The sequence below is a fragment of the Cygnus atratus genome, chromosome 1 (genome assembly GCF_013377495.2).
Source record: "Cygnus atratus isolate AKBS03 ecotype Queensland, Australia chromosome 1, CAtr_DNAZoo_HiC_assembly, whole genome shotgun sequence".
Lineage (NCBI taxonomy): Eukaryota > Metazoa > Chordata > Aves > Anseriformes > Anatidae > Cygnus > Cygnus atratus.
In genome coordinates this window covers 124730063-124800557 of record NC_066362.1, presented here as the reverse complement: position 1 = coordinate 124800557, position 70495 = coordinate 124730063, and the positions used below count along the sequence as shown (strand labels likewise).

The following is a 70495-nucleotide window of genomic DNA, read 5'->3' as shown; positions in this document are numbered from 1 at the left end:
GGAGCAAAGCGTTTCACAGAATGGCTCTGCTTAGCAGGATGTGGCACCCTGTATTTGTGCGAATCAATCCAGGCAATTTCAGGGTCACTTTTAGCAAAGGAAAGCCTGCCTGTTAAGACCAGATAAGAATGAGGTCATTGATTTATTTTTTCCTCATTATCTGGCAAGGTTTCAGTTGAAGCCTAAACCCATTATCTCTGTGGAAATACAAACATGAGTTGGTCCCTTGAAGCAAGTTAATTTAGTTTGAAAACAGTTAGGGAGTTACCTTCTGAATTCAATCAGCTAATAACTCCTGATGGATATGGGTCATAGCAGATCAAGGCATCGTGCTGGTTCAAGCTGAATGCAATTCCAGGTGATATCAGAGAAGCACATTTCCCTTTCACACCGAACCACGGCTGCAGCTTCCAGCCACCATCTCCAAATTCTCCATCAATAAAAGAGACAAATTCATGTCCGGGGGGGAACATCCTGGGGACAAGAACAGCTGCAGTGCCTTTGAGCCATGGCTCCCCCAAAGCTTTCCCTTCATGCAGGGAGGAAATCAGCAGGGGAAGGACTTGTCCCTTCCAGCCAGGCTAAACAAGGCCCCTCTGCTCCCTCACAGTAATTAAACTGCATGGATGTTAAAATCCAGCCCCCACCACCACCACCACGGCCCAACGTGGGATCCATTTTCTATTCCCAGGCAGCACACAATCCCTGTTTGCCTGCGTTTCTAAAGAAGTAGCAACACTCCTCATGGGCTAGCAGCCCTGTTTCAGGCTGGGCTGGGAAAATGTTTCCAGTTTAACGGCCAGGTTAGAAAATAACACCACGACAGAAACCCTGACAGGCTGGAGTATGCTGTAAAACCCGCTGGTATCACTGTAATGAAGGGGAAGCAAATGGTGCAAGGGCAGCACATTGTGACTGTTCCCTGAAGGAAATGCAGGTCTACCGCAAGCTAAGTGCAGCTCCCTCCCACAGAAACTATTTTTCATGTTACATGAAAGCAAATTTCTTCCCATTTCTTCCCAATATTACCTCAGGACATTAGCTGGATTATAATTCTTGTGTTTTTCCAAGCTTATTTCCACCTTAATTTCATTTTGAGCGCCTGATTAAATTTACCCTTTCCGACGAAACAGACATTCAATTTAACTCCAGCTTGACGTTACCGTCACACTGAAACACAGTGCTCACGGTTGTGCTTTTAGTTAAAGAGCAATTTTGTCACTGGTTTGAAGAGGCGATCCCTAACCACAGCTTGTTGCGCACCAGCTCAGAAAGCAATCAGAGCAATACCACATACAGCGCAAAAAGGGGAGCCAGCCGTCTCTCTTCAGGGAGCTACCACGCACTGAGTTACAGGACGAGGGAGGCCGTGTGTCATGCTTGCCCAGCACATTTTACCTTTCCCAAATGACTCTTTTCATCCCACCAAGATGCACGGTGGGACCACATGCAAGGTGAAGCACCAGTGTTCATTTTGTTTCCTCATCCTTCGGGGAACTGAATTCAACACCCAAAAGCACGGGGCTCTTTGTTTCATCAGAGCAGTCCTCAGGGCTCTCCCTCTTTCACGTGGCTCGATCAATGTGGCCTTTTGGCTACTTTCTCCCCTGGGACTCTGAGGGGAAATCCAGGCTACGTCTACATTATATCAGTACAGAACCCATGGACCTCTGGGGTATTTCACGTGCCTTGCTCCCAGGCTGACCCCCCATAAAAAAAATTACTCTGAAGAATTATATCGGATCAGATTGAAGGCCCATTTTTGGTCCAGTGTCCTGCTGCTGACAGGAGCCAGTAGCAGATGCTAAGGGAAATAATTTTTTAAAAAGAGTCATTGTGCAGGCCTTTTCCCTGCTCTACGTCCAGCAGCCAGCAGCCAGCCACCCAGGGGACTCCTGCAGCAGAGACATCATCTCTGTGCTGCATAGCTCTGGATGGCTTTATTTTTCCTATTACTTTGGTCACTTTTGAGCCTATCCAAACCCTTGACACCCACAGGACACTGTGAGGCTGGTTCCAGCATAATTGCACATCATGAGGAAAATGTTTGCTGTTGTTTGCTAAACTGCAACCCGATAATTCTATGTGATGTCTCTCATTCTTGTTCTCTGAGAAACACAAATAATCATCTGCTACTTATTTTCCCTGTGCCACTCATGATGTCAAACACGGCCATCACATGCCTTTCTACCTTCTCTTTTTCCCTCTGAGGAATCTATTTAATCAGTCTCAATTCAGAAGCCACTCCATATTTCTGCAAATACTTGTCAGATTCCCCTGTTCCTTTCCAGCTCAACTCTGCTTTCTTAGACAGGGAGACCAGAACTGCTTGCAGTAATCAAGAGGTGACTGCACAACAAAATGATTATTTTGTTTTCTGTGTCTTCCCTAGTAATTTCTGACAATCTGTTTGCTGTTTTGAACATTGCTCTGCCCAAGCCAACATTTCTTAGAACCACTCATAGCCAATCTGAGCTCTGTTTCCTGAGAGGTAACGGGTAATTTAAAGCCCATCTTCAGCAACATACAGTTGGGTTGATTTTGTCCTGTGTTTGTTATTTTGTACTTGTTGGCTCTGATTGCATGCTGCCATTTCACTGCAATGTCACTTGGCGTTGTGAGATTTTTCTACATTTTGTAAGGCAGATTTTTATTTTTCCTACCGTTAATAACTTAGTTTAAGAAACACCTAGTGCATCGCTATTTAGCACATTTTCCTGGCCACTAATGAGTATGCTGGACATCACAGATCTTAGCACAGACCCCTGTGGTATTTCATATGCTACGTCCTCCTACTGAAGGAGCTGCCCACCTATTCCTACCCCTCCCATCCCCTTCTTAGCTACTGATCAGTCCCAGAGGGGATCTTTCCTTTCAGCCTACAGCAGTGTTGCTTCTTCAGGACCTTCAGGATCTTTCCTAAAGTCCCTTTTAAAAACTGGTGTCAAATTGCCATTTTCATTCTCAATGGGCCTTCAGTACAGAGGATTTATGCGAAGGGGATATCTGTGTCTTTCTGCTTAGCAAGTTGGCTTTTGCTTCATTTGCAACTCATGTGGATTGCCCATTGATGGAAAGTTTGAACCCCCACAGCCGCACTGACCCTTCCCTTGATGATTCTGGGTTCATCGTCTTATTGTTATGGTTACTCATCTAAAGCCTGAGATGTTAAATAAACGAATGCCAGGGACAGAGTTCTTCTAATAGCATCCAGTCATTTGGCAACAGATCTGGTAGTTATTCCAAATTAATCTGGTTATTCCAAACAAAATTTAATTTTGCATACATACTTCAGTGCTTTCTAATTCTATTTGTTTTTATGTTAACAGGCTTGTTTTTACCTTAGCCCTTTTCTGATTTTTCACTTAATGCCTTGAAATATATAAACGTGCAAGTTTCAATGACAAAGCAACTCACCTCCTCAGAATATCGCACAAGTCCTTAAAGCTTTATACATACAATAAATTAAAAACCACCAGGATCTTAGACACTGTTTTGCATGTATGAAGTGCTATCTGTAAAAGAATTCAATCAGAAAATTCATTACAAAATGTGACAAGTGGCCCGAAACCTCCAGACCTAGCTGCAGTATAGTGTATACAGAATTTTATGAAGTGGTGTAAAGAGAAAATTGTTTCCAGAAGGCATCAGACAGATAAGATAGTAAAGATAAAGACTTCCAGACAACAAGCCGGAAAACAGACCACACAGCAATGCCCAACAATACGCCAGTATAATCAGGTTACCAATGTTCCAGTTAGCTCTGAGCAGGTAGGTGTGTACCCACTCATGTGAAGTAAGACTGGACATTAAAAATGCTCTTGTCTCTGAAAACAGATCTTACGATGTATGTTGATATTGATGGATTGTTCTCCAGTGATGAGGCAAAAGCTACCAGTGGAAGAAAACTAATGAACTGGAGTTTTGTCACTGACAGCCGTGTGTGTGTGTGTACAGGGACATCAGGATGGACACAGGAGCTCATGGAGTGCTGTAGAAACACATGCATCGAGCTTTGCAGCTCACATGTCTTTTTGAAATTGAAATGTGAAACAGGTACGGTGGTGCTACTTTCCCCTTGTGAAACGCGTTCAAACGTTTCATTTCAGATGAAATGCTTTTTGGATGGGGCCGTTTATGTCACTGGAGCTACAGCAAGTGCCACTAGTCAATAACTAGTATCATTTACTGCAAAATTTAGTGTCCAAAAATACCTCCCTCCACAGCACTCCAGCAGCCAGGAGGACACATGTATAATGAATATTTCAGTTCCTAGCACTCATAAAGAAAGGAAAACCCAGCCGCGTTAGATCCCAAACTCAACCACATTTGGACAATCGCTGCACAGAAGCGCAGTGTGAATGAACGGTTTCCAGCTAATTAAAACCTAACAGCCACAGCAATGTTTCCAACTCAGCGCATCTCACTAATGTTTCCTCTTTTTTTTTTTCCACTAATATTCATTTCATGTAATATTTTAGCAGTGTTTGTGTCTCTTGGTGCAGTGTAAGTCCTGATGCCCAGAGCTAGGCCAGCTTCCTTGCATCCATCTTTCACGCTAAGCGGCTGTACCCAGCACTTATGTACAGCCACTGTGCAGGACCACAGGCCAAATCTGACCCGTGGCAAAAAAAAGATACTCTTCAATCCATCCGTGTTACCATTTCAACCCCCCTGACTTTTTAGCATTTAGATTTGGCAGTGCTGCACAAAAGACTCATCACTGTCTTTCTCCCAGGTAATTCTTGCAGCTGAGGTGGATTTTTTTATATTACAAGTTTGTCTTTGTGACAGGACAAAGATACATCTGCAAAATTCCAGGAAACCAGTTGCCTGACAGGTCTGGGGCTTTTCTGTACCACTGGGGACGAGGGAGCAGGAGCGGTTTCTAACAATTTATTTCCTCTGCTGCTGTGCCAAGAAGCATATCGCCACTGCTGAGCAAACCTCACGCTGCTGACTTGTGAGGGCAGCACCGGCACCGACAGCGGGCTTCAAACCACAGACTTCCAGGCTAAAAGCAAAAATCCTAGCAGTTTCTGAAAAACAGCCAGCCTCTGTGGCTGCAGATGGAGCAGATTTGCATTTTCTTTGAGGGGGTGCAGAAGGAGGTAGCACACTTAGTGACCGCTATTTATCCTGTCACCTGGATCTTCTGATGGCTCTTTATTCATCATTTTTCAAAAAATCACCCATCCAGCATTAAAACAGGGCTAGGTAGGGTGTCCGCTAAGCGAGGTGGGTAGGAGGGACATACGCTGGGCTGCTGGTGACTGTCTTTTCCCACCACCACCCCCCCGATAACCACCCTGCAGCTCTCCCAGCGTTATCAGAAGCGCCCAGGAGCACCGAGATGAGAAACGCGGACGTGGTGAAGCACGAAGCGGCGTGGGATTGCAATGAGCTGCTGATCCTTAACAAATAATTTGGTAAACACAAACAGCCGTTCCCTACGGTGACCTGTTCTCGCACGCCCTGCAGAGCTGCGTGCCAGGTGCGAGAGCAGGTGACTTGCACGGCGCGCTGCTGCTACCTGCAGACAAAACCCATGGCACTGCCAAGCCTGCTCACCACAGCTGGTTCTGACTTTTCCAGTAAGTAAACTGGCCTTAGAGGTAATAGAAATTAAAACACAAAAGAGGCGATTTGGGGCATTTTTGATGGGGCATTTCTTAACTTATTCCTTGCTCTAAGCAGCCATATGTTCCAGTCTGCTCGTACCATGGCTACAGGCTCACCAAGAATACAAGCGTGGTATCAACCCTCCCTGAAATGGCAGCACATGTTGCAAATGACCTTGAAGACTGTTTTCCTACAGGAAGATCAAGAGATATGGAACCTGACTTTTTTTTTTTTTTTGTAAGTGCTGCTTGTTTCGTTTCCATTAAAAATACCATCTGGCAGGAATCTAATCTCAGAAATCAACACCCAGGTCTAAGAGAGGAACTCTGCCCCAAAAACTATTCTGTGTTATCAACTTCTTTAACTGAGAACTTCAGCTCACTCAGCCAACTTTTTATAAGCATTTCAAAGCATACGCCTGAGGAGAAATTCCATTTAACAGCTAGCGGTGCAGCAGGTCAACACAGCATTTTATTTCTCTTACCGATGCCAGCCATCTTAAAGATCTTTGAAGGTTTTGCAGTTTTAAAATCTTTTTTTAAAAACAGGGTGCATTTAATGCTGCCTCCCACACGGTGAACAGCAGAGATGAGATGAATTCTGACAAGAGGGCTGCAGCTCCGCAGTCACCCTGCCCTGCCCGTACCCGTTTTGGGGCGGTTTTGCTGCTTCTGAAAGCACGGGGAGCACCCCTAAGCATCAACAAGAACTGTGTGCATGCTTAACAGCTGGAAGCAGAGATGCGATTTTATTTTCATATTCCAGCATGACCAAATCCACTTTTGTGCCACTTTAAGTCTCTAGATTCCATACAGAAGAAAGTGCTCACAGTATTTTGGTTTTTATCCTTTTAATTTCAGTAGTTACATTGCATACCATGCTTTACCATACCCTTCACAGAAGAGAGCAGCAGATACAAGCAGATCAGCTGCACAAGACCACAGAAATATTAGTCTCTTCTAAATGTTTTCCTCCTTTTTTTGATTCTGTAGTGGTGAGTAAGATAGTAGGGTATAAGCATACAAATGCATTGCACACAAGCAGTATATTTTAAGTGTAGTATCTTGAACACATTTATTATCTTGAAATCCCTATGCTTTTATTTAAAGAGTTCATAAACCTGCAAACTTGTCTAACCTTTTATGAATCTCTTCTGAATCTTCTGTCTTCTACAAATTCTATGAATTTATGAATCTTCTCTTCTGAAGAAAAAGTAAGCAAGCAATAAAACTTTTAGATGGTAATTCATCGTGGGGTTTTGGTTAGTTTTGTGTTTTGTTTGTTGTTTTTTTTTTCTTAAATTATGGGAAAACAACAGCACTCTGAAGTTTAGATGTGGTAGATCAAATATTGGCTCTTGCACAGAGCCATGGCTTCTCAAGGTCCCATGTGAAGCTGACAGCCCAAAGCAGAGAAGGAGCTTTGGCTCACGAAGTGGCGAGGTTTGTGTTGACTTAAATCCATGTACAGTTCACCACCAATACAGCTTAAATGCTAAATTAAACTGTGAAAAATACATGAGGTAATGGAAAGAGATTCAAGAGAGATAGCTATACTATATTATGTCTATTTCATTTCCAACGACTACGAAATTTTGCTTTGCAAGGAAATGTCTAGGTCCTTGCACTACACCGAGCTGACATGTTCAAAGAGTTGAACCTCTGAAATGTATGCAAAATTGAATTGGAACAGATAAGGATATTGCCATAAAAAAAAAAAAAAAAAAAAAAAGGTAATGTCTTAATTTATTTATAGTAATTCTAAATGGAGCAAAGAGATTTCCGAAAGAGCAAAAAAGAATGAAAGTTCAATATATTCAGCTTAGTTAAAGTAGAGATTGTAGTTTTCCGGACTTCTGCTTAAACTCTCAGGAAAAAAAAAAATGTATGTAGCTAGCAAAAAGGAAGTAGAAAAAAAAATCAATTTCAGTACTCCATAGTGACTGGGTTAAAAGTTATCTTCTGTAACATATTTCCACTTCTCTTACTCTAGTTTTATGGATAGTTTTTGTCTCACTTCATCCTCCTCTTTAAAGACTACTTTAGTCTCCCAATTTCTTTCCTCTTAAGAGACATATTAGAGAAAACTTGTCACTGAAAAATTATACAAGGTTGATTATCTTTATTGTTCACAGAAATTGGGGTAGATTTAAGCATCGAATATATCTTTTCATCTTGCATTTCCTACACTTGTGGGTTTCATAATTTAAAAACCAAAACAAAACAAAAGCTTCTGGTACCAGATCCCCAGATTTTAGAACGTTATGAGCACTTGCAGAATACACTTGAGTTGTTTTAATCGGTATAACAACATCTTACTGCCACCTAGTGGGCAATGTAAAAGCGACCAACACATTAAAGTGATCTGGTGAAAAGCGATTTTACTCTTTCACATGTCCAAATAAAAGAGAAAGAAACCCTAGATATTGAATGGTGCTAGAGGGTTTATAATATAAAAAGGCTTAGCTTTGCAACCAAGGAGAGAGAAGAGAAGGATGCAGGCAGGAGTAAGAAGAGGAGATGGGAATTCTTTAAGACCATTCATTATTCCTGTATCGTGGAAATGTCACCTCCTCTTCTCTGAATGCCTTGATGTGCTCCATGCCTTGGGCAGCAGGGTCTACCTTTTCAACCATTTCATTTTCCTCCACTTAGCCCAAATGAGAAGTACACACTACACGCATAATGTTAAACACAGCTTTAGTGACCACCCACGCAAGAGACATAGACAAGTATGAACAACCATCAGAGACCTCTGTCTCCATTCCGGTCTGAGAGGATGTGGATTTGGGTTTCTACAGGGTTTCTTTCCATCCACAAGGCTGCCATGGCAGGCCCCTGTGAGGGCTGGAACACTTCTTGTCTTCTTGTCTGAATTGAGGAGCCAAATTTTCCCCATTTTTGCAGAGGCTGACTGAACCAGGGACTTAGGCAAGAATGAGCTGGCCTAAGTGCAGACCTCAGGAGGCGGAATCAAAGTCAGGACCCTGAGGGCAGATGCCTACAAACCAATACGAACAACGCTGGCAGGGATCACTGAACTTGACACAGCTGGGGTTATCACTCTGTGGGTGAAGGGCTCCCTTCTGCCTGGTCAGCAGCACTGCACAAAGTTAGCTGGGCTGGTTTTGCTCGCATTCTCACAGCTGTGACGGGCTCGGGCAGGTCTTGATGTTCAGGATTTCTGTTCAGGTGTGGTACCTCAACTCTCCTGGGTAGTCCAACAGCTTTTGGAGGATTGCATACTCCTAGCAGATGCTGTTCAGTGCTGGTTTTCTCTGTCCTCCCTGGTTGGTACAACTGTCCAAAAATTACACTAATGATCAGAGAAATTTTGGGCACTTTCTTTTCATAATTGTTCTTTAATGCAATGAGGATTCAAATACAAAGTAAACACATTTACCCACCTCCAGGTGATAGCCAAAGGAGAACTGATAGGGCCCTGCAGGGATGGCATTATTTATTGGGTCAAGGAGACAGCTTTGCAGAACTTGTTTATTTTCACCACTCTGTAGATTCTGTCATCACTTGCACAGGCAAAAGAAAGGTTTGACCGGATGGTGCTTTAGCAACTGTATTCCCACATCTCACCATGACTAGAAGTATCAAGTTGAGCGCTCTGTTTTGTCATGCTCAGTCAAACACATTAATGACATGCTCAGTCCTGTTACTGTCACAGGAACCCCGCAGGGTGTCTGACATTGATACCGCGAGGAAACAGACTCGGTCCACTCACAAGGAGGAGAAAGGGAAAGAAATTAAACACAACTTTCCTGTGGGTGGTGTGTTTGCAGAGGAAAAATATCACTTCATCCCCAAACACTGGCATATGCCCCAGACGTAAGCTACAGGAGTAAGTAAGTATACCTGTTACACCTCTACACTACCTAATGGTGGACTTCACAAAGCTTCAGTTCATATTTAACCAGCAGTATCGCTTCAGCAGTGACAGTATTAGCTGCAGTCGGAAGTCAGAATGAACCTCCCATAGAAACAAACACCACTGCCTAGCAATCCTCAGCCTGACAGGATCCTCAGGGACCCTCAGCAGTCAGCAGACACACAGCTAGCCCCACTAGTCTAGCCTTAACAAGAGCCAACAAGGAAAAGGCTTCTCTAGTTGGTAGTTTTAATTGTGGTCATTCTGATCCAGTAACACTTATAGAACAGATGTTTTCCACCATCCTTTCTCCAACAAAGTCTTCTATGCTATAGATTTTCTCTCGTTCATGACAAGCAATACAATATATTTGTTAAAATGTCCTTGTAAACCATGAGGAGAATAAAACCAACTGCGAGTTTCACCAGCACAACACTGAACATCTGCTGCATCTGTTCCAGGAAATGGTGACAGGCCTCTTGCTACAGCATGCTACGCTAATTTTTCCAAGATATTCTTATATTAGGTCATTTAAATGTACAGACAGAACCTGTACAACCATTTCTAATCTACTTCAGTATCCTAAATCACTCCCTGCTTCTGTAACTTACGTGCCATCGTGGCGATGACACCCTGCCACAAACAAGCACTTGCCCAAACTGAATCATACCTGAGGGCCTGAATATGGCATGGCTTGCAATAACACAGCCTTTAACGCAGCTGAGGAAAGGAAGGATTTATAAGTTTCACTCTGGACATGGTAAACCCTACCAACTTCAGAAGAGCAGTACAAATGGATGACGTTCAGCACAGTGATGAATGTAGCGGAGTATTTCTCTTATTTCGTATTAACAGCATAACTTAATTTCATCAATTTAAGCACAAAAATCAGTCCTTGATTTAAGTATTTCATCACTGGACAAAGAAAGAATGGCGCCTGTGTTCTCCATTTGGACACTGAAGATTGATATATATTTGCATTTCATTGTGGATTCTGTCTACAAAATTTTTCATTTTTTTATTATGTTCAGAAATCTTGATAGTACAGCAGAAGCCAGAAAGTCTTTCTTGCTGCTCTTTTGAATTCTTTTTAATGCCTACACACACATAATCACATATGAACTTCAAATTAGTGCTATTTAACATTATATTCTGCAGATAAAACCTATTATCTTTCAGCACTTCCTTCCCTCAAAAGTGGCCTGATTCTTTTCTATGTTGCTGCATTGATTTTATTGGTTTTCTCCTTCGTTTATTCGTATTCTGGAAGATCTGCAGGATGTTAACATTATGAGAAATGCATACCTCTCAACCTCTCTTCTTTTTTTTTCAACTTCTCAGTATGACTACTCTTCAAATCATTACTCTTTCTTACAGCTCAAAACACCAGCAAAAAGAGAAGAGCGGGACAACCATAATTATTTTCTCTGTGCATGCATGGAGGCCATGATTGTCACTTCCCTTACAAGCAGTGAGATTTAGGAAAGCTTGGTATTAAGTTCAGTAATAGTAGAGATGGATCATGTAAGCCAGTATTCTCTCACCACATTTTAGCAAGCTTAACCATAAGGTCACCTGAACCCGAAATCAGTGGGAGTACAAGGACTCTTCAAGCACTTTTATCCACCAGGCCCAGAGTGCATAACACTTTGCACAAGCCAATGGGCTTTGTCCATCTTCCCTTTAATGACTTGTCCCTGATAGAGGAGGAAAGACAAACTTAAACAGCCGCATTGAACTGAAGATCAGATTTTATCCTGCTTCCAACATTTTTGGAAGTATAATCAGAAACTGGCCACCGTCAACTCACCGTGAAAAAACAGGACAAGGGGACTTCATGTGCCATCAATTCCAGTTCCCCTGCAGGTAGACATTTAATACAACTTTTTACAATTTGCTCACTGCACACTGATCAAGCCCTGTAGCTGTGCAGGTATTTTGCTTCCATACCTGTCAGAAGGTTGTTCCAGAAGCTTCTTTGTCTCATCCTTGGTAACCTTCAGTCTCTTGAGCTGGGCAAATATGTCTGAGTATGATTATTCCTGTGACAACATCAGCGTGAATGTCATTTTATTTGCATGATCTTAAACCTGTAGAACCTAGAGTGGAACTGAAAAGCAAACATGATAAGATGTGGAAAGAAAACAAACTCCTGGAGAGGAGTATGAGCTTTGGGAGAAGGAAACACTAAGATCACATGTCAAGAAGTGCAAGCATGCCTGTAGAGTCATGTTTCTCCCACTTCCTTGAAATTATTTTTATGAATTATCTTTTCAAAGTGTGGTTTCTGTTGTAGTAAAGCCAGAAAAATAGTAAGATGTGTTCAAGACAAAATATATTATGACAGATGCATTGCTAATCCCTTCTTTTACTGAGGCCTGTATTCTTTTAAAATGTTCCTCAGCATTTTCTTTTGGCTCTACACTTTACATCCTGTCTGGAAAGTTACATCCCGATATGTTCTGTATTATTTTTAAAAGCTAGAAATGGTACTGCCCCTTCTGGCACAGGTACTGCACCATCCTGAAAGTACATCTACCACAGATCACCTGCAGAGATAGGATGTGATGCAGATGTTCCTCTGTCAAAGCCTGAACTACCGGTTTCTCCAGAGGATAGCATCCACAGAGCTCCGAGTGCAAAAGATTGATGGTGCCCCCACTTTCAATGAGGCATACCTTCAGCTTCTCACACCTTCACTTTCAAGGATCCTGGTTACAATTTAACTGTCAGACCTGAACTGTCTCAAATAAATATACCTGGCAAAGCCCTGCTCAGCCAGACGCTGTGCTGCAAAACCTTACCTACAGCTTGTCACAGTTTACTTACCGTCCTCAAAATTTTTGCTCGCTGCTGAATTACCCTCGAGGTATGCTTAAGTGTGACATATGCAGCTACTCTGCAATATGAACCACATTTTACTCGGCACTGAACAAAATGGTCTCTCATGAGGCAAACAAGCTGGTATTAAAAGGCACTTTGTAAGCCTCGGTTCTGTTTAACTACGTTCTTCATGCAGCCAGCACCTGCATGACAAGGGGCTCGGCTCGTTCACGAATTGATGCCTATATGGCAGCCATTCAAGGCTTTAGACCTAAAACTGTATGTTCGTTTGCGTTTAGTTCATGTACTAGGGTAGAAAATAAAAGCTTGGGTCAGTATAGACGGATGGATATAACCACGTATGACGAAATGCCCACAGAACCCACACTGCCGCAGATAAGTGATAAAAGATGGGAGAAATCTTGCTGCGGTCCCCTCCTGCAATCACGCACGGGACTACACACACACACGCTCTTTTCGCCTTTTCCTCTATTCTTTTTCTTTGGAGAAGCACAGAACCGACCCCCTCACGGGCGGCACCCCCTCCCCCCCCCCCCCCCGCTGATGCCGGCGCAGCCGCCGTGAGGCGAGGCCGGGGGCCAGGCTCCTCCCCGCCGCCGCCCCTCGGAGGGGACGTGCACTGGCTCGGCGGGCCATGGAGGCCGGGTGGCGGTGGCTGCGGGCGGGCGGCAGGACACGGGCCGGGGGCAGCGCCCTGCTGGTGGCCGTGCTGGCGGTGCTGCTGCTGCTGGTGCACGGCGCGGCCGCGGAGGCGGAGGATCCGCGGCCGCCTCGGCAGCGCGGGGACGAGCAGTGCCACTACTACGCCGGAGGACAGGTCTACCCCGGGGAGGCGGCGCGCGTGCCCGTTACCGACCACTCGCTGCACCTCAGCCAGGCCAAGAGTAGGTGCGGGGCCGGCGGGAGGAGGAGGAGGAGAAGAGGGGTGCACGGAGCCGTTAGCGACCGTGGGGAACGGCGGGACCGCCACGTCAGGCCGAGCGCCCGGGGCGGGGCGCCCTGTGCCCGGGGTCCCGCCGTGAGCGTTTGTGTCCCGCCCCGCGGTTCTATCGTGGCAAACGGACGGCTGATCTAACGTTTAACAGATGATCACCGAGGCCTGCCTTCACAGAAATAGGAGTGGGTTAGGAGAAACGCGCTATTAAACAACACACGGGCATGTTTTGCGCGCCCGCTGCGGTCCGAAGTACTGAAAGGTCACCTCACGCACATTTTACCTCAGGGAAACGGTCGTGCACGGGTCTCCTGCAGCGCCTCGCACATTGCAGCACCGTGAGGGCAAACACGCAGAGGGCAGACGGATTATACATCCATACAACAGCAAAAGAGCTACTAATTAGACAGCAGTACTGCTCGCACTCATCACTGGGTTTGGTTCATCGCTTTTGTGCCTGCATGAGTTAATTGTTCTGTGGCAGATGCAGGTGCAAACAGCTTTATTGGAGTTGCAGTGTAATAATGTTCAGGGGCACTTCTGCCCTTGGAAAGTCCAGTTTTGTGGAGCAGAGAGTGCAAAGACGGTGTTTTTTTTTTTTTAAACTACTGGACATCTTTCGAGTAGTTTTAAGGTTTTAAGTCCTTTCCCTGCACCAAGCCAGGACATAACTTCCATTTTAAATGTTTACTAACAGATGCAATGAGGAAAAGCTACGTGTAACCAATATTGTTTGGTTTTTCCTCCCTTTGTAATGCAAGTTATTACAGAATCACAGACAAGTATTTTTAAAGAAAAAGTCTTTAATTTAAAAAAACATCTCCAAATACAGCACATTTAATCTCTCTGCTTCCTTCCTCCTTATCTGAAGGTTAGCTGACCTTCAGTCATATCCTACACCGTGATATGATTGGGGTGGCTGTGTGTTGGTTTTTTTTAAAGAACAACATATTTGAAACGCTTCTGAAAAGCTCTAAATAACTCAGACATCAATACCAGCATTCACTTGAAAAACAGTCCCTTACCTACAAAGACTCAATAAAAAGGCATTGGAGAGAAGTCCTGAGCTTGGTATATGATCAGACAGAATTCTACAGAAGAGCCAAGAGGAAGAGCATTTCTTAAAAAAAAATTCAAAGTAAACTGAAATTATCAGTCATGGCTACTGATTTTCTGTACTTGCATTACTGTATCCCTTGTGGGTTATACAAAGTGAAACCAACAGAGACTGTTACCACTTACAGGCATGGCTGTGTCTGATGTTCTGGGGTATTTTTTTTGCGATCTTTGTTGTATATACCCTCTAACTATATTTTGCAGCTGTGGGTTGCCTGAGAAAAGACGACTAACAATGTAGTCATCATCTAGATAATAGTTAAGATTCCATATATTTTTCTCAACAGCAAAATAGTTTCCTGGAGCTGCATGTCAATGTCCTTGATATCACAAGTATACTCAGATCAGTTGGGTTGGACCTTATATCTCCAGCATACCCTACATTTGTCTCAGAATTCACATTGAAAATAGTACCTATCAGAATAATTTCTAATATTTTAAAATTCAAGGTTAGTTTCTTTCAATAGGAATAGTAAATACCTTTCATCGGTTTTAGTTTGATTTCTTTTAATACAGCCATCTTCAAGACACAATTTGCTTAGGAGTTGTAATTTAACATATACTGCATTTTTAGGCATTTGCTTCTAAACATGTTGTAGCATGTATTTTCATGTAGACTTGAACTGCAAGTAGATTTTCATGGCTGAAGAGTAACAATATGAATTTGGACCATCTTATGCGTCTGGTTCACAGCAGTTATTCAGACCAAAATAGTGTAGTTTCCTGAAATCTAAAAGAGTCTCTCCTTCAGTCTGACAGATGTTCTGTCATGAGCTGCTAGTGAATATGTGGTTTGTTAAATATGCAGAGATAATGTTTGTGTGGCCTTGATTATGTGATTGTGTGAGTGATTCAAAAGGCTCATATAAAGCACAAGTAAGTCAAATTACTTTCCATGCATACTTAAATGTACAGGTCTTCATCATTCTGTAACCTCTGCCAGCTTTGAACTTTCTAAAGTAGTATGTTTGTTTCTGTAATTGTGTGTGGTAGGTTGTTTTTCAAGCAAAGGAAAAGAACAGTCGTCCTTGTGCATGAGCTGGCTAATAAGCAGCTTTGTTTGAACATGTGCTTTGTACTCTGACTGTAATTTGAATGTTCTTCCTATTCCAGTCTCCAAGCCAGCACCATACTGGGAAGGAACAGCAGTCATTAATGGAGAGTTTAAAGAGCTGAAATTAACCGATTATGAAGGAAAATATCTTGTGTTCTTCTTCTATCCTCTTGACTTGTAAGTATGACCTGAGTAGACAAATCGAGTGCACCTACACTAGACCACTAATTCATTCATTTTTCTCTTTTTTGGGGGGTCTTTTCTGTTTGGAAAGGGTTTGGGGAAGAAAAACAGAGCGATAGAAGAAAATGCATTATTTGCTTTTGTATTTTCATCTTGCATTGGTAAAATTGCAACACAATATTTGTCATACTGGTGTGTTCGCTGTTTTGTGTCTCCATGTAAAAATAAACTTTGGTCTGTAGTACCCAGTAGGCAACTTCTACGTTTCATATTATGCTGTAAGTCGCTGCTGCTGACAAAGGAGAGCATCCCATCTGTATTTTCCAGAGCATGTAGGATGTTAGGAGATGGTGTTTTCCCTTTAAGTTCATCCCATAACATCCTAAGAACATTTAACATTACTCTCCTTTATTTGCAATGCAGTAAGTCCACTGGCTGAGTGAAAACATTTCTACTTTCTACGAAACAATCCCATTCTTTCCCACAAAATGAGGAAAAAAGGAAGCAGTATAGTGACAAAGATGCATAACTAGCTTACTTTTATATAGAGGAATAACTTGCCTCTTGGCCCTTAGCTTCAAAGCCCTAGAAATTGTGATTTTTTTACCACTTTATTTCTTCTGTAGTGGAAAATTTCAAGTCAAAATAGTCAATATCTGCAGATGTACACTGTAACAAGTTACCAATATATTTCTCTCAAAAACTTGGCATGTTGTGCTTAAATTCAGCCCCTTAATATTCATAAAGTCTAAATGAAAGTAACTGTAAGAACACTTATTATCCAGATTGCAAACTGACTGACTGTAGGTTTCTAATATTCAGTAATACACTGTTTGTATCAAAGCTAGAATCAGACTGGAAAACTTGTCAGGCAACATTTTGGTAAATAATTGAAGAAGCAGTAAAAAAAATAAGCTGAAATATTTCTGATAAGTACACCGCTCTTTTTTTTTTTTTTTACTTAAAAAAATTAACTGCTTTGAAAAAGCAACTTATTAGTTAAACTGAGAACTTACTGGATATTCATGAAATTTTGACTATATTTTCTTTTAAATTATCTAGTACATTTGTATGTCCTACTGAGATAATCGCCTTCAGTGACAGAATTGAAGAATTCAGAGCAATAAATACCGAAGTAGTAGCATGTTCTGTGGACTCAAAGTTCACTCACTTAGCATGGTATGTATCTTATGCTTGTCTTTTACTAAAAATTATTCATGGGTCCATCTGAGCTGAGGAACTGTGTCCCCAGATTTATAGCGTGTGTAGGTATATCATAATGTGTAAAAACATGACGCTATTGATACAAATGTTAAAAATATTTTTCATTGGTAAAAAATGTTAACTCTAGTGTGTGAAAAGTACCTCTATCTTTGAAGCTTGTTTAATATGCATTGCTTGAAATATGTCATGTTCCAGTCCAAAATACGTCAAATACAAAAAAAGAGATAAGGACGCCAGTCTCTGTAAAAGTGAGTTGCACTCTCCCAGCTCATTAGTATGTTGGACTACACTGGTATAAAGCAAATACGACTGTGAAGAAAGAGGTCTTTATTAGTAGATATGGCCAAATACTGCACAAGTTCTACTGAACCATAGATAGTATTCATCTTCCTTGTGTGCAGAGCAAAAAAGAGAATTGTTACTTGCACAAAATCCTTCTGTCTGTACTGTTCTGGTTTTTGACTTAAGTTGGTGAAGAGAACATAAATCTTTATGAAGAATACATGTGTATCTCGTTTCTTTCAAAGGATTAATACTCCGCGAAAACAAGGAGGACTTGGACCTATGAAGATTCCCCTTCTTTCCGATTTGACGCACCAAATTTCAAAGGATTATGGTGTATATCTGGAAGATCAAGGGCATACCCTTAGGTATTTCACTTGATTACAGTTTGTGTTGTCTTGGAGTAGTACTTACTGTTTCACATCTAAAGATGCATTTGGAACTTCTCTTTTACTCTCTCCATTGAGTGATGTATATTAATACCAAAGTGGTTTTTGTGTGTGTGTGTGTGCAGTAGCACATCCCATGATCTTACACTGAGCACTTCGAGCTCCCGTTTATGGTATATTAGCAAGCCTGCTGCTAACTTGCAGCATATACATACAAAAGAGCTTACCTTCTCATTTACACAGTTTAAATGTTACAATAACACCTCATGCCAGTTATCTATGTCCTTATACAAAGAAAGTAATTTGTGTTAAGGAACTTTCATATGAAGTCTTCCTTTAATTCTTGAAAAATATGAGGACTCAGCAGTCTGATTGGGGTCATAGTAACCCCCCACAGATGCAGGCATACTTCTTCGTTGACGAGCTATGCAGCACCAGAATGTGGTACTGTTGCAAAGCAAGAGCAGTTTTGACTTGAGAATTCATGCCCAGGGACAAAATAAGTACTCAAGAACACACCAAAAAAAATAGCCGTAATGAGTCAGAACAGGGGGCGTATTTGATAACCCAATGTAACAACAGGCATCAGCAGATGCAAGGGCAAGGCAAGCACACAGCGAGAATTCCCCAGAATTGCTGTTACTCAGGGACCTCCCAAGTCAAGACTGGAGTCAAGACTGCTGGTAACTAACAGCTTTAAAAGTTGTATATTTTGTAAACTTGATCAATTCCTTTTGGGAACCACCTAACGCCATAGCATCTGCAACATCCCCTGCTAGGGCCTGCCAAAGTTTAGATTTACGTTCTGCATGAAAGTATCTTTTTGTTCGTTTTTAATTTGCCCTCGGCTCGTCTGATAGCCTGGGTAGAGAACAGTGGGTCAGTAGTATTCTAAGGAGGTGGGGGTATTGTATAGGACTCGCAGGGATCAAATTCCTCCCATCCAGCAGACATAAAAGTGTGTTTGAACACAACAATGTAATTAGTTCTGTTTCCTACAAAAAATATATTTTTTTTTTTCCACAGAGGCCTTTTCATAATTGACGATAAGAGAATCCTTCGACAGATCACCATGAACGACCTTCCCGTTGGGAGATCAGTGGATGAAACTCTCCGTTTGGTACAAGCATTCCAGTACACAGACAAACATGGAGAAGGTGCTCTTTTAAATTCTTTCAAGTTGAAGATAGTTTTACTTACCCTGAAAGTTGTCTTTGTAGCTTTTGGAAGGAGGTTACTCAGTAGCATTAGAGACTAGCCTTACAAATTGAATGAAGTGGTTTGGCTGTACTGCGACAAGATTCTGTGGTCCTTGTTCCCCCATAGGCTGTTTCTAGTGTAGTAATTTTCATTTTGCTTCACATCTATGTGAACTCAGAGCATAAAGCATTGTGTGCTACATGTCAAAAGCAGAAAGCTCTAAAAACACCATGCCCTGAAGAACCAGGCCAAATGTTTCAGTGTGTTCTGACATCCTGAAAGAATTGAGATGCAGGCAGGCCTTGTCCTTTATCATTTGTTGATGATCTGTGACAAATAACTGAGAGTGCTTCACATCAAGAAACGGTGTTACTCTGTTAGGCTGCCATTCCTGTGTTCTTTACGAGCACTATGTGATCATTTTCCCCAGACAAAGAAGCTTTCACTGACTTGTCATTACTCTGTCTCAAGTATGGCTGGCTAGATTCCCCCACTACAGTTCAGGCATAGGATAAACTTCTCACATTTTTTTTAAATAATACGTTTAAACAAATACATCAATTAGAACATTTGTTCAATTGTTAATACACATATTCAGCAGCTTAGCCTCCATTTCAACTCAGTTTCACTTGGTATTTAGAAGTACCTTTAGCTGAAGGTACAAATCAGTACTATGCTTTGCTGTACAGAATTTTAAAAGCTAAATGCTGATACTTAGGATTTGTGTACTTGAGTAAGGAAATTGAGTCTCTTATTTAGATAGAAAGCTGTCTTAGAGAATCTTGATCTGTGCAGTGTGTTTCCAGGATATCACTTTTTCCACCTGTACATGAAAACTTTGTAGCTTCCGCATGAATGCTGAGAGCCTCCCTAGAGGTTTTACTGGATTCTTTGCACAGAACAGGAGAAAAAGTTCTTCACAGTTCCTGAATTGTATTTGTTGTATGTATTTTGTCTGATAGCACACCTTAAAGCGTGGTAACACAACATATCTCATTGGGCTAAAGCCTCACAAGGAGAGTTCTGAATAGATGTGCAACTGTACCGATAGTCACAGCATTTAGTTGCACTGCATGTGAACTGCATGCTGTAGTCCCTTTTCTCCTTAACAGGGCTTCAAATAAATCACTCAGTCTCTTCTGGGAACTCTGAACTGAGAAGGGTAGATAGGTCTCTGTGTAGTCACCTGAACTTTATCATGAAACTGTCATGTCCGGACAGAATGGGTGTTTGTTTTTAGATGCTATTTTGCCAGTACTTTGTCTAAAACAGCATGAGAATTAAACCAAGGTATAGACATCACCCAGAAATGGGCAGTTTTCAGTTAACAGAAGTACTGGGTGGTATCAGTCATGAACTGGTACTGACACCATCCCTTGTATAACAAAACCTGTGTATCTATTAGTGGCAGATACTTAAATCTGACACTTAGTGCTGTTTTACTTCGAGTTCAGAAAGAGAGTTCAGAAAGGGAAGCGTGTATAACTTTACTGAGTACAAAATTTAAGTGTGTTATTTTTACAAACTTTTTTTTTTCTCCTCCAGTTTGCCCTGCTGGTTGGAAACCTGGCAGTGAAACAGTAAGTCACTTTTGATATTTAAATGCATGTGTTCTTGGAAAACACACAATTATCATTTCCACTAAAATCAAATCCAAACACTTTGCAACTTCCAATAAGGTGATATAAGTCAACTCACAACATTATAGCTAAAGCTTGAGTGGAAGTTGGAAGCTCCTGCTTCCAGTTATTTGGCCATACAAAATCTTGGTTCTGTGGAGTCTGCGTATGGATCCTAGGCACTCCCCAGGAAAAATGACGCAAGCTCACAGGCTGCTTTCAGCTCTGACAGAGACAGTGTGCTACTATCGCAGCTCCAGCAGAGAGCACTGCTTTGCTGTGCAGGAGCTCTTCTGCCTTTCTCAGTACTCACCTATGAGTGAACACAAGCAGAAGAGCTAGGGTTCAGATAAACACCCATTGAACTCGTTTGTCTTCTCTGCGCTTGGGTCAAGCCTCAGCAGAATAACGAAGCTTTTACTAGAGGTCTGAGCTGCCTAGTTCAGATGAGATCATGGTCGTTAATTTGAGAATGTGGCTTTCTTCTGAATCGTCTGGTGATGACTGAGCATTGTTGTTTCAGAGCTCTCTCAACAAAAAGCAGGTCCCAGCAGCCTCTAACTAAGGAGAGTAGTGAGCATCTTAATTGATAATAAAAACAAGAATGTTTCTTTACTGGATATGAAAATTTTCCAGGACGATTGGAGTCACCTCTTTAAAGCTAGCAGAAGATTGTCTTAGTGGACAAAGCTGTATAATAAGAGCATAAGGTGAAAGAGGGCTTGCCGACCTCATAGAAAGACGCATTCTGGCACTGAAAGTTCTGCCCTCCATAACCACAGATTACCTAATAATACGTAGGCAGTTCTCTTTCTCCTCTTTGCAAAAGATGCAGATAACTTAAATAGCAGGGTAGTTCAGAAACACTTTCTCAAAGATGTAGCCATGCCTTGTAAATGTGTTTGATTTAATTAGATCAAACCAGAGGAAGCCATGAGAGTGTGGTGGCCAAGGGAAGAACTGTAAGTAAATTCTAAGGCACTTGATTACAGATACTAGTTTATTAAAATAGCTTGTTCTGGGGGCAAGTGACATAGAGGTATTTGCTCTCATCTGCCAAAACTCTTCCTTTGGTAGGCTGCACTCTCTCTTCCCCCAGTTAATTAAATATTACTGCTACTGCTGTTAGATGTCTTTAAAGATGAACAGTAATCTAATATCAGGTCAAATGATAAATTACTCTTCCATGTGTTGCTTGTGGGTTGGCCTTGGCATCATCTTTTGAAATACTGTGCTGTTCTGGTTTCACAGTTTGTTGCATTTGCATGGGTTTGTTTTTAGACTAACATTTCCCTTTTTGTTTCTTGCACAGATAATTCCAGATCCAGCTGGAAAACTGAAGTATTTTGATAAACAAAACTGAAGCTCACTTCTCTTGAATTACATAGGTCACGTTCAACTTGATTTTTGCCAATAAAATTTCCTTAATTTTGTTAACTTTCATGAGTTTGATTAATATATAACTCTAGTTGCTTAGGTGCAAGTCTAACCTGTTTGAAGCACGGATACTTCATTAGTTATTCCTGTGAAATACATGTTTTCCCTGAAAGTTTTGGTTAGGTACTTGTGTTTCCCAAAAGATATTTTTCTTAGCAAAACTTACAAATCTAAGCCCAGACTGCTCTGGATAGACTGCTTAATTTCGGCAAAAATCTTGTCAGCTTGGTCACACCCTAGAAGCTAAAGCTAGAAAAGAGTCACGTGGTTATGGTACATGGGATCATAGTCCAGTGGAAGTAGCAGCTAACCCTAAAGCCAGAAATACAGTTGCTGGATTAAATTTCCAGTTTGTCCAAAGCTGGAAAATATTTTCCATTAAGCTCCTAAGCATATAGCCAAGGCTACGTAACTCGGTACAACTGCACATAATACAGTGCTGCTCTTCTAGATCACCTTATTCAAGAGCTGAATCCTTTTTCTACGCTTGTATTTGTAGCAGGTATGCTGATAAGGACAATGCCATTTCACATGGTCTGAACTTTCCCAGGTCGTGTACTGGTACAAGTGTATGCACTGGTTAGTGTCCTGCACTGCCCCCCTCATTAGCTATGGCTCCTAGTTTTAAGGGAGTAATTGTCGTCTTCCTTGAGGTAAGTGTTGACATGCCCCATGGCCATCAGAAACTCTTGTGGCTAACGTACACAAATTTATTCTTTCAAGGGGCAAACAATACAATCACCTTGTAAGACATGCTTAATTCTTGCGTGTACTGGAGATCCCTTTCATAAGAATGTCTTTTCGTGCTCCTTCCCACCTCTCCTTCTTTTAAAGTAGCATTCTAGGGTTTGTGCAACTGGAAGAACAGCACCTGATAGCAGAAGTAAAGTTACCTGGCTTTGTAAAGGTCGGTGAGCATTGACCAGGTGCCCAGATTAGTCACTGCACAGAGAGGGGCAGAGGCGGCTGCTTCAGCTCCCACAGGAGTACTTGCCTAAGCACACATCTTGGGCAGAGGGACCTTACAGCCTTTTGACTACAGCCTTTAGCAACCCTGAAACACCAAAGACATCAACGTGCTCGAATAACTCCAAGCAACAGCAGCACGACTAATGCAGGCCCAGCCTCGTGGCTATTCATAAGCAGCCCAAGGCACAGAACAAGCCCGACGTACGTGCCTGCACTGTAGCAGTTGTGCCCTGCTCTCCAGCAACACCAGTAAAACTTTCCCTGCCTCTCCGGCCAGGTCACTCGTTTACACCGAGTACTAGCAGAAAGAACCTTTGTTACACCAAGCCAGCAAATGAGACACAAAAATGGAGATAAGTTATCGCCTGTGTTTTAAACATTTTCCAGCCTGCAGCCCCTTGCTGAGCCAGGTGAGTAGCAGCTTAGAAGAACAAAACCACGGGTTCTATCACGACAGCAGATAGCAGCAACAGCGTCAAACAAAAGCAGACATGGAAAGCTGTACAAACCCTGAGCCAGGAAAAGAAAACAGCACCAAGACGTTTACTGAGAAAAAACCCTGATCCTACTCTGCACACTTCGTTGAAAATAGGTGAATACTGGGAAGTATTGGCCCTGGACATTTAGGTCCACAGCAACGTAGCTGTGCCAAGTTTAAAGGCCTCAGTCCTCTAAACACGTGTAAGGAATGGGCTAAGGAATCATTAAAAAAAAATCAATAGGAACAACAAGCCTTAAGGAAGTAATAGTCCTTAAGCAAAGACCTGACTCCCCATGTTATCTTACATATTTGAAATGAAAGATTATTTCCATGGAAATAGATGGGAGGTTTGGGTATGCTGGCAGGGAAGTTTAAGAAGAAAGAGACTGACTTAAAAAAAAAAATACAGACGTGGTGGTGTTTGAGACGGGAGAGGTGAGAGCTGGGGCTTGGTAGAACCAAAGGCAGTAGCTCAGCTACACACTGCCTCCAGGGACGAGAGGGACAACTAAGGGTGAGATCCATGAATGAAAGAATATTGGAAACTTGAGGGGGAAGAAACATTGAAGTCTGTCATTCTGGGACCATTGTTAGGATTCGCAGAGGTGTAACACAAGGCAAGACCTTATGAAGACCTGAACACCTTGCTCTCGTCACCTAGTAAAGCCCTTCTCTTGCTCTACTATTGAGACCTTGGTTTCCGAGCAGCCTGAGCCCCCGTGTGCCTCAGCTGAATTTCGTGCTGTCCTCCATCATCATACAACAGCCTGAGGAGCAGCTCTGAGCGGTCCAGAGCTTCCTTAGGTAGCAGTTCCCCCAGCTCCAGGAAGCAGTGACAGAAAGTAGGAGTAGAAACTAAAAGGACGTGAACGGACCAGATACACCTCTTCAGAGTGTAAGCCTCTGCTCTGAACTGACCTTTGCTGGAAGGACCATGGTCTTTGACCTTCACACATTTTATATAAATATATATATATCTGACAAACACGGTAAAATAGCAATGAATTGATGAGGTAACCTTCAGGATGATGCTGTGATAGCTGCAATTTCAGAGACTTAAGTGGTTGTTGAATGTTTTATATAGTGTAGTCAGCATGCGGAGGGTTTGAGATCTTCCAGTAAAACCACTAAGACAAAAAAAAATTTAAATCAGTCTAGTAGCAGCATTACCTTGGACAGGATTATCCAGCAGGCAAAGGAGTTTAAATATTTGCTTTGCCCTTCCATGTTGTGATCAACAAACAGAGTGCTGCAGTCATCCTCCTACTTTGGGGCTCAAGTTCTGCCCCATATTTAGCCCATCTAAAACATGCCTGAGCTGAAGGAGACTTACTGGGAGACTAAGCAGCATTTGAGTACATTAGCGTCACACATGTGCTGCAGCTGACAAAGACAAAATACAGGCAGTTCCAATTAAACTCTTGAAGTTAATTCTGACTCATTCATGGTAATAAAATGCGGAGGCAGTAGGTACCCACCCCTCTTCTACGTGCACAACTAACTCTTGCCTACTGCTTGGTTTAAGGGTTTCTAAGGTCTTGTTAGCATACCTGGAAGTGTTTCATGCCCGGCTGTAAGATCAAGATCTTGTTCAAATAAGTGCAAGTAGGACCAAAATTAAAATCCTAAATATTATTTTAGGCAACAAATAAAAGCAATGTTATCTTCTGAAAGGAAAAACCACCAGCAAAACTCACTGAGGTTGCACTGAACATCCTCACCACTGCTTCAATCATGCCCCTTTCCAATTTCAGTGCAGAGTTGGATCTAAGAATCTGACTTCCAGCCGCCGCTTTGAAAATGCCCATCGGCATCAAAACAACCTCAAATTAATTCATATAACCTGGGCAGTGCCATCTGCACTGGTCTCTTGCAGAAGACACAGTGGTCTGCTCTGCCCATGCTTTCACCTGAGATCTGAAGTGGTGGCAAATTGCACCTCACACAACTCTGCCTCCCGAGCCCTTCCCAGGGCCAATACTTCCCAGTATTCACCGGCCTCTCTTGGAGTACATGAAGTGTAGATGCAGACTGCCATTTTGAACTTGTCTTTTGAAAAGGAAAAAAGACAAAATTTCCAGGGCTCCAATTTCTTCCAGCCTTACCAAAAGCTATCCTCGAGCCCAAGCCCATGAAGCCATATCTCACATACATACCTAGTTTAAAATTCATTCAGTGGAGCACCAGCAATCAAACAAACCTGTCAGCAGACAAAGACTGAACGTACAGTAAAACCAATTAAATATGCAGTAATTTTAGAGCACGTTTCTAAACTAAAACCCTCGCTCACTGGCTATGCTGTACCAGCAAGTTTCCTCCATGATTTAGTTGCAAAAGTATCGTGAATATTTGAAGAGGGACTACCAGAAGCTGTTAGGGTGAGTTTGAGTAAATAACTTCAGGCTTTTTTTTTTTAAACATGGGAAAAATGGGAAAATAGAGACATTTAAAACAAAGTTCTTTTTCAGGCACTGAGCTCAGTCAATCCCAGAGCTCTTTTACATCGGCAACAACTGAGAGGGCCAGGGGAGGCAATCCAGCTACTACAGATCTCCTCCTTGCTGTACTCCATGACACGATGGCACGGAAACATTTCCATTACAGAGCTACAGCCAGTTACACAGATATGTTCACTATAAATAAAAAGATTTTCTATTAATAACTCTAGGCTTGAGTGGTAATGATTCATCACAGCAGTGAGGCGTTGGTCATTAAGTTACAATACAAACTCAGCATTAATTACTACGGTAAAATATTTCTATTCTCAATGTGAGATCTAAGAATAAGTAGTTTTTATCTCACACAAACGTACATAGAGACATGTATAAATAATATTCCTTGGACAAAGATTCATTTACCTATTATCAAAGATGGTGACAGCTTGGAGTTCTTGTCCCAGACAAAAAATAGGTGACACAAATTCTTTGTGTATTTATTACTATATGTAAAAGATGTCACATACATATATATATATTTGTATATATAAACACAGAGGTTCTGCATGACTGTAAATACATTTCTATAACTACTGCAACTGCGGTACGTGATTACAATATCATGAAGTACAAAAACACAGCAATTCTCTCAAGCATCTTCATTCATGAGATAGTTCTTTTAAGCAACTTCATTTGTGGGATTTGTTTTCTTCACTGCATCCAGAAGTTTTGATGTCAAGCCTTGCTCCCTACCCTATAACCTTTTCCTCCCACCCCCTTCCGAAGGCTGAATTTAGAAATTATGATAAATTCATATTTAAATATTGATACATATAAAAAGCTGGGATAGATTTTCAGTTCTTTATTTGTTTGGTCAGTCAAGTATATTCAGCTTCAAAAGAGTTTTAAAAATAAAGAAAACAGAAAATATAATACATACTCAGAGTGGCATAACCATTACAGTAAATGACTAAAAACAGCTGAATCAGCAACAGAGTGTAACCGAAGGGAGAAACTACATCGGGATCTGGAAGCTTGATCTCTCTGCAATGCATTAATCCCATCTGGATCAGGTAACAACCCTGTTCCTGCACTGGAAAGCTGCCTAACTTACAAATACAGGCAGCAAATTCTTAGAAAGGCCAATGTGTTACATGCTAGCGGTTGTAACATTCAGTCTCTTTACAGGAGTAACAGTCAGCTTCCAGGAGCCATGAACGTCACACTATCCTTCCAGCAAAAATAAAGTTGCTTCTAAACATTAAATTTTTAAACTTTCTTACTCTGAAATAAAAATCTCAACACCCTGTTTTATCAACTCATTTCGTGCATCTGTGCTGTCACACCACTTTTACCCAGTGCTTCCTGATTTCACAAACTTTAAACTTAGAAGGGACACATAAGTCTGTTCTCCTGGATTATAAAACACCACAGTTGATCCATTTAAACTGCCATGGAGCCCAATTACTCCAGTTTAGGTGTCCGCCTTACTCACCCAGAACATCAGTCTTGATTTGAAGGTATCCAAGCCCACGTTTTGTGCTTGTGACTCATCATCCCCACTGCTAAAAGCTGATGCTTTCCATCCACTCATCCTCCTAATTTCAGTATGTTGGGCTTTATCTGCCAGATATTGCAGATGAAAGCTTTCTCCACTACATCAGAAGCACTTCAGTATCAACTACTTTCTTCCTGCTACTTATACACTACAGTTATGTCCACTTTGGTGTCCATTCTGTGGTGCTCAGTTGCTCCATCCTTCATAGGTAAACTCAACAACTTTAAAAGCTGTGCAGTCCTCAGTAGACTGTAGTGAAGTGTGAGTAACCACACAAATAACCCAGCTGTGGAGGATGTCATCTCCACTGCTCAGTCCAATAAAAAAAAAAAAAAAAAACAACAAACAAACCTCTCAGCACCTGACTCGGGAGCTGCTCAGCACTGATCCTCTGGGCCCTTAATTCCTGCACAAATCAAACAGAACCATTACCATTTCAGCAGCATTTTCCTTCTATTTTCCTTCTCTGCTCCCAGTTCTGCTCTACAATACCATTTCCCAGTCTTACAAAATTTCACCACTCAGATCACTATTCCATATGCTACAAGAAATTACTCATTCAGGAACTAGCATGCAGTTACAGCAGCAAACAAAAAAATTAGAAGAGGCTGTCAGGGCTGGCTGTATGCCTACAATGTCAGAACAGACCATCTAGCAACCTCACATCATTGCAAAAAAGTCTACCAGGTGAACGTGAAACCATATAAAAAAGAAGCTGCAACAACCTTGTAAAATCCAAAATGATGGATCCAAAATACCTGCTTGTACACTGTGCACACTAATAACTTCTGAGCTTCTGTTGCAACCCAAATGCCAGTGTCCTTCTTGAAAAACAAGACCCTAAACCTAATTTACATGAGAATAAAGGTCAAATGGCTTCATCTGTATCTACTTATTGCACACATTTTTCTGATAGAATTTCTATCCGTTGTCAGAGAAGCACAAAGGGAAGCTACCAAGGGAAAAAAGGCAGATGGTGACAAGACAGCAAGGGGGGTAACAAGATCTCTCAAAGCAAAGTATGATTGTATTTTTTCAGCCTCATTTCCTAACAGAGTTGGTGTGTCAAAGGAAATTTCAAGAAATCCTAGTAGCGGAGAATAAAAAATCCACTTATATGCAAATACATAAATAGTACTAAAAAGGGGGGGTTGGTTTTTTTATTTTGGTTTAGTATTGAGAGCACTTGTTTGTTAGCCATCCTTGGTGATGACTCATTCATTCTAAGACAGTATGCTGATACACTGCTGGTGCAGCACTCAGTGCCTCTCAGATTTCTTTCATGGTTGCAGCAAAGTGTCGCTTCCCGTCTAAATACAACATGGACTCTGAAATTAGGTGAAGAAAAGAGAAAAACACATTTACAACTTAGTATCAGTATTGGGCAACTAACTACACAGAATGGTAAAATGAAGAAGCAATCCACATTGTCATCACAGCATAAAATAAACGTGCTTTGCCACAAAATCCTGTTAAAATACTCAAATGCCAATAGTTCATCTGTTAAAATGACAAATGTTTCAACAGAAAGGAAGTGTTCTTTCCCACAGTTTCAATGGCAATGCATTAACTGGGTACTTGCCTCCGTATGTTTTGGGGACAACACGCGGAACCTCGTTTTCTGATATAAATGTAAAATGGAAGATGTTGGTTGTGTGGTGCTCTCTAGTATCTGCATCATACACCTCACTGTGCACTCGAACCTGGATGTAGTTTTTCTCCGTGTAACAGACCTGCACAGTTAGGGAAGGAGTTACAGTTCATACTTCATCCCTGGCACTGAAAAACTCCAACAGACAATTTTAGTGTTTAACAAGAAAAGTCATGCACATTCATAATGCACAGTTCATTATCAGTGATTAACAGTGATAACAGGAAGGGCACCTTTTTCTGCTCTTCAAAGAGAAATAAACTCCTACCTGTCCAGAAAGCAATAATAAGGATCCAACCTCAACTGGCCTCTGAAACATGATATCATCAACAGATACAATAAAAGGTCTGGAACCCCTGAGAAAGAAAAAGGAATTTCTTCTCAAGAACAACTAGTGTATTTGGAGAAATTTAAACTATTTCCTTTCCAGCACTTCAATGATGGGTTACTAGAAAATAAATCTCTTACTTAAATGCAGGTCACAGGAAGTGCTAAAGAATTATGCCATCACCCAAGACAAAAATAAGAGGAGGAAACCTCTTGCACACATAAAAACAGACATTCTTTAAGATTACGCTATTGCACCATCATTGTATCTTATGACTTACACTGGCTAGGCAAACTTCATGCCACCATTGCTTAGGCCTTGGCTTTCCAAGCACTGACGTAAGGCACCTTTCTATTAGGCTACACGTGCTCCATTAAACTCAGGCATAGATCTTTGCTGGGTGATGAACAGTCACACTTTCTAAACACAAGTAGTTATTAGAAGCTGTTGTATTGCATAGATGTAGTATTTATTTAGGAGAACATTTATTTTATACATTTAGGAAAAAAAAACATATCTTCAAAGTCAGTCTCAGTAGCTTAGCAAGATAGAACAACACAGACAAAAGATTCCGTTTCTATCCCTATGTTTAGTGTTTAAAAACAAGCTCCAAGGAGCATGATGCAAATCTCTGCAAATATGACAGGTGCTCTAAGTAAAATAGTGCTGTGAAATAATAGTGCAGCATCCTCCTCTTAAACACGTAGGTCTTTTCTACTTGTATTGTCATCAGGTTGGCTAGCATGGTTTCCTGACCTATCCATACATGCTCAATGTTCTAGATTTTATACACATAAAAAGTCTGCAACTCACCCACAGCTGCAAGCAGTCGCCCATCCCAGTTCAAATGCCTTTCTCATTAGAAAACCCCCAAAGATCCTGTTGAAGATGTTCCGCTCCTGTATGTAGAAACAGAAAAATCAGACTGCTGCATCACGTATGTTCTTCTCAAAGCATTGCGTTAAAGTCTGCACTTCAGTTCACAGCATTTAACAGAACTCCAAGCATCAGAATGTATAAAGGCATGCAAAAGTTCAAATGGCTGAGGAACCTTTACTTCATAGGCACTCAGCTGACTCATTAGATAAAACTCTAGACTGCGTCATAAACTGGAAGCCCAAATTAAATAATTTACAAATTTATTTCTTTAAACAAACTAAGCAGTCATAGAAGACTTCTCATTACTTTCTTTCCTATTTCGCAGTGGCAATCGAAATAGATATAGATTTTCTACCCCATTAACAGAAAAATGGCAAAAGAAACTAAGATCTAAATACATTGCAAGGACTGCAGAACCTAACCAAAATAATGTATTAACTAGTCTTAAAAGACAATTCATAATTCAGTAGCCATTTCTGTAGTTTATTCATATTTTTCAAAATACCTGAGGATGGCAAATCTGTAGGCCTTTTAGCTTTGCATCTTCCATCCAGACTGAATTGGGCGGTAATACACGACTCCGAAAACTTACTGTCCTATGAAGGAAACAAAAAAACTTTACATGAGCAGATTTCAACAGGTCAGAAATGCAAAAGAAGTAAATGCAGACAAACACAAAAAAGAGAAAAATCAAAACCAAACAAGCCACCATCCAGGAATGCTGTCACTGAAAGCTGCTGCAACTGAGCCTGAAGCTGTATCTAAAGAGATACTTATGATTGCAATAATAAATCTACAAAGTCTACATTTCTCTTCTTTCAGAAACTTCTGCTAATGTCCAAACTCCTTTGAAGGAACAATCTCAACTTGAGAAAGGTACATGAAAGAAAAGATAAGCCACATCCACAAAATACACACTTTCCCAGAAAAGCCTTACACTATTTATTAAATCAGAGTATAAACTAAAAGCACATAATGAGCTAACAGAATAATTCAACATCAAACATGCAGACAGTCTGAGGTTTCCAAACCCAGGCAGACTGTGTACAAAACACCTCTGTCATTTTTAATGGAAGGTACGTCTCACTTTGGTGAACAGCTTTGAAAATAACAACTGTGTAAGGTTAGCGAGTCAAAGAAATCATCCACAAACACGACAGCATGCTAATGTTATTAAACATTGTTTGACAACCCTCAGCACTGGATGATTTCACAGAAATCTGAACTATAAGAGAAGTGTGACAACACTAGTCTCCCCCAACTAATGTTGCCCAGAATTATTCCTAAAACACACTAAGTTACCTGATCAAAATATGGCCAATTCCAGCCCTCACAGGCTTTCTTCTACCTACCTGGCAGAAAACTCTTATATTGTGTAAATCACACAGCTGCAAAACCATTGCATTCCCTTATTTGGTTAGACATCATTAACCTTTTTCCCCGGGATTATTCCTAACATCTTATTCAGAAGCTCTTTGTGCTAACGCTTTCATCATCTTGGCAGAGCTAACACTCCTGAATGATGAAAGACTCTTAAGAGGCACAGATGACATGTCAAAGTTTGTACCTGTATTTCAAGTAAAATGACCCAGAGTTTAAATTGAAAAATGGGAAAACAAAACATGTGCCTTTATGCCAGTAGACCCTCTAAAAGCCCACTCAAAACGCACATTAATTTTCTTCCTCAAGACTCCATTTCTCCTCCATCCCTCCCTTTCTTGCCTTGTGTCCAATGTATTCAGGAATATATCATGAACAATGTTTCTTTCTTCTGCAGTGGGAGCCATTTTCAGTAACGAAGCAGTGCTGAAATCAATCCTCTTTAACTTGTTCACTAAGTAGAAAAAAAAAGTATGTTACAGTTCAAAGGAAAAAAAAACATTTGATTTGGCTGTGACGACTTGAATCTGGAATCAACTGACTCTTTTTTTTTTCCTCTGTTAAGTTAAAAGCTAGAGCTTGACAGTCCTAACTCAAACAAATTTGGCTTTTAGAACTGACTGCATCTAAGAAAAAAGATAAAGACCCAATTATGCTGACACCCAGTCCCCTTACAGGAAACTTACATATTCCCCTTGAAGTACAGAAAAAACATATCAAGCAAGAATCACTAAATAGCAACCTTCTTCAGGTTTTGTCAATGGTACAAGAATGCAAATTTATGAATTCACTGCCATAGGCCATAATGATTGAAATTTTAACTTAAAATATCTTTTGTTCAGTTTATTCAAACTTTAATGTTTTTTATTAATTCTCCACGTCGAAATTCCAGCTTGAAACAAAAGGAAACAGAGCTATGCTATTTCTTCTGCTCTCCCCTCCATTTTCAGTACTCAGTACTGATGTGGAGTGCCTGTCAGTTTAGCCAAAGAGTTTCCAAGAATGTGAGAGCAGGCTTTTAAACTCTTAGCAATATTGACACACAAGACATGACAAAAATCTGCTTTTGAACAAATGAGGACCATTTCTAAGTAGAAGAACTTCTGAAGTCTACTTCCTTCCAGCTACTAACTTGAAACTAAGGCAGATTTGCATGCTACCAGGAAATATAGAATCGTTTAGGTTGGAAGAGACCTCTAAGGCCATTTGGTCCAACCTTTAACCTAGCACTGCCAAGTCCACCATTAAACCACGTCACTAAGCACTACATCTACATATGACATACTTTCGCCTTGCTTGAAGATTTCTTCTTCCTCAGGGCTCTCAGGAATGAGTGGATTAACAAATGCCGGCCTATGGACAGAGATTTGTAAATTACACACTTTACAAGAATTTGTCCTGTAAATACACTGTGTTTCATTTTTTGCTTACATACACACTACACAAGATTAAAAGACATCCTTCAGATTATATCATAGAAATAAATACATTATTTCATAATTGACAGCTGCCAACAGAATATCACACTTGCTTAATTAACTGCCTCTTCAGAACTGAAGCTATCCAACCACAATCTAGTACAATTAAGAAAAAATAATTGACACATCTGTGCTTCATAAAGAGCTAAATCTGTACCCATAGATTACATGAAGATCATTAAAGCAGAAAGCTATTTAGAAACTCGACAAATGGGGAAGTGGTGATCTAGGATAGCCTAAAATAGATACACAAAACTTGAACAGCAGCATTCCTTCTGGAATAGAAAGAGCACAGTGCTGCAGCTAGCGAGCGTTCTTACAATCTACATGTTCCCATGACAGCCTTATCAACAGCCAAAAGCTGTTTACCACATACGCCACTTATCAAAGAAGATGATACGAGGCTGCCTTGAGTCCCAATTCATACATTTACTTAACTGCACAAATAAATTTACTCTAACAAAACTGCATAAAACTTAGTTATTTCTTCTCACAAGCCAGGGCAAATGCTTATTTTCAAGACCCATTCTTCCTCATGATTTCCACAGATTATTTTTGTATTTTAAACACTTATACAAATACTCAAAACAAGATATATATGCAAATACACACATATATACACATACATACACACACAAATATGTAAATCTGCTAAGCAATTCACCTCTGTCCTCAGGCTTTATTTGGGTTGGTAACAAGAAGCATACAAAGAGACCTTTCACTTGGAACAGCCTGCTCTTTCCTTTGTTTGCTAGAACTCTGGATTTTCAAGACACATCAGCTCCAGCACTATTGCACAGCTCATTCTCCCTCTCTTCAGCTCAGGATGCGTCTCCATTAGCTATCATGTCCAAGCACCTGAGATGTAAGTTTTTTATGGTCCAAAAGCCATACAACCAGATTTAGGGGCGCCATACCCAATCTAATATACCCTGTACCTCTCTGAAAGGTTTCTACCTCACACAGAATACTTCCAGAACACACCAGGTTTGTGGTTAGCTGGCTCGAAGAACAGACACTAAAGTCTGTGTGAAGTCTTATCTACATGGACTTATGCAGACAGCGTATCTCCTCAGCTGTCCCTAGCCCGTTTGTAAAGCAGAATAAAAATACTGCCTTGGATAGTTGCTTGGAGTATTACTGTTTGTTTGTTTTGCTATGTTAGTCAGTCTACTAGTGTACAGTGCCATTTTTGCAATTTTAGGGGGGAAAAAAAGAGGGGGAACCATAAAAGTATATATATATATATATGTTTTTTTAATGTATAAATACACTAATAGAATCTAAAAATAACACAAATCTGATACAGAAAACCATACTAATAACTACTTATAATGTTATCAGGATTAAATAATTATGTCAAGCAAAATCCTTCCAATAAATATCCTTCTTCATTAAATAAAAGCGATTATTTAAACTAGTTAGAAACAGAAAATGGTTTATTACTTCTGCAGGCTACACAAGGTGTAAGAAATACAAGATCTAAGAAATATAGTTGAGTTTTCTAGTATTGGAGTCACATAAACCAAAACTGAAACTGAGCAGTCTGTTTAATGACTGAATATTACAGAAAGGGTGAAACCAGAAGGGTTTTGTTTTGTTTTGTTTTGTTTGTTTGTTGTTTTGTTTTTATATACTTTTCTCTTTTTTTTTTTTTGTTTTGTGAGAATACTCAGCAGGTCCATGTTTTTTTTTACATAAATTTTTATATAATTTAGTGTCAGTATTCTATATATATAATTTATATATAAATATAATATACAATTTAGTGTCAGTATTCTGACAACACCTACCATAACGAATTACAGAATTAATGATACTATTACACTCAAAGGCTATTTAACCTACCTGAAAGGAGGGTGAGAAGAGGATGGATCCATGCTATTTTCAGTGGTGCCAATGCTAGGACAAAAGCCCATGGGCACAAACTGGAACGCAAGAGGTTCATCTGAACATCAGGGAGCACTTTTGCTCTGTGCGGGTGACAGAGCACTGGCACAGAGTGTGTTCAAAAACCCCTTGGATGTGCTTGTGGGGAACCTGCTCTGGGTGTCCCTGCTTGAGCAGGGGGGTTGGACTACATGACCTCCAGAGGTCCCTGCCAACCTAAGCTATTCTGTGATTCTGAACCATTGAGACTCGATCTTTCTGTTTTTCTTTTTTTTTTAGGGCAAGAAAGCAATCAATTTTAACAGCTGCTGTACAACGCACATGGGTTTGTAGTCCACTGTTTTACTTCTTTGTTCATCAGGCCAGTCATCCAAACACAGGGAAATCTGTTACAGCAAAGGGACAGATCCAAAGACTAACAGCAATGCCTGGTATCATTTGAGTCCTGAATTCAAAGCTCTGATGCTTGCCCCAGGGAAGTAACATTTGCCAACAGAAAACATCAACTATACAATTCATTTATAACCCACACCATACAACTTCACACGTACATAGCTGCCACGTTTGCCACTTTCACCACAACAGGAGCCTGAAGACTATTTCCCTGTCCTACAAATTACCGTTTGTTTTCTGGGTCCCGGGCCACCATGACAAAGGTTGCATCTAACACAGGGCAGTAATCACCGTCGTGCAACTGAGAGAGACAGGAAACGATTGTACCTTTAAACTCAAAAATCATAAAAAGCGCTTAGCGAGCTATTCAGTTGGTATCCCCTACACAATCATATAATTATCGCAATGTTTACTTTCATTTTATCATCCCTTCTAAGATCTCCCACAGTAGGCTGAACAGAAGGAAAGAACACAACTTAAAACTCCATTTTCAGGAACTCTGCAACAAAACCATTAAGCAGAGGAATGCTAATTAACTACTATTTTCAGCTAGGGAAAAATATAAAATGAAATTGTAAAATGCCCACTTACTCTTTATTCTGAGAAATGCCTAAACAATTTTATAACTAATACCAAATTGGCACCACTGTCAGCACTGGGAGGCAGTTCAGACAACAAAGTTGTAACATTATCTTCTACATCAGAGACTTCACTTAAGGACACAAACTGAATCAAAAAATATTTACCTGTTTATCTGACTCATAGCCACTCCTATCACGTAAGTAGACTATCCTTGCTTCTCTAAATAATTAAATTACTGAATATTTCAGCTAACTGATCAACTGACTGTAAGTATTCAATAGAAATATTAGGGATTTTTAATTAAATTAATATTCATTTTGCTTCCTGTACAGTGTAGAGTAGTTACACCTTCCATTTATTTTCAACTTTTAGCGTTTAATAACTTATTACAAAAATTATGCTATGCAGTAGACAATATGCACAGAAAATACAATTTAATACTGAGTCTGAATATCAGCATTAAAATTTATAAATCTATAAAATGCACAGGTACAAGGAAAATAACACTTTTCAAAAGCAGAGAGAAGCTTCTAAAGATACAGAGCACAGATACCTATTTTGTCTCTCTGAGTATTACTGATCTCAAAGTTAACTACAGAATTCTGGTTAAGAAAAATGCACGTCTTGACAGAAGGATTAGCAACAGCGTATCTCGCTGTACTTAAACTACTGGAAGTCATCTTGGTTATTCTAGAAATGTAATTTAGGCTGTTATTGTCATCATCCAGAATTCACTCTGAAACACCTTGCAACTGCTGTAGGAGAGACAGAAGTCACCGGAACTAACCTGCAGCATGTGCATCTTTACTTCCATTGAGGTCTTTCCAACCCAGGAAACATTGCCCGTGAATTTGATGTCACAGTCAGGGTGTACGACCTTCTTGCGCAAATCTACAGGAATAAATGTTAGAGGTTACTGGGAGACAGATCGCTCACGTCTAACACTAGAAAGACTGGTTCCTCTAAGATCTTTTTGTGTTGTGTAAGCAGCAAAGCACACAAACAACCCAGAAGAGACAGCTGTTGTATGGGACCACACTGCTAGCCTGCAGTTCCTGCCTTATCTGTTTTCACTAAAACCAGAAGAGGAAGGTACAGGCACACGTGTGGCAGACGGATGGCAGACCCACAGAGGTGGTCAGCAGAACATGCGACACAAGCAAGGTCCAGCTTCACCAGAACACTGTTTAGAAATGAAGCTAAGAAACTCACATGCTAATACAAAACCAAACACAGAAGTGCAGGCTGCACAAAAGTTGTGTTTTTAAAGGAAGGGAAATCTGAAATGCTGAAAAGCATCCACAAAACCCTCTTCCCCTCCTCCCTTCAAGAAAAGCCAGAGTATTTAAGAGGTCAAAGCCAAAACAACATGAAGGCAACTCAACACGGGAGGGAAGAAGGTATCCCCAGTAACAACGACAGGAATGCAGTAGCTGCCGAGTGAGTAAGATAAACAGATGAAACTATTCCTGCTGATCAAATTGCCACTTACTAATTTTATCCACCAGGGCTGTAACTATCGATAAGGGAGACCTTGGCTGCTTTTCCTGCTTTGTGTGAGTGTAGCAAATAAGAACTGTGGAGAGACCAAAAACGGAGTCAGCATTTAGTTCTCTTGTATTTTAACAAGAATTTTAGCAGAGCAGATCAAAACCACCTTTGTGAAGCATGAGAGGTACCTGCAAAACACAAACCGAAATATCACAGCGTAGGAGTGCACGACTTCCACATTTTCATGTACTTAATTCAGAGGATTGCTATAAAGAAAACAGTGATTCAGCAGCTGTCTCAGCTATATGTATATTTACTTACTGCAAAGAGAAATTTAACTGAGTGCTTTAAATCAACCCATCACTCCACTCCTTCCAATCCCACATAATCTGTTCCCTTACCCCTGTAGCCCACTCTCTCAGATTCTTCATTCCCTTCCTACCTCCTACTTTGATTTCATGCAGGTTGTTCAAGGATACATACGTACTATCTGCAGACTTGTTTTCAGATACTGATTCCTTTAAAGAGGTGCAGATTAGATAAACTGTGCCTTACAGGCATGAAAGCATAGTTGGAGGTATTTATCACACAGTAATCATTACTAGCCAAATGATTACTTAAATTAATTAGCTCTGCTCATGAGGGCATATGCAAGTAAACAGACTCCTCAGAGTAATAACAGACTCCTTAGAGCAATAATAAAGAGTAATGTTGCAAAGATTTTTCTTCCTAGTACTCAAGTAATTTTTACTCAATAAAGGTTTCAAAAGCATCTCATTAGATGCAGATACTTTCCAGAGAAGGAAAAACTCTGTCTTTCCAGGAAATGTAAGTAAAAATGACTAAAGTCATAATTCTGAAAGCTGTTATGCCTATCAGTCATGGCATCAATACAATTAATAATAGTCTGAATGGGATTTATCAGAACCTCAATGCCAAAGACAAAAACTTAGAAGTTGATCAATCATTCACGTGGCACATTTGCCAAGATCATTGGATACGCTGGGAACAGGGTGGAATGGTACTTGTTCCTATGAAAACTGTTTACCACCATTCTGAACACTGTGTAATCTTGATTTCCCCAAAATAATATAACCTCAGTAGAACTGACTGAAGACAAGTATGACTACAAACAAGGCAAAGACATTGTGTGCTGTTACCAGGAAAAAACCAAGATCTTCACAGGTCTACAGAGAAACTAAGCAAGGCACAGAATGAAAAACAGGCTCATCTTATTTATCAATTGAAATGAGCCACTAGTTTTAAGTCTCCTTTTTTAATTTAGGACAGGTCCTATCTTCCATATCCCAGTACAAAATACAAATCATCTAGCTCTTTTGCCTATCCTCACAGACAGGTGACTTGCATTCACTTGTTTCTCTGCCTGCCTCACTCTTGGCCATCTGGACCCACAGAAGGTCTTTCTGTCCTGCTGAAGGAACCATTACGTACGTACTTCTCCCTCAGACCTTTCCCTTAACAAGCACTCATTTTTTTGCGAGAAACCTCCATCAAAATGCTACTGACCAGCTAAAGAACTTTACTGAAGAAAGACGTCATGTGGTGACATTTTAAGACAGAACAGAACAGCTGGAAGGGACCTACAAAGATTGTGGAGTCCAACCGCCTGATCACTTCAGGGTTAACCAAAAATTTAAGCTTGTTACTGAGGGCGCTGTCCAAATGCCTCTGGGCACTGACAGCCATGGACAGCAACTACCTCCCTAATAAGCCTGTTTCAGTGTGTGACAGCAAAGAAACGTTTCCTAATGCCCAGTCTGAACCTCCCCGGCACAGCTTTGTACCATTCCCACGCTTTGTTGCCCTTCTCTGGGCACTTTCAAGGACTTTTAAGAGAAAAACATCAAGTCATATTAACAACCCAGCAATTCTTTTAGCTGCAAAACAGGAATCAAAGATCTTGATATTTTAAAGACCATGAACAAATGACAAGGAGAAAAAAATAAGAAAGCTAACTCGCGAAGCAACTGAGTATAATTATTCTTATAGCTGGTCCTTTACAAACTGGCAGAAGCTGAAGCTTAGCATTTTGCTTCTGGCTGTTCCTGTTCATACTTCATCCTCTTTCAGCATCAGTATCTTTTTTAATTCCCCTCCGAGACAGCACATTGATGCAATCCTTGCTGAGGTCATACTGTATCAGTACTCAAACAGTACTCACTCACTGAGTGAGTTTGTGTTTTCCTTTCAAGGGCACAGATACCTACCTCCTAAACTGTCAAGATCTTCAAGTATCCTTCCAAACCTGTAAGATACATTTTTTGACAATTAAAAAATTGTAAGATAAATTTTTTGACAATAACTGCTTCCAAAATACATTAAAGTTAACACTTTCCTGTATGTGTAATATATTTACTTTGTTACCTTACGCTGTTGTATACATTCAGATACTTCTCTCTTATTTGAGGTTGACTTCCTAGAGGCAGAATAACTTCCAAATAGCTATCTTTCATTCTTCTAGGGGGGAGATCTTCCTGACGTTTTGCCAGTAAAGTATGAAGAGCTTTTCTTTCTTGCATTGCTTGCACATGATCCCTAGTAAGAAAAGAAACACTTCATCTGGAGTATGAGAAGAGTATATTAGACAGCTGAAATTCTCTCTAGCTAAAAGATGTCACACTGAAAATTACCAAAACAAAAAATGAATTAAAGATCATAAGACAAAGTAAGTGTGTCTTGAAAAGAAGGAGAAATGCACATAATCAGATAAAGGAACACTACTGCCAAAAAGTTTTGAATAGATTTGTGTACCAGTTGCAAGCACATACTTTGTACTAAAGAGACAAATGAAATTTATCCAATTCAGAATGCTACAAAAATGGTTCCCCTTGAAAACAACTTAGTTTTAACAGGAAGAAAAAAAAAAAAAAAAGAACACAGATCACGCCTAATTTAACCTATAAGGTTTTGTGTGTATTCCCACCTTCCATAGCTACTGTATTACAACTCTTCCTACAAAGTTAATTTTACACGACTGTCAATTTACAATCTCTCTCAAGAAGTAATGCAGATGTACAGTACTGGTTAGCACTGACAACAAAGAGAGCTAATCTGGTAAGAATTGCTATCACCTACAGATGACTTCCTCCTTTACAGCAACAGTTACAGTTCATGCAGCATACACAAAAGGGGCACACAAAAAAAGGGAAAGTTAATCTACATATTTCCCTTTCTACCCAGTAGTCTTACAACTACACAGGAAAGTTGTGAAAATAAATAATACAGAAAAGGGAACAATAATTCAGAGCTGCTTTTTCAGCACCATGAGTCCAGAGGGGTTACAAGTCTCACAAGGGAGACAGTGTCAACGTACTGTCACTTCTTTCCATTTCTTTCCAAGGTGGTTCCTTGCACAGATACCTGTGATATATAACAGCAACCTTGCCCAACATACTCTCCTACCTGTTCCTCCAAAGCACCCTCCCTTTAGAAGTGCAACCTAACTAATAAAGCAAGTATTTCATAACATCCCTAGAATCAATAACAAAGCACTAAATAAATGAAAGTTAAGCATGCAACAGTTCAGGCAAAAAGTAAAAGAGTGTGCACAACTATTGATCAATTTTGTGGTGTTCTATGTCTTCTCATGCTCTAAGTAACCAAACATAATTTTAAACTTGTAGCGAATGTGCGCCATTCATCCAGTCGTGCATGCTGTATTGTTGTGATTTGAGTGCCACTCTGTTTAATGAGGAAAAAAAAATCTTAACACAAACAACAGAAAGAACCTTTTCACCAAGATCATCAAAAATTTGTCTTTAAGTCTTGACTTTGGATGAATTCTGGGTATTAGCCATACTTTAAGATGATGACTTTTTTGGCTTTGGTTTTTATTTTTGGGAGAGGAGGGGTAGAAAAGTCACATTTAAACTATTTATACTCCCTCTTTGCTCTTAAATAATTCTGGGGGAAGTGTGAATCCATAATCAAAGACAGTAAAGGTTTAGCAGAAAATGTCTTTCTTTTAAATTTTGCTGTTTATAAACATATGAAATACAGCTTATCTCATCTGGGCAACATGACAACTGCAGAGTTCAGAAAAAATGAAAAGAGAACAACCTATTCCAGTGTGTTTACGTTTGAAGCTGGGCCACTGCATAGAACATACTAGAAATAGAAATACATAGAAATAGAATATACTAGATGACTAAGGAAAGGTGCAATGTCCAAGGTGATGCTCCTTTATGGTGGTGGTTTGGTATTTTTATTTGCCTTTTTTTTAAGGTTTGCTTTCAAGGGCTTTCAGTGCAAGGTTTAAGGGAAATCAGTCAGGGAGTAAATAAAAAATTGGTCTACAAACACACAGAAAACAAGCAATAAAAATGCAACTATACTCTGTTTTCACCAGTCCTATCCTGGCTCCTCTGAGGGCAGCAGCAGCACCCTTCACTTTGGCTTCAGAATGTGCTCTTCAACACGCAGAAATATTGGGCTCAAGGCAATAACGTTTTTCAATGGCCAAGTACTTTTACATCCTGCAATTGTCAGTCATACAGTAACAATATTTCAAAGTATTAACTAATAACTGCCCAAAACATTCTGGGAAATGGCATTATTTGTTTCTGAAATGGCTACAACTCTACCTAAAGTAATGAAAGTCATCCCATGAATCTGTCATCAGATTGTACCCCAGACAAATTTTACAGGCCTTCTAATTCAGTGGATTAGTTATTCCTACTGACTTCAATAAGGTCTAAATCCTCCATAATCTAGATCTAATACCTATGTGAGACCTATAATAAGAATCACTGCACTATTATCAGCAATGAGCAAATTCATTGTTTTAGTCAAATGGGTACAAAAGCAGAAGACATTTATAAGCAAGGTGTTACTTTTTAATACAAAACACCACTGACATCTACAAGAGAAATCATGAACCAAAGTTTCCTTTCAGCAAAATTAATAGCCCAAAGTGTTCTTCCAACAAGCATCTCTCCCCTCTCCCAGCAATCCAGATGGATACGCATCAGGCCCTCACAGTCCTTCCCTAGCTCCCATTTCACAACCCTATCAGGCTTCTTGGGTCAGTCCTCTTCAGTCATTCCACGGTCTAACTCGATGAAAGCACTGGCTGTTCACTCTTCACATTTACCAACTCTGTGTCAGTCCAACATAAAAGTGGGTTCTCAAAGTCTACACGACCCATATCCTCCAAACCTGCCCCCATATTAAGCCTGTCATTCTCAAGCACTCCCAACAATGGGCTCCCTGACTTTACTTCTTCATGGTAGCTGAAGCATACAGTACCTTGCAAACCACTTCTGTTGCATTTTTTACAGCACAAGAAATGTACCTAGACTCGGTACAGTAGGGGAAAAAAAAATGGATGGAAGATCAGGTTTGACCAGGGCCCTCTAAGGCCTCACTCCTCAGATGGTATTTCCACGTGGCATGGTTCCTCCCTAGCCGCTATGGGCTGCAGGAAAGGCTTTTTTAAAAGTCATCTTCTAGACTCCTTACCAGCTGACCTCACAAAAAGTTCAAGCCCCATGATGCTTAGTTACCAGTTTTCCTAAACAAAGCTCAACTTCCCCAATTCAGGCATTTGCTTTAGCAGGCCTATAATGCCTTTTAGATAAACCTATTCAGAAGGCCAAGACATATCAGACGCTCCATCCAGGCAAGCCCCTTTTCCTTTCCTTATCAGTCCTCAAAATGTGTAACAAGAGCTCAGCAAATACAGTCATAAGATAATCACCCATCAAGAAAATAAATGTGGGGTCAACCAATCAGCAACACAAGTTTCCCTGATCGCTACACTGACTTACTCAGAAGCGTTAACAACTGCAGGATTATAGGCAACTCTGGCTCATCCACGATAACAGAGGGGGAGGTAGGTAAACTGGATCAGCCAAAATTTAGATGATTTAAATCAGATGTAAATTAATCTACAATTAAGTTCCAGCAGAGAAAAGAAATGCCTGAGATACATCTGACCAGGATAAATCCACCAACAGACAAATCAAGAGATAACTGCAACACAATGTTTCCAGTAAGGCCTTAAAGCTCCTAAACTTCCATCAGATTCCAAGGTAACAAGAGAATCTTGTAAGCATCAGGACCTTGTATCTTGTTCCCTCGGTGCTAAAGATCTGCTAGAAATATCTCAGAAGTTTGTGATCCACAAAGTAACAATCCAAGACTTTGCATTACTTTTCAGTTTGAATTCACATTTCCGCTACAACTCTGAGTTCTCTCCATGTTTGACAGATGAAGTAAAATACATTTAATGTACACTGTACCTCCAGTTGGTAGATGCTCCCACTATATCCCTCAATCTGCTTCGCACTGAAACAAACAAACAAAAAAAATCAAAGCAAACAAAGCTTAGTTCGGCAAGGGAAGAATGCGAGGTTGGTTGCCTGGTGCTAAAAGGCACAATCCTCATCCCAGAACAAACAAATGTTAAGCAAATTCATGCAAATAAAAGCCTGAAAAACAAAAGTTTGGCCAAATTCGCTGATGCTGTTAGTAGGCATATCACAATAATGGACTGAGTAACATGATTGTGTAGCTTATTTTGTACGGCCAATAAAGAATGCATTTAGAGAGTTTGTTAATTAGCACCGCAGGCGTTTGATTGCATTAACAACTGAAAGAGACAGCAGATCAAGACCGGATTGAGGAATTCTGATGTGAAAATATTTCAGCCTAACCACAAACAAACAGTGGAGATAACACAGATCAGAAAGTTGTAAAAGGAACATTAAAAGGACAGTGCAGCTGGGAGACGGGGAGTGAAAAAAAGTATTTTTTGATTAGACCTACACATGAAGGGCGGGTAACACCAGCAGACAGACTGCTGCCAGGAGGGTTTTATAGCCTGAATTTCTAGAAGCCTCAAATAACACAACATGAAGACACTGAAGTGAGACCTGTAAAATTGCTTTTCACACCGTTTGCACTATCAGAGTTAATACTAGCTCTGCACAGGCAGTTATTCTACTCTTTCCTGATGGGGCTATTAAATGCGCTAGGGTCTCACCAAATCTACCAAGATATTCTGTCTCTGTTAGGCAGGTGAATATGTGCTACTCGGAAACACTCGAAAACAAGCAGCAACAATTCCCAACTTCATAACAGAATAGAGCTGAGAATTGGATAGCAGGAATTCATTGCTTATTCACAAAGATTTTTAATACAAGAGGGCCCAAACAATAGGATAAAATAGTGACACATCAGGGAAGGGTTACAAAAATAAAGTGTCACACAAACAGAAAGAGGGCTGCTGGTGACTCACGAGCTGATTCTTTTTACTTTTAAGTTATGGGACACCATCACACGTTGCACATCACAAACTAAATGCCAGGTCAGAGTACTCACAGCACTCAGCTAGCTGTTCTGTGACCCCTGGAGCTAACAGAGCCTGATTCCCTATGGACTGAAATCACATATCCCTCCCTCTAGCCCTCCTTGCTCATCCCCTACTGCAAAACCCTCAGCTCCCCTCCCAACCCTCTAAACCTACCTCTGCTTTGCCAGGCCTCCAGCCAAGCACCGGCAGGAGCTGTGGTTAGCCCAGGGCTCTGCCAAGCTGACAGTGGCCACTACAAAGACCCCAGGTACTTGCCAACTGCCATCAAACACAGGCTGACCCACATCATGCTGTTAGTAGGCATATCACAATAATGGACTGAGTAACATGATTGTGTAGCTTACTCGGGCTAACTCAGCGCTAACTCGGGCACCCTAACGAAGCTCTGACTCAGAAGCTGGTTTTCACAAACCTTGGGGGAACACAGTTTGGGATTTGTGCTTATCTATCTCGGCTGGCAGCAAGCAACAAAGGAGTCTGGAAGAAGAGAGGGAAAAGAAGACAGACAAAGACAAAAACAAATTACTTAGGCCTGGGTTCTTTAGGAAATTATGCTGAAAATACGTTTTGAAATAAGATGAGTTCCATTACTAATTCCAATAACAAAAACTATTCAATGAAAAAGAACTGATTTCTGAACTGAAAATTTTAGAGCTCATTTTTTTTGGAAGGGCCAGAGGGATCTCATTCTCTTTTCTTTTTTTTTTTTTCTTAAGAAGCAACAGGCTTGTTTACATAATAGGAATTACTACTTTCCTGTTACTCACACTCCACCTGTGAAGATGCCATAGCATGCATTGATTAACACAGTGTTAGCAGAAACACTGTCAGAGCTTCTAGAACACAAAACCTCGATTTTCCAATAGCGTGCAGACTGTGCTGGGACGGAGGGGGAATAAACAGCACTTTCTCTGTCTTGGTTTAAACTATGTTCATCTTCCATTTCAGCTTTAGAGACGTAAAAAGCTCTGAAAAACCTCGACTCCAAACCTGCAAACATGTATATACCATTAGTCCCATTTAATATTTCTGATTTTAGGCATACAAGTAAACATTTGCCAGGCTGAGACCACATAACTTTCATTTGAACAATAAAAGGACAAAGTGTAAAAGGGTTTCTAAGATTTTGCCAATCTAAATCTAGTCCATTTTACAGGCTCAAGGCCTGTAAATCTTCTCTTTCTTTCCCCTGGGAAAATTATACTGCTTTTCTAGATTTTAATTATTTTATAACAGAAACTGAAGTAATTAAGCATAATAATTCAGGCATTCTCTTTTTTTCTTATTGGCAAATGTCTTAGACACACAGAACAATTCCAGCAAATGGGTTTTATCCATCATTGACACACTGCGTATTTCACACTAACTTCTCAGCTGAGGTCGCTGCGTTGCGGTCTAAAACCAGAGCAGCAGGGCCTGAGTTTATTTGAGCTGTGCAGTACAGTAACAAAGGACACGAGGGCAGCTGGAGGAGCTCACTGCATCCATCTCTGCCATCCACAGCGCCTGGTGCTGGTGCCTCCCCAGGTTCAGGAAGACCACACGGGTGTGTTTTACCACCAGTCTGGCATAGAGCTTCATCTGGCCTTCAGTGAAAGACGCAGAAATCCACTGTGTCTGGACCACAGCCTTTTTTTTTTTTTATTCAAATGTCTAAAATGAAGCTATGTACTGCAGGAGATGCTACATAAGAGATTTTGTATCCCACAAGGCTGTTAAAAATGCATTATCCAGCATGCTATCAGAAATACACTGTGCTATCCAAGATCCAGTACAATATTTCCACAAAGATGACCAGAGACATTCACTTGTCATGACTCACAACATTAAAGAAGGCAAAGGGGCTTTAAGCAAGTCTACAGAGAAGAAGTTGTTTTCATTTTTCATGAGCAATAAAGTAAGGCAAAACAGTAGCTAAGTAAGTTTAGCGTTATAGCAAATATTAAAATATGTTCAGATTACCACAACACACCATTATTCACATGAATGGGTAAGTGTCCTGTGGAGTGGAAAACACAGGTTAGATAACAATTACAAGAAATGATGCAAATGACGTCCATTAAGGGGTTACCTGATTATTTCACCTGCTTAAATTCTATTTAAGTACATGTCCCTAAATTTTAACCAACTCTAAGCAACCTGTCCTCGCTCACTGCCAAGGTTTATGGCCAGTATCTTTGTGATTTCAACTGAGCCAGCCATCTCCTTCAAATATGGCTTTCCAGTTCCTTTGTCTACTGGCTCTGCATAGTATCTGCTTGCAGTCTAAGTCCAAACGTTTTTTCAAACTGGGTGCTACCAGCTATTGTTGACAAACACTATCAGTTTTGTAAAGACTATCTGCACCATTTTTCATGAAGCAGGATGAGTTAACTCAGAGGAAGCTTCAGAAGATCCACTCGGTGTGCCTCTAGGAGTACCATGGAAGAACTGAGGGCGTTCACAACTGGGACCCACCGTTGGGACGAAGCATGTGAAAAGCTAGTAAGAATAAGTATCTGGTGTTTTGTGAAAGCATGTATACTAAATTAAAGGGAATTAGTTTACTTATCAACACGAGTTTGCAAAATGTTATTTAAATGCTGCAGTTTTAGAACAGAATCTCAAATATCTACAGTTATTATAGTCCAAGAAATATTAGCATTCCTTAGAACAGAAACAGAGGCAAGGCCAGGATGGTTCCACTACTTTTACTGGCCTCCCAGATAGCATCAACACAAAACATCCAAATAAAAGAGCAGGGTAATATTTGCAATTACGCAACGTCCTGTATCCTTGCTTCTCTCCTTTGACCTCCCAAATTACTATCTTTAACCTATAGCTTTTTTTTTTTTTTCCAATAGTCTAGATAAATGTCTATCTAACAACCAATAACCTTCTTCTTCTCTTTTACTGGATAACCCTGAGGTTCTATTTCAGAAACAAAGGGGAAAAGAAAGCATCAGAAACAAGCAGAACTCCATGAAGGAATTATTTGTATCTGGTTTTAGCTCTTTTTCTGCTCTCCTTTTCTCAGTACATGGGATAAGAATGCAAGAAAACATTCTTAAAGCTTCTGAAACAGGAACACTGGTTTATTATTATTAGAGCATTAAAACAATCTTTCCACACAAAGCTCTACTGAGAGAGTGCATTTTCATGAAACTAATCTGATTAAAAGGTTTCTCTCACTGTATGAAATTAGCAGTAGTGACACCCTAACAGTTCTGTATGATTCATTATTTCCACTCAGTTCCCCTATTTCTCAGCCATTCTAGCCAGGCTCCTCAGCACCTCTCTGTATTGCGCTGACTTTCTATCTAGAGCCTCCTCAAGAAGCAGCTGTGCCTCTGAAAAAGAATCACATACTCTTCCAAGTCTAAAGAAGCAGACTAGCCACTAAGCCTGTAAATTCAGTGACCTATACATATTTGATCTCCAAACACATATGTTCTGATACTTCCTAAACATTTATACTATGAGCTATGGTATAAATGGTACAAACGTATACATGGTGTAAACAATCAAGGACATGCCCAGATGCAATGTGTGCAAACCATATCAACTAATCAAGGGCCACCACCTGAAAGAATAACCTCCTCAGAAACATTTCTAAATCTTCCTCCAAAGCACAGCCAATTACTTTACCTTCAGCCATATCTGGAAGCAATGGCAAGCCACTGGTCCCAGAAGTGAGCGTCCGAGCCAGAAAAGAAGGAAGCTTCCACATGGTGCACAACCTATAGAGAGAGTGGAAGAATTTGGTGTCATTAGTTTTAACGCCATGAAAATAAGTTCTTTTCATAAAGATTAAAATATTTTCATAAAGATTTCATTAAAATTTATTTTTGAATGCCACCGATTACTTCAGAAACCCCACTCCTTATTATCAGCCTGATTTTTCAAATCAGATGCAATCCACACAGCGATTCAAGCCAGACGAAATTCAAACCAGCATCTGCCATTACCTGCACACAGGAAGGAAGAATGATTCACTGGAGGCATCTGTTCTTTTCACTGAATATTCAGAGGCCCTGGGACAACCAGCTCAGACTGAATACCAGCTTTTACACCACAGACATCCTAACACAGATGGTGGCTGTGCACATCTTAAAAGTTACCCGTGACCTCAAAACATTCACTTCTTCTGCGCCTGGCTGGCACCCCCTCAGACAGGGATCACAAGGCCTCCAACACAGTGCCATTCAGCTAGCCCTGGCATTCACCCCATGGGTCAGCATGGGTGCAACTCCAAATAAGCCTAACGTGCAGGATCACAGAATCATTAGGGTTGGAAAAAGCCTTCAGGATCATCCGGTCCAACCACCTCCCTACTACCAACGTCACCCACTAAACCATGTCCCCAAGCACCACGTCCAACCTTTCCTTGAACACCCCCAGGGATGGTGACTCCACCACTTCCCTGGGCAACCCATCCCAATGCCTGACCGCTCTTCCTGAGAAGAAATGTCTCCTCGTTTCCAACCTGAACCTCCCCTGGCGCAACTTGAGGCCATTCCCTCTAGTCCTATCACTAGTTATCTGTGAGGAGAGGCCGACCCCAGCGCCCCACACCTTCCTTTCAGGTAGCTGTAGAGAGCAATGAGGTCTCCCCTGAGCCTCCTCTTCTCCAGCCTAAACACCCTCAGCTCCCTCAGCCGCTCCTCATAGGACTCGTGCTCCAGGCCCCTCACCAGCTCCGTAGCCCTTCTCTGGGCACGCTCCAGCGCCTCGCTGTCCTTCTTGTGCCGAGGGGCCCAAGGCAGAACACAGCACAGCGTGGCCTCACCAGAGCAGAGCACAGGGGGACGATCACCCCCCGGCCCTGCCGGCTACACTACAACCCAGCCAGAAGGGACGGCCCCGAGCCCCTCAGCTCACCGCGCGTTGCAGCAGCCCAGCCGCCAGCCGCCTCCCCCGGGCAGCCCCAGGGCCGCGAGGGAGCCTCACCCCGAGGGCTGGCGGAGAACAACCCCCGGCCGCGGCTCCGGGCACCGCCCCGAGGAGCGCGGCGTGTGCCCGGCCCTCAGCCCCCGTCCCGGGGTGCCGGCGGGCGCTCCCCGGCTGCCCACACGCGCACACCCTGCTCGCAGGAGCCCCTCCGCCTGCTGCCGGGGCGGTGCGGGGGGGGAAAAACCGCACCGAGACCCCGGGGAAGCCCTCGGCCTCACCGTGCGGCCGCTCCTCCGGCACCATAGAGTCGCCGCCCGCCCGGCCCCGCCCGACAGGCGCCGGCCTCGGGGAGGCTCCGAGTCGCTGGAAGGCCCCGGCACCGCCCCGCGGGGCTGCCTCTGTTCCCAAAATAAAAACAGACTGAATCAACGCCTGCCGTGGCTTATTACAGCGTTTCTTTCCCTAATTTTATACCCCCGTCGCTATTTTTTACCCCCAGCATTTCTTTCCCTAACGTTATACCCCCTATCGCATGTGTGCGTGCTGCAGGAGATTTGTGGATGCAGCGGGAGGTGTCTAAAGCCCAAATTCATCACCTCGCACTATTACAATGACCATCCCAATGTACCAGCTTACACGAATAAACTTCTAATGACCTAAAACACATCCTCATAGCAGCGGTCCAAAGTGGTCATCCTTTCATCTCCAGTACATGGACATCCATGTCATTTTAATCACAGAATCACAGAATCATCTAGGCTGGAAGAGACCTCCAAGATCACCCAGTCCAACCTCTGACCTAACACTAACAAGTCCTCCACTAAACCATATCACTAAGCTCTACATCTAAACGTCTCTTAAAGACCTCCAGGGATGGTGACTCAACCACTTCCCTGGGCAGCCCATTCCAATGCCTAACAACCCTTTCGGTAAAGAAGTTTTTCCTAATATCCAGCCTAAACCTCCCCTGGCACAACTTTAGCCCATTCTCCCTCGTCCTGTTAGTACATGTTTATTACGAGTTTGCATTTGCCCCAAATTCAGAGCAGTGCTACTGCAATGTTTCTTTACTTTTCTGACAGGAAAGAGTATTTTTCCTATGTATGGCCTAGTGTAGATAAACTCTTACTGTAAGTTGCTTGAAAAATAAGCAACTGTGAACTGGAAGCAACTGAACTCACCATTTCAAATTCTGAGTATTAGGGGAAAAAAATAGCTGAAAATGCAAAGAGAATCCCGAATGTTGTCCAGAGACTAGTCAGGAAAAGTAACAGGTCAACAGTGAATACTAACTGAACATGCATTCTCTGTATTTTGCTCCAGAGATTTGACAAAGAGATACAACTTGGATCGAAATACTTGAGAACAATTAATACTGTAATCAAAAAATGATTCACTCACTGCATTTTAGTGTGGAATAAGCAGATCTTATCCTTCTCTCTTTTATTTGTTATAAACAGTGAACCTTAGAGGCATGAGAGAGGCATTCATATAGGAATTTGAGGAATCTTTCCAGCGAAGGAGGAAATCAAAAATTAAAATACCAGAAGTAAAGAAGAGTTTGATTAGTGGAACACTGAAGAAAGCAAACTGTTGCCCACTATGAGCCTTTCCCTCCGGTCTCCAAGATAAGAGGAAATTCAGATATTTAGATGCAAGTAAAAAATACGTTAACAGTATGTGTCCAGCAGAGGTTCCCCAACTGATAAATTGTCAAGTCACGTCACCGTGACAGGGTCCAGGGGAACTAGCATGGCTGTTTCCTGGAGCCTGAGACTAGACAGCACTTCCATCTGCTGAGGATGTGGGGAAAACATGCCTCAGTAACATACATAGCATTCTGAATGCTTTTATTAATACTAGTTCCTGATGCATGCTTGAAAAGAAATTACTGCTTGCTTTCTTCTGTTTTGCATTACAGAATCACAGAATCATCTAGGCTGGAAGAGACCTCCAAGATCACCCAGTCCAACCTCTGACCTAACACTAACAAGTCCTCCACTAAACCATATCACTAAGCTCTACATCTAAACATCTTTTAAAGACCTCCAGGGATGGTGACTCAACCACTTCCCTGGGCAGCCCATTCCAATGCCTAACAACCCTTTCGGTAAAGAAGTTTTTCCTAATATCCAGCCTAAACCTCCCCTGGCGCAAATTTACAAAATCACTGTAAAGAAAGTGTACAGAAAATTACATTTGCTGTCTCCTCACTTACAAGTAAGATTAAAAGAGAAGATAAAATGAGAATGAGATAAAATATGTAGGATCTTTTCAGATAATTGTAACCATTTTACCCCTCAAGCACCAAAGTATCATCTCTTTTGGTGAAACCGCCAATAGATAGCCAGCAGGCTCTGAGTGCAAGAAGCTGCTGGTTGCTACCAGAAGAAAGAGCTAATCCAGACTTCAGTGCATATTTCATTGTAACAGGTTATTTCAACATTGTTTTACGTTAATGGCATTTGCTAACCACTTTACAGCATACATATTTGCATCATTTGAAAAAACTTGATCCTTTTCAGGAATCTTACGCTACTTACTCCTGTCCAAAGTGCAGATAAATAGGCTGACCACTCAAGGACAGAATATGAGCCCTGTGGAAGTCATAGGAATTTCAGTATTGACTTCAGCTACATCAAGATGTTATGAAACGTTCTCAAAGGTGAACGAACCTGAGGCAAATCCTAGAAGCTGCCTCTAAAGTACAAGGCCCAGCAGTCTGATTTATTCACAAAACTGAATTATTTCAGAAGCTCTTTGTAAAATATGCTTGCCATTACACTGAAAAAAAAAAATACTACAGTAATATATATCTAAAAAAATGCAGCATAGACTCTGAAATCTAGGTATCTTAGTCATGTGTTTTATCATCTTTCTTTTTTGTGTCTTTTTTTTCTTATTTTTTTTCTGTATTTCCTATTGGTTCACAAAACTATTCTGACACTTTAGGAGTTTTTAAAATATTTTTTTCTTCTGCCTTATGATTTTGAGAGCTAATTCCAGTGAATTGGGGTAACGACATCAGCGTATTTCTAAGCTAGTTAAAGCGGGACTCTCAAAAACAGTCAAGCTGGAAAGTATTTTTTTTTTTTGCTGAAACTTCAGTTTCTAAAATCACATGACTTTTCTGACTTGAAAGTGAAAGAAACCAGGCGCTTTCTGCTCTTACACAACAGTAAGTTTTTTGATAGTATCATTTAAAATGGAAAAGAGTTAATACAACACAAGCACTGTCTGACAAAGATAGTATTCCCCATTTCTGGTCCCGGAGTGATTATTTCTAGGACTTGGAAAGACGTATGCTCATGAAATCCCTTGTAGTTAGGCTAGGCCTATGTTTTGGTAGTTTGTTTTGATTCAGTCTCCCTACCAGAAGACCAGTCCCGAAGGATTTCCAGATCCCTTACTGTACAAATCTTCTCTTCTACTAGCCATTGGCTGTAATGTCTTGTTTTGGAAATGCTGTTGTTCTTTGGGCATTTCAATTTTTGCTCCAGTAGAGGGTAAACTGAGTTTAGGGCATTTGCATAAATTCAAAATTACTCTACAAGGACTCTAAGTTTGTCCCAATGCATGCCACAGGATTTTCTTGACTCACAGTGGCCACCAGAATACACAGTTCTCCATGCAAATCTTTTGCAGTATCATGTTGCATACCGGCCCCTATGTCTAAATGAAAGGTGAACCTCCTACGTCACTGTACGCATACTGAAAAATAGGGTGTGAGTGTTGTGAGTAAGTTTGGGAATCCAGGTTTTAAGGACTGTTACTCTGCCTGACTTAATGTCTTCCCATACCTGAAATCACTCTTAAAACAAGTCAGATTAAGCTAAACATAAAATAAAGAGTGGACATGATAGTTGCAAAGGTTATAGAAGAGGGTGTAAAGAAAACCATGTGTATTCCGAATAATTACTTCTATACTTCTCATCCAGGCGGCCTTGCTAGTGGGCCTATAAACACGCACATCATCGAGGTCAGGATCCAGTTCTCACCCTGCAGTATGCATTTCTGTTATCTCTAGGTTGTGTTCAGGGGAAGAAGACAAGGGCTGGGGATAATTTCTCCTTCCTTTCATAGTCCAAAGCTGCCTTGGGGAGCTCTACTTATTCAGGATGAATTTCTTCAACACACTTTTGTCCTCAAGGACATTAATACGTCCTGGGCAGAGTCTCAGCCTTCCTTATAGCAGGCTCCTGGTAGATTTCCTCCTGTTGCAAAAATGCTGCTGCCCTCTGTGTTTGTCTGTGCGCTGCTCCTCCCTCCCCGGTAAGGTTAGTCAGCCTGGTCGCTTACGGTTCTTGTAAATGTTTTTTTTTTTTTCCTGTCAGGCAGGAATACACCCTGTGCCCAAGGCAAAACTTTTGGTTGTTTTGAACTCTTTTTTTCCCTATATAAACAGCTATTTGCAAATCCTACTCTGTCCTAGGAAACAAACACAAGTAATACTTAATGTAAATCACTAGGTTTCATTCAAACATAGCAAGAAAATTTTAAAGATGCGGGGCTGCAACAAATAGAAGAATTCCAGCCCCGTATCCTGACTGTGAACAGCTTGACGCGGTATTGTGCCAGCCCCCTTACAGCCTACGTAGTTCCACCTCTCCTCCAGGTGGGTGCCTTTGTATTATGATTTATTTATTCTTATTTATGGGGTCTGTGTTTGGCCCTTCTGCCAGGGAGCGCAGACAACTTGGGCGGCTTTGTGTGCCCGTGGTGACCGGAGGGTCGTGCCGGAAGAAATTCGTGGGGTACAGTTTATGTGATGCTGCTTGGTCCCGTAGTGGCCACCCAGCTCTGGTTGTCACTCAGCTCCCCGGCCCCACCGGCCCCGGCCCCGGCCCCGACCCCACCGGCCCCGGCCCCGGCCCCAGCCCCGGCCCCGGCCCCCCCGGCCCCGGCCCTTGTCCCTCAGCGCCCCGCCGGGGGGCGCCATAACGGGCGGGGGGGGGGGGGGGGGCACTTGTCACGAGACACCCGCACCAGCTGTTGCTGGCAGGGGCCAGGCAGGATTCCGCGGAGCGGCGCCGCCATTGGCTGAGGGCGAGCAGAGCGGGAGCTCCCATTGGCTTGTGCGGGGGGGAGGCGGGGCACGGACGTCTATAAATAGGGCCGGCGGAGCGAACGGCCGCCCAGTCGGGGTCGGAGCGCCGCCGGAGTAGCAGCAGGAGGAGGAAAGACGCCTGTTCGCCGAGCGCCGCCGGGACATGCTCGCAGCCTGACTGACCGCAGGTGGCCGCCGCGCCCGGGACACGAATGAAGAAGCAGCTGCTCCTCCTGTTCACGCACCGGGGACTCGTCAGCCGAGGGGGCCGCAGGGGGAAACGCCGTCGAAAATGGCTTCGTTCAGTATCCGCGCCGCGCGGCCCGAGGACTGCCCCGACCTGCTGCGACTGATCAAGGTGAGGCCGTTGGGGCCTCAGGAGGGGGGCGGCCGGGCTGGAAAGGGGGTGCTGGGGGGGGTTTTGGGGGTGTTGGGGGGGGTGTGAGGTGTTCTCGGCCGCCGCCTGGTCGCAAACAAGGCGTTGCGCAAGGCCGGGCGGCGGGGGGGCGGCGGGCGAGGGCCCTGGGGAAGGGCTGCTGACATGTCGCTCCCTTCCAGGAACTAGCCAAGTACGAGGACATGGAGGATCAAGTGGTGCTAACTGAGAAAGGTAGGCGTGCGCCTTCGCCTCGCCTGGGCGGGGGGGGCCGGTGGCCGTGCCTCGAGGCTTAGGGGCTGCTCTGCTCTGCTTTTTCCAGAGCTGCTTGAGGATGGCTTCGGTGAGCACCCTTTCTACCACTGTCTGGTTGCTGAATTGCCGAAAGAGCAGTGGTCATCCGAAGGTGAGACTTCCTGCCGCTTATTTTTAGATGCTAAGTACACCAAGATGTCTTATACTTAATGCTATGCATGATATGTAAGGTTTCAGCAATGAGTTGGGGTAGGAGGAACAGGCTAACTGTTAAATGCAGTAACATATAGTGATGCTCATCTGAAGTAGTTGCTAATCCTGGAGATGTGGGAAGATCAGGTATAAACAATGTACTTAATTCCAGTTAATTAAATGGCTTTTCTTGTTTGACCCTAACAACTTTATGTAATCCTGTTGAATCACATTTTTTCTTTAATTTGTCCCCAATCTTCAGGTTACAGTCTCTAGCTTCGCCATGTACATGGCCCTTCTGTGTACATGGATGGGCGGGGAGGTAACTAAAAGATCCGTTACACAATAAAGTAGATGATCATAACATGAGGTAAGGTCTACAGGGACAAGTGCTATTCCCAAACCTTTACCAAAGACACAGTAGATCAGAAACTTGTTTGCACGCTTCTCTTACAGTATGTGCAGAGCGTTACAGCAGATGCAGTTACAGTTCTCAGGGTTTAGGTTTGAGTGTGCTACAGTTGGAAGAGTTGGTTTCTCTTCCCTCTTGAGCCATGGAATTTTACTTGAAGCTGTAGCTTTACTTAGCTTGACTTGTTGGTGGTGAAGATAAGTGTGATAGCATCAGTGTGAGTTGAGGTGCTGGAAATGCTGCTGTAACGGTTGTTTGTGAGCATGCCTTCTCTCAGTATTTACTGAGGAATACAGCTTGAAGTTTTCTTTAGAGTTCAGTGGACTGTTCTGTTTGCCAAGAAAGCAGATTTGGAGCAGTTTTCTAGGTTCTGAACTGCTCTGTAATGTTTTTTACTTGTATTCCAGAATGGAAATACCGATAAATCAGTAGGGTATGTATCTGTAGAAAAAAGGCTTGTTTGGTGCTTAATATAACATTGCTCTTGAGCATTTCAGGGTGCGAAGAGGGCAGTCTTCATTCTGTTAGGCTGATAAAAGTTTGTGTTTGTATTTCCAGTTGTGTGCTTAATTCTTACTCTAACCTAATAGCAAATGGCTGCATGTCACAGCATCTGTATATTTAAACATGCATGTAAGACTTGAAAATAGTATTTTACCTTTTTAATTCAGACTGGCTAAAGCTGCACATCTTGTTTCAGAACACAGCATTGTGGGCTTTGCCATGTACTATTTCACCTATGATCCGTGGATTGGGAAACTGCTGTATCTTGAAGATTTTTATGTGATGGCTGAGTACAGAGGTATGTGTTCTGGAATCGGACAAGTTGCTCCCCCCAGGGCTTCTTTAAAATTCAAACTTTCTTATTGCTGTTTTTGTTCTTTTAGGACTTGGCATTGGGTCAGAAATTCTGAAGAACTTGAGTCAGGTATGTCTAAGTGTATAAGGCTAAACACATGATAGCAGTGGTGGTGTGCTTCTGTTAACTGCATGCAAGCTTCTCCTTCAGTGCTACTCATTAACATGTCTGAGCTCAAGGAAGGTGGCAGGGCAGCAGGCAGCTTTACACATTGTCTAGGCTGTTAAACAGTGACAAGTGCTGAGCTGAGAGGTGGAATGAACTTGATGACTTGCGGTGATAGCAGTTGGCTCCTATTAGGCTTACCTGGGGCTGTTGTTGAAAGGTGTTGTTGCACTCGCAGGTTGCTGTCAAGTGCCGCTGCAGCAGCATGCACTTCCTCGTCGCGGAGTGGAACGAACCGTCCATCAGGTTCTACAAGAGGAGGGGGGCCTCCGATCTGTCCACGGAGGAGGGGTGGAGGCTCTTCAAAATCGACAAGGAGTATCTCTTGAAGATGGCAACAGAAGAGTGAGATGATTCCAGCGACTAAATTCTGCCTATATGTGCTCTGAATAAACTTCTTGCTTTGTGTTAGTAGTGGAATAAAGTAGTGTGGTTGCTAATGCAAATGCTATGCAAGCGTGGTCATAAAGTGGTACTGTGAGCTGGAGTTGAGGTATCCGTGAAGTTGAGCGTGCTCGTATGCATCCTTTACCAGTGTGGGCTTGTAATCTTTGAAATGTATGTAAAACTTCATTCTTGTAAGTCATTCAAATGTGTACAATGTACACACTGGTAGGGTTTGTTTTAATTATTTCCTTTTATAAAAATAAATAGTTTTCACTTCATGGCAGTAGTTCTGACTTTAATTCTCACACACAGCCTATGTAACTTCAGTCACCCAAACGTACCTTCACAAGTGGAGTGCTATTTGTCACGGTTCCCAAGAGATGGTGACCTTGTTGCCCTGCAGGACTGGTGGTGAGGTGAATCTGAGCATCCAGAGGGTTTTGAGGTCAATCCCAACCTCTTTAGCGCGGGGCATCCTGTGTACAGAGGAGTGCTGGCTGTGCCAATGAGCTGCACTTGGTTTGGTGGGAGTCCTTACGTGGCTGCTGGTCCCAGCCTGTTAGTGAGCGGTCCCACTGGGGGGAGGGGGGTGGTGCTGCTTCCCTGGGGCTTTCACTGAGCTGGGATGGTCAGCCTTGGGGGAAAGCTGCACCCGGCTGTTAGTGCAGCCTGAATCACAGCCTAAATCACAGACACGGGGTCAACTGGTGTGGAGAAAAAGTATACAAACAAGAAAAAATTCCATTCCTGATGTGTGACTTCAAGTGCTCCTGGGAGTCCTACCTGCGCATGATTTCAGATAAGAGTGCTGGCGCTTGCGGTGCTGTGTAGCTGGCAGCAGGGGTGAGGCGCTTCCGGGTAGCGCAGCGCTGAACAGGGGAAAGCTCACACCCTGCGTTCAACTGGTGTGTGGTGGTGAGTGAAATCAGTGCCTCTCATCAACCTTTTAATTCTTTTGAAAGCAAATGTATCAACTGGGCTTTGCAATGCTGCCTCTGCCTTTCTCCTAAGTTGGTGGTGAAAGTGGATGCATGCTGGTTTTATGTTGCTCTTCTCTTGCCCTGTAAGAACCACCAAATGAGAGGCTTCGTTTGGCTGGCGCTGCTTTCACTTCAAAGGGAGGAAGTGCATCGTAACGCTCCGTGGGTTAAATGAAACAAGGTTTTGAACTGATTTTTGGCTATCGCATAAATCACGCATCATCTGGAAGATGTCTTAGTGGGCAGTGACTGCATCAGCCATGGGTGGCCAACCCTAACCTGAATGGGAGAACAAGATATCCCTCTGCCTAGCTCCCGCAGCAGGCTGCCCTGCGCAGGGTATTTAGCTGGTTTTCTGTTCTAAGGTGTGGGCAGGCATGTGCTGTCTCCGCCCAGGCGTGAGACGCCGCTGCCAGCTGTTCGCCTCAGGAGCAAGAAGACCGGTAAGAAGTAGAGGAGCTCTAGGAAGGCAGCTGGAGGTAGCGCATGTCCGAGTGGTTGCCTGGACAAACAGGCAGACTGAGCCCAGAAGCCGTCGCGTAAATTACCCTCATTCACTGGTGGTTCGGTGGGCTGCAGTAACCTGCTCGTGCGTCTAAACCCTAGTGGAATCCGGTTTAAGTTACTTTAAGCTGGTTCTTTTTGCTCTGTGTCGGTCCAGCGGGCTTAGATTACTAGTGGAGTAGTTTAAGAATGCTTTTATTCTCAAATTAACAGCTCATTAGGTATCTGGGACAGAACTGCTTGACACTCAAGCCCCAGGCTTCTGGAGCATAATCAAGCTATCAAAGCTGCATGACTGAATGCAACGAGCTAACTAATTAGGCATTGTAATTAGGAAAGTAAACAGCTTAGGCAAATTTTCAAACAACTTAAAAGTGTTTATATCTTGCTCATCTTCTGCCAATGCAGTTTACCATTGCATTTTCTAAATGAATTCTGCTGAAATAGGTTCTCAAGGAACCACAGAAAACAAGGTAGGTAATGGCGAATGAGAAGACCTTCCCCAGCCACCCGTAATCGTGTCAAACCTTCCTTCACACCTGCAAGGACAGGCACTGGCTAAACTTTCTGGATGTTACTTGCATTCGGCAGTGGGGTTTTAAAATCAGCAGCAATCCTCTTGTGGCTATGATAGCAGAGCTTCTACTGGAGTGATGTGGTGATGGCATGGCTCGAGGAAACACCGATGCTAAGAAGTCCTTCAATAACTTCTTCTCAAGTTATTGTGGGAGCAATTCTTTCCAGCGCAGGAAATGCTGAACCAACTCAGGACTTGTGTGGGGGCTGCAGGCATCGCAGTCTTATTTATCTTATTTCCTCATTACGTTTCTCCTGCCTCTGGGGAAGAGTTAGAAAGCAGGTGTTATGACAGAGACGGTGACGTCTGTGGGGAAGGGCAACAATCAACCTTGCTCTCAGGCTGGAGAGAGTCTCTTTATGCCGGGCGAGCCAGCAAAGTCGCCACAATTAAAGCCTTTCCCATCTGATGGGGCTGAAAATGTGGCCTTGGGCTGAGGGGAAGGGGACAGGGACGGGGACAGGGACGCTCGCCACCGTCTCGCTGCTCGCGGTTTTCCTGCTCGCGGGCTCCCTCGCAACCGTAGCCATAGTGACAGCATAGAGGGAGGCTTTTTGTCTACACCATTGCAATTAAAACATAAAAATGTGCGAGAAAAACAACACTTCCCCCTCCCCTCCTTCTGCTCGCAGGGGTGGCTGCGGAGCTGTCCCGAGAGCAGCCCGGCGGTGCTTGCGCCAGCCCCGGCCTGGGAGCTCTGCGTCCTGGAGCCCCGCCAGCTGACCGCGGAGGTCTCGCTGACACGATGTCGATGTCAGGGGGAAAAACACCAGCTACGTACGGAGCAGAAACACAGGAAGCGATTGCAAAACGTCCTTCCCCGCGGCGCTACCAGGGGCTGGGTTCTCGCCCCGCTCCCTTTTGAGGCGACAGGGAGGAAACGCAGAAGACGAGAATGCCCCGAAGGAGGAAAGCTTGCAAGCTTTTTGGGGCAGCCTGAAACGCTGCAAAACCAAGCGTGTAACTTCAGCTGAAGGGGAACCAGCTGCCCTTTGCCCAGGAAGCATCCCCCGTGCCCCCGCGCCCTGGCACTGCAGCCCCCTGGCCCACCCGGGGTCGTTCTTCAGCCACTTTTCCAGGGGACCCCACAGAGCTTGCACAATTGCTTTGCTTCCGTGGGCAAGGTTGCTTCAGTGGGTTTTGGGAACTTTGGTTTCAGAGAAGTGGCTGCAATTTAAATAAAGGCATCGGGTGCTCTCTGAAGCAAAACCAAACACAGCTAGTGTTTTGGCTGCTGATGTTCAATCTCAGGGTGCAACTTCACCGTCCGGGCATGGCTCCCTCCCTGTGCTCTCCTTTCCCCCAGGACCTGGCTGATCAGAAGCCTTTGCAGCCTGAAACGATAACCACATCTGACAGCAGAATAAAGCACAGGTACACCCTCCGACCAAAAATAGGGTGGGGAAAAAAAATCCATCTCCAAACCGGTTTCGGTTTCATTTCACAGATTTACAGGAGGCCAAACCAAAAGAAAAAGCCCCGGGGATAGCTAGCTCACGAGAGCAGAAAACAAACACCGGCTGCAGAACCTGCTCTGAGTTAAATGGTTTTGTTTATTTGCATGTTTCTACCTTTCACCAAGCAGGTGTAAACCCATTGTGTTTACTCAAAAAAAAAAAAAAAAGACATCTCAATTTCCCGAGGCTCTCTTTTCCTTCTCTGAAACAGGTTCAGAAGAACCGGCTGTGGTGAGGCAAAACCTGGCACCTGTTGCCCCTTAACAGCACGTGGTGGTGTCCCCATGTCCCCTGGCCACCATCCCACGGGGGGCAGAGAGAGGCGAGGTGACAGCCACCTGCAGCTTGGTCCCGAAGCCATCCTCCACCTGGGGGAGAAGCAGGAGGCAGCGGCAGCGCTCTGCTTGGAAGCCCAGCGGCGTTCCCAAGGCGCCTGACTATTGCAGAGGTGCTTAGGTGTCTACAAAATACATCAGTGGAAATACAGAGGGAGGTTTTCGAAGCTGGTTACTGTAATTAACTTTTCGACCACTGCGAAGGTATCTTTGAACTGTCCTCCTCTAACTGCGCTTGTAATGGTCAAACTCCAGAATCACCCTGAACCTTCACATTTGCCCTGTTTCAGTGGCTGGCGCAGCAGCAACAACAACAAACAGGTGGACGGGAGGAAACAGAAAAACATCACGGTTTTGGTCTATGGTCTCGTGCCTTGTGCAATCAGTCTGGACAGCAGAATTGTGCTTTTTTCCCCAAGCCAACTTCCTACTATGAGCTAACACAGAGTCGCAGGAATGCTTCCCACCACACAGCTTGAATTCATTTTTGCTGCAGTTGCAGGCACGTGCATCTTATTCCTTTTTGCTTCAAAAAACAAGATTTGTGCCGAGGAGCAGCTCCTTCCTTGCCTGGGATGTTACAGGAGCAGGAGGCGATGCTCCAGGGGCCTTCTGGGACATGGGATGTCTGTAGTGAAGGAGGGTCCAGCCAAACCAAGAATTTCCAAAATGTTTTGTGTTTCTACTGCTTGTTGTTGTTGTTTTTAATTATCACTACTTCTTTATTGCTTACTGGATTGATCTTAATCAGCACAGGCCGAGCTGCAAAGAAAAGGAGGAAACATTTCAAATACAGCTAATAAAGACCTGGGGACCCAACATGGGGACGGCCAAGAGTGGTGCTGGGACAAGCCCACTAACCCCGAGGAGGTGGAGGCTGCCAGTGCAGAGGGGGCAGAGGGGCCAAACCCTGTGCTCGCCGCTCCTAGGGGTGCCAGCCTCTGTGCAGAGCTGTGGCTTTGCTGTTGGGGCAGAAAACGTGCAGGAAAGATCAGGCAGGAGGAAGGTCCACAGAGGTGAGGAGCACGGGGCAGAGCCGGCAGAGAGAGGCAGCCACAAGGGCTAGCATCAAAGAAATGAAGCTGTCTTAACCCGGCTTTAAACAAAACGAGCTGAAGAGTCGAGGGGAGATGGCTGCCAGTGCTCGCTGTTCCTCAGCCTCGTGAGGAAACACACCCACTTTATGTAAGGACACATCTCTGAGAGCTGGCAGGCTGTAGTAAGGCTGACAGGACGAAGCCCGCCGCATGACGAGGTGCAGCTGGTCCTAATGACAGCGAAGTGAGGCCAAGGCTAAACAATCCCCGAGGAGAAAACCTTTCCATAAGCAGATACTCAGGATTTTAGGCATCAGACAGCTACCTTCTCAGCCCAGGGGAGTAACAAAATGATCCTGCCTTTCCACGCCGAGCTTGCCATCACCGAGCTTTGTCAGAAATTTGACTACAGAAGTCCTGCGGGGAGTTACGCCCAGGGGAAGCCTCACGTGTGTGAGCAAGTCGTGTAACGGCCAGGACCCCAGAGCTCCTTTTCTTGCCATTTGGGCTTGGTGTCAGCAAGCTGTTATTTTGTGCTGTTGAAAGCCAAAGCACTTTTCACCCCTGCGGTTCAACGTCCTCAGGCATCCCTGCTCCGCTCCCAAGCAGAACCAGGTCTGCCTCCATGCACCCCTGGCCACGTGCCCCCCAGCACAGCTCAGGCAGCTGGAGCTTTGCTTACACACTTAGCTCTGGTGTCTGAACTAGGGTTAACTTATGGAATAAGCACGGGGCTGCAGAAGTCATAGGTCCTCTTAACTCACCTCTGAAAGTGAGAAGGGTTTGTGTGGGGTGGAATATGTGACACTATTTCCCCTTCTTAGAGAAGGTGTTGGGCCTTCAGGATCCAAGAAGTGATGCTTCTTTCACTTAAAATATAAACCATCCAGTGCTCCTTTTTGCAGAAGTAAAGAATGCAAAGCAAATGCAGACCTGCCTTAAGCCACGTGCAGTTTGAAAGAAAAGCTCAAGACATGCTTGCATGCAGTGAGTTGTGCTGTGAGGGCCTCGGGCTGCTTCACCATCTTTTCTGTGCATATAAATTCAGCCACAGTAGTCTTGCTTCATGCAGCTCCAAAGAGCAGGGAGTTCATCCCTCTGGAGGTATCGGGGCACCTCATTCACCTGGTGGAGAAGGGAAGGGAAGGGAAGGGAAGGGAAGGGAAGGGAAGGGAAGGGAAGGGAAGGGAAGGGAAGGGAAGGGAAGGGAAGGGAAGGGAAGGGAAGGGAAGGGAAGGGAAGGGAAGGGAAGGGAAGGGAAGGGAAGGGAAGGGAAGGGAAGGGAAGGGAAGGGAAGGGAAGGGAAGGGAAGGGAAGGGAAGGGAAGGGAAGGGAAGGGAAGGGAAGGGAAGGGAAGGGAAGGGGGCAAGGAGCTGGGCACCCACCAGACCCCCAGGACCCCTCCCTGCCACTGAAGGGCTGACCTCCTGCTTCACATCCCAGGGCAGCGCAGGTCTGTCCAGAAAGGTGCCAAAAATCAGACTTCAGCATCACACGCATCAGTGCATTTGTTGCAGGCCGATGCCTGACATCTTGGTGAAACAGGCAGCAAGGTTCATGAGCCAAGAAATACAGCATGAATGCCCCCAGAGGTGCCCTCTAACCTTATGAAGTTTAGGGGTCAGCAGGCAGGCCAGCCCCATGCTGGCTGATACCAAGGGGTTGTGCCAGGGCTCAGTGCTGGTGGCCATGGGGAGCCCCACAGCCGCTGAGGGATGACACCAGCTCATGCTGAGGGCGAGATGCCCCAACAGGCACCAGCACACTGTCAGGAGGATATTCGGGGCTGACCTTGGTCTGCCCTGGCTGCTGGCACCCACAAGTGACTTCTCATGGACATCCGGCAGAGGTGCCTCCACTAATTACAACCCTTCTTCAGACTAATTTATTACAAGCGTAGAGCCTCGTGGCTATTTGTGACTCACGTAATGGATGAGTTAGAAGGTGGGTGTGAGCTCCTCTTCTTTTGCTCTGTTAAAGGCATAGTTACAAGACTTTTCCCAGATAAATATAGTGGAACCTTAGCTATTTCCCAGCAAGCACAGTGCCTGAGCGGTGATGTCCCCGAGCAGGGACACCCAGAGCAGGCTGTTCGGGGCCATGCTGAAGATCTCCAAGGAGGCCACGCTCCTCTCCAGGCTAAAGCTTCGGTGGCATTTTCATGGGCAACTTCCAGCCAGGTAAGAGGAAAACAAAACATGGGGCTTCTGCGGGGGGCACAGGGCTGGGGGTGCACCAGGTGCCACAGCAGCCTCTGAGCGAGCCTTGGCTTCCTCCTCATGTGCCCTTGCAGTGCCAAAAGGGCTTCAGGCTGCTCGCTTTGGGCTAGGGCACGGCGGGGGCTGACTGCTTGCTTGGAGAAACCCTGCCAGCTGGTAGATCTCCTAACAGGGCTTTTCCCCCTCCTTAGGTGGGACCTACTATTTGCTGGAAGTAGCATTCTTTGACAGTATGTTGGTACCAAGTGTGGGAATTAGATCGAATTTTAACTGTTCAAAGGCAATGCTTAAATGCATATTTCGTGCTGAGATTTCTTTTGATTGTTCCAGGTAACATATTCTTTAAACATTTTGGCATTTAAACAGTTTGACTTCAGGAAAAGGAAATTAATATGAGATGCTAAAAACATTCCTAGAGAACCTAACTTGTAGTAAGGTGTACAGAAGAGCAAGCAGGTTGCTTCTCCTGGGATGGAGATTTAGCCATAGGCTTATTCACCAGGTCTATTTAACTTGTCCTAAGGAAAAAAGGAAGGGAAAAAAGAAAAAAGAAGGAAAAAAAAAGGAAAAAAAAAAAAAGAGGAAGGAACTAACCAGGCCTCTCCAAGTATGCCTGTGCCATTACAGTACCCTAGTTGTTTTTATAGACTAACAAGCTGGAGCCATCAGTTACCTTACTGAAACTGAGAGTCAACACTCTGAAATAATTTATTTTATGATAATTTCGGCCCGGTGGTGCTTTTGGGTGAATAAATGTTGTTGAATGCCTTGCTGAAAAGGGCACCAGCTGTGTTTTATGGCGCACACTTGAAGGTTGCAGCTGCATCTCATGGTTCCGTGGCAGCATCCCCAAAGGCAGGGATTTCCTGCCGAGTGCTGAGCTGCCCAGAGGCTGCTTCCTTTAAGGTGGGTCAGTGCAGCGAGGGGTTGTCTCAGGGCAGGAAAGAGAAAGGAAAAAAGCCTCTGCCTAAAAAGAAACTGACAGGTTTCGGCTTCCTGGCCGGTATTTTTAAGGCTTGTTAGAAGGAACCTGGTGCTGCAGGAAGCGCGGGTGCCGGCCCGCAGTGCCTTGTGACTGTGACGGAGGAAGGCGTTTCTGCAGTGTGGGATTTTGTGCTCTTTTCAGTGGTGCCCAGCGCCAGGCCGAGAGGCAAAGGGCACAAAAAGAAACACACCAGGAAGCACTGCTTTGCTGTGTGGGTGAGGGAGCGCTGGCACAGCCCACCCAGAGGTTGTGGGGTCTGCTTAAGAGTGAGCTTATTGTTCTCCAGCTCTCGAGATAATAATTGACCAGACTTTAAGGAAACGCTGCCTCAAAATCAGTGATAAAAGTTGCCGGCAGTACCCGCACTCGAGGAGCGAGAGAGATCTGGGCAGGAGGAACCTGGACAGCAGGGGAAGCAGGAGCCATCCTGGAGTCACTCTGGAGAGGCTGGGCAGGGCCCAGGGCCGGGGGGCACTGAGATGGCGGCCAGACAGGGGTCTGCAGGGCAAGGCGGGGCGGGGCAGGCGAGGGAAAACAAGCTGGTGCTGAGAACTAAAGACCCAACGTGGAAACTTTGTGGGGTGTTTGTCAGAGGAACCCCAGGGTCGGGTGCCAGCAGCGATGGCCCAACTCCCCCGGGGAGTGGCCACCTTCGTCCCCCCAGCCCAGGAGCCCCCTCAGGGCTGGCTGCTGGCTGCTGAGCCTCCCCAGAGGCTTGCAAGAAACACCAACAGGCAGTGTCGGGCCTGTCCATGGCGGCTCGCCCCGCAGCCTGCCCAGGCCTCAAAGCATCGTGCTCTGGAGGCTGGCGACCCACGGCAGGCCCCAGGTGCCTCGTGCCTCCGCTGCACCCTCGCGTGCCTGCTGGAGGCTCGCAGACGCTGGGGTTTGTTTCCTCCTGCGGTTCGGGAGTGAGTCATGGGCTGGCTGAGGGTGCTCCTGCACCTGCTCCTGCACTCTGGCGGTGCCTCAGAGGACACAGGCAGGCAGCCCGGATAACGCAGAAGTCAGTGGCACGGACCCGAGCATCGTGCAGGACGGGGCTCTCTGCTGGCGGAACCAGCGGGAGGCAAGCAGGCGCACTTTTCCTCCCCGAGTCCTGAAAACAAGGCCTTAAATGCCAGCCACGCAGGCTGAAGTGGGGTTTTCACCAGCGTTAGGGGGCAAAGGGCTGCGCCAAGCCCCCAGCCCGCCCGGGCTCGCCGGTGAGGCTGCACCGCAAGCACGGCACCAGGGCTGGCTCGGCCCCAGCTCCAGACACCATTCCCAGACCCTGGCAGCACGTGGACGCTGTCAAGGCTGGTGCATGACAGCAAACACACTGCGCCCAGCCAGCCTCCGTGCTTTCAACAGCCAGCTTTCGTTCGGGCAGTTTGTAAATGAAGCTTTTAAGATAGAAGATCAGGAAAAAACAACAACAACAACAAAAAAAAACACCAACAACCAGCACAGCTCGTGGGTACACGCAGGGATGATGTCAGCAGGCTGTGCTGAATAACAACCCCCCTTTTTTGTACAAAGCCAAAGTATCAGCGCAGCGCTGTGAACTGAGGTTACCTTTATGATTCACTGTATGAATGAGCACTCTGGGCGCATACAAGAGCGCCGTACGAGTCAGGAAATGGCTCTTTCAGGTCTTGCTACAAAAGGAAGTGAGTCTGAGGCTTGCTAAATTTACAGAGACAACACGAGTGAACTTAATCTAGGACAGGGGGTGGGGGAAGGGAAGAATCCCTTTTGCTATGGCTGGATACAGAACTCCGCATTTCTGTACACACATTTTAACAAAAAAAAGAAAGGAAAGGGGCCAGAAATGTGGTCGTGAGGGCTGACTCCATGGCTTCCGGCTTATGACCCGTGGCTGACGTGTACGTGCAGCTGCTTAGGCTCATCTGGCATAATGCTTTGTCGTTCTCCCTACCACCAGGAAGATGAAAGAGCTTTTTTACACCCCTCGGGGGAAGCTGTGACCTGGCACAAAGGGAGCACTGGCGCACATCTCTGCGCTGGGCTTTGCTTGCTCCCCCTCTGCCTCGCAGGTTCAGGCTGGGTGCCAGGTGGTGACCGTGGTCAGCTCGAAGCAGCAGGTGACTTCTTCAGTGGCAGGGGTGCCGGAATTGCGTGAAGGTACTTCAGGAGAGATTTGTTTTGTTGTTACAGTGGGACAGAGAACACAGGACTGTGAAAAATTTCAGTACGGAATGTGGTGTGTTTGTGTAGCCAGCACACAGTTATATCCAGAGAAGGAAGAATGAGGTTCTCCTTTTAAGTTTATGCTTTTACTCAGGCATAGGGTTGCTGTTAGGTTAAAATGCATGCTGAGCAAGCCCCTAGACCAAGACCTGGACCTGTTCACACGCAGCCCCTTGGTGTTCATCTGCGAGCTACCTTCCCTGGGTAGGACGATGCCACTGATGAAGCCAAGTGGCTACAGGACAGCAGTAAGAGACTTCTGAGTGCATCTGCCCTCTGACACATAAAGCACGTAGCAGATGACCCATCTTACTACTTCATGCGGCTGTCTCACAAACTTCAGCTTAGCACTCGTGTTACGTGTAAAGCACATCCTTTAGCGTTAGTCCCTGTCAAATTAAATTCCTGAGTCTTGAGCAGGTCCTTTATTCACAGTATAAACACAAAGAGAAGTTCCCTGACCAAGCTCCTCCATCAACCCCCACTGCTGTCTTCACGCTGGGCGCGGAGACCTGAACTTTGGGATCGTGAGTCTGTGCACAGCTCAGGCTGCTGCATGGCTGTTCCTGGGAACACAGTAGCAAGCCGCTCAGGATCTGTCTCCCTCTCCCCAGGACCATTGAAAACAAAACAAAACAAAACAAAACCAGCAAACCTTTAATAGCCCAGGCCTCACAGGACACTGTACCAGTTATGAAGATCATGCCTCAGTAACCGGGCCTGGTGATGGAACATCACATTCCACTTTCCTGCCACAGCTGGATATGGTTCACAAGACCACCTGGCTTTGGGTGTGGGTAGATGTAAACCTTTAAATGTACCTGAACAAGGCCAGCAGAAGTCAAGAGAGCCTGACAGCTTAGTTTGGTGCAGGCCCTGTAGCTCTGTCTCCCACCCAGGAAAGCCATTTTTAGAGGAAGCACACTAGTAACCAGCTGTGAGATATCCTGAGCCCACCTTTGATTTCTCCAGCTTTCAACCCCAATGTAGCAGCTACCAGTAACACCAGGTGAAAATGTGGTAATAAGAGCAGCACTCTGGTGGAATCCATAAACTTTGGGATAAAAGTCCAGATCAGACTCTGGTCTTTATCCAGAGATTGCCAATAATGAACTTTGCTGGAAAGGAATGAATGGCAGAGAACAATGCAATTGCACTGATACACCAACACTGCTTCCAGAGAGACCCTGAGAAAGCTGTCAGCTCGTCACCTTAAAAACAATACACCGACAAGAAATACCAGAATCAGCTGGCGGCCCGGACTCAGAAGGACACGATGTTGTTACAGGGGCATCTCTTTTCCGCTAAAACATTTTCTGCTTTGTACTTATGATGTTACTATCCAAGGTTTTCCTTGTAAACAAGAAGCTTTTGGACCTGTCAAAAACATTGCACCGTGGTGCTGACCTAGCCAGTAGCCAGGCCATCCAGATGCAATAGCTTTCCTGCTTTGAGATGCTGCACCCGGGAAGGCCCGTGGGAAGTTATGTAGGCTTCTCTGGCAAGCCTGAAGAGCTGAAATGCAATCTGTTAGTAGCGGTTTATTATGACAAAACTGGCTTCACAAGGAGTGTGGAGTTTGTGGGAAGGTATGGAAAGAACAGTAAAAAAAAAAATGAACACAGAAGGGGCTTATATCTGTTCTGAGGTAAATGTGCTCACACGGATTTTTCTGCCAGGACTAATGAGCAGAGCTGTAGCAAGCATCTTCAACTCCCAAGGTGTTCTTTTCTCCAGCTCTGAAATAACTCCCTCTGTGCCAGTCTTGCTCTTTCTTGCACTGCAGAATTATAGTTCTTTGCAATGGTGACAGGTGCAATGAGGAAGGCTCCAAAATACTTCAGCTAACACCTTTGCTACTAAGTCTGTCCAGAGCTTCCTGAAGTTAGAACGTTGTCTAATTTTTACAATGAACACTTGTGCCAAAGTACTGTGTTCTTATTCAAGGTTGCAAGATTTTCCACATTTACCTGGCCTAGCATGATTATTTGATGTTGGTGATGCTATTTCTGGCAAAAGGAGAGGCTACTTTGTCCACTTTTACTCAGACAAATACGAAACTTTCTATAGGAAACTCCATCTCAGCACAAGGGCTGCATCAGCTAACCTGATGATCTCCAGTTCTAAGATTTTTACATAATCCAGAGGTTAAAGACTGTGTTTCTGAGACAGCATTGCAACCTGTCCTCAGCATATCTGCTGACGCTGCCACCAAAGGTATAGAGAGGAGTTTCCACATTTGCACAGACTCGGTTACCAAGTTGACAGGCTTAGGGTAAAAGGTTGACCAAACTGCTGATGTGAAACTTGGGTGGGGAATATACTGTTTTCAGCTTATGTTGTAACACCCACAGGCAAAGCCTGGCAAAAGATAACACACACACAAAACATAAAAACAGCCCCCAGCACCTGTGTATGCATACATATATACATACATTTGTATGAACAGCGGCCAACTGCTCCTCGTTAGGAAGGCTTGTGCCAAGTGAGTTGGATGTTTACAATCTCTTGCACTCTCAGCAGCACGAAACATTATTTTTCCGTCCTTGTACAAAAAACTGTAGCTAGAAGACATAAAGGAATGATTTCAGTTAAGGCTATCTCGATCACATTTTGGAACCATCCGCTTGTCATCTGTGTTTGCAGGTGGTTGAAGCCAGTCACTTCCTGCTAGATAAAAGCATTCCACTTTGCAGTCTATTGTTCTGGGACATTTTTAAGCAGCAGCATAAATAGCCAAGACGAAGATATGATCAAATGAAAAGCATTTGATTCAAGCGATTCTTAGTTAACCCAGGATTTTTTAAGCACACCCACACACTCGTATATAAAGATTAAAAGCTGTTCTGTTTGAGTGAGCATTAGTTAATGCAGCAGATGACACAACGACTTTCATTTTGCTCTCACGGGCAGCAGAGAACCAAAACAGACAATAACTGCATCAGAAGGAGAATGAGGAGAAAGCACATGGTGGTGGAGTCTAGGGGGGGGTCAAAACACCTGAATTAC

The 70495-nt window shown here is 43.4% G+C and overlaps 3 protein-coding genes and 1 long non-coding RNA gene across 16 annotated transcripts; 2 read left to right on the top strand and 2 right to left on the bottom strand.

Moving 5' to 3' along the window:
* Positions 1-8031: 8031 nt before the first annotated feature.
* Positions 8032-12731, bottom strand: LOC118245777 (uncharacterized). The gene is made up of 4 exons (XR_004777969.2): positions 12331-12731; positions 11452-11611; positions 11312-11361; positions 8032-8921 (listed from the first exon to the last, which is right to left on the bottom strand). It is a non-coding gene; the product is annotated as an uncharacterized LOC118245777 (long non-coding RNA).
* A 192-nt stretch (positions 12732-12923) lies between these two features.
* PRDX4 (peroxiredoxin 4) lies at positions 12924-21783 on the top strand. Of its 2 annotated transcripts, XM_035542304.2 has the most exons (8): positions 12924-13229; positions 15509-15626; positions 16695-16811; positions 17384-17506; positions 18554-18684; positions 20273-20307; positions 21262-21308; positions 21659-21783. In XM_035542304.2, the coding sequence occupies exons 1-8, from the start codon at positions 12980-12982 to the stop codon at positions 21660-21662; spliced, it is 825 nt and encodes a 274-aa protein (XP_035398197.1). In that variant the 5' UTR covers positions 12924-12979; the 3' UTR covers positions 21663-21783. The 2 variants fall into 2 exon arrangements, with proteins under 2 accessions (XP_035398197.1, XP_035398196.1); XM_035542303.2 differs by lacking the exon at positions 21262-21308.
* Positions 21784-26510: 4727 nt separating this feature from the next.
* ACOT9 (acyl-CoA thioesterase 9) lies at positions 26511-49881 on the bottom strand. 12 transcript variants are annotated; one of them, XM_035542072.2, is made up of 16 exons: positions 49785-49881; positions 48262-48353; positions 46607-46633; positions 43562-43607; positions 39684-39854; positions 39527-39564; positions 37300-37383; positions 36595-36698; positions 35453-35526; positions 32750-32817; positions 31807-31918; positions 30590-30680; positions 30019-30104; positions 29146-29233; positions 28809-28959; positions 26511-28554 (listed from the first exon to the last, which is right to left on the bottom strand). In XM_035542072.2, exons 2-16 carry the CDS (start codon positions 48341-48343, stop codon positions 28496-28498), a joined length of 1281 nt encoding a protein of 426 aa, XP_035397965.1. In that variant the 5' UTR covers positions 48344-48353; positions 49785-49881; the 3' UTR covers positions 26511-28495. The 12 variants fall into 12 exon arrangements, with proteins under 12 accessions (XP_035397965.1, XP_035397962.1, XP_035397963.1 ...); XM_035542069.2 differs by having other exon boundaries at positions 35453-35559; positions 49785-49866; XM_035542070.2 differs by lacking the exon at positions 49785-49881 and adding an exon at positions 49495-49617 and having other exon boundaries at positions 35453-35559.
* Positions 49882-54621: 4740 nt separating this feature from the next.
* On the top strand, positions 54622-57477 carry SAT1 (spermidine/spermine N1-acetyltransferase 1). Its single transcript, XM_035542180.2, has 6 exons — positions 54622-54911; positions 55112-55163; positions 55252-55335; positions 56489-56590; positions 56676-56716; positions 56991-57477. The coding sequence occupies exons 1-6, from the start codon at positions 54846-54848 to the stop codon at positions 57159-57161; spliced, it is 516 nt and encodes a 171-aa protein (XP_035398073.1). The 5' UTR covers positions 54622-54845; the 3' UTR covers positions 57162-57477.
* The last annotated feature ends 13018 nt before the right edge of the window (positions 57478-70495 follow it).

What these genes read in the sequence shown, in the direction of transcription:
- ACOT9 (XM_035542069.2), bottom strand. Translation starts at nt 48,343, where the DNA reads ATGTGGAAGCTTCCTTCTTTTCTGGCTCGGACGCTCACTTCTGGGACC. An exon ending in TAAAGATGCACATGCTGCAG is followed by an intron (nt 35,560 to 36,594) that starts GTTAGTTCCGGT and finishes ATGATTTTTGAG; the next exon opens with TTTAAAGGTACAATCGTTTC. An exon ending in CTGAATACATTGGACACAAG is followed by an intron (nt 30,681 to 31,806) that starts GCAAGAAAGGGA and finishes TTTCCTTCATAG; the next exon opens with GACAGTAAGTTTTCGGAGTC.
- SAT1 (XM_035542180.2), top strand. Translation starts at nt 54,846, where the DNA reads ATGGCTTCGTTCAGTATCCGCGCCGCGCGGCCCGAGGACTGCCCCGAC. An exon ending in TGTGATGGCTGAGTACAGAG is followed by an intron (nt 56,591 to 56,675) that starts GTATGTGTTCTG and finishes TTGTTCTTTTAG; the next exon opens with GACTTGGCATTGGGTCAGAA. An exon ending in TTCTGAAGAACTTGAGTCAG is followed by an intron (nt 56,717 to 56,990) that starts GTATGTCTAAGT and finishes TTGCACTCGCAG; the next exon opens with GTTGCTGTCAAGTGCCGCTG.
- PRDX4 (XM_035542303.2), top strand. Translation starts at nt 12,980, where the DNA reads ATGGAGGCCGGGTGGCGGTGGCTGCGGGCGGGCGGCAGGACACGGGCC. An exon ending in TTCTTCTATCCTCTTGACTT is followed by an intron (nt 15,627 to 16,694) that starts GTAAGTATGACC and finishes TAAATTATCTAG; the next exon opens with TACATTTGTATGTCCTACTG. An exon ending in AAGTTCACTCACTTAGCATG is followed by an intron (nt 16,812 to 17,383) that starts GTATGTATCTTA and finishes TTTCTTTCAAAG; the next exon opens with GATTAATACTCCGCGAAAAC.